This window comes from Amphiura filiformis, unplaced genomic scaffold (assembly GCF_039555335.1).
Source record: "Amphiura filiformis unplaced genomic scaffold, Afil_fr2py scaffold_109, whole genome shotgun sequence".
Lineage (NCBI taxonomy): Eukaryota > Metazoa > Echinodermata > Ophiuroidea > Amphilepidida > Amphiuridae > Amphiura > Amphiura filiformis.
The window spans coordinates 61,327-133,415 of NW_027305573.1; the positions used below are offsets into that span (position 1 = coordinate 61,327).

The following is a 72,089-nucleotide window of genomic DNA, read 5'->3' on the forward strand; positions in this document are numbered from 1 at the left end:
ACGTAAATTAAATTAATATGATCAATCCAATCACTGGTCTATTATCTGCCTGTCATCATTATTTTCCTTCAAATCACTGATTTTCTTTTGTTTTTATAATCACATTTGCCTAGCGGTCGTCATCATAATTTTTTTTTTTTTTTTTTTTTTAATTATTACTCATCGGTTTACAATTACAAGTTCGCCTGTCCTCGACGCTCTGTCGTTGAGATCGAAACAATTCGGCGGTCACCATTTTTTTTTTTTTTTTTGTAATCACTCATTGGTTTCTAGGTTTAATCATATGGTAGCTTGTCATCATCGTCAATCAAACACATTTTTTTTTCTAAATCACTCATCTTTCTTTTCATTGTAGTGTGGTAATCACTCATTGGTTTGTTTAGTACACAATTACTGCACCGCTTGTAATCGCCATCATCATTTTTTTAATTTTTATTATTACTCCTCGAAGATAAAAACAAAAGAATTTGTCGGAACCAAAATTTTTTTTTTTTTTTTTTTTTTTTTTTTTTTTTACAAAATTTCAGTAACACTCAACACAACACTTCTTCCCTCCCGGTGCCTTCGACTACTCATTCCACAATCACCGTCCCTCCTCCTCGCTGCCATCCGTTGTCCTTTTTGCCCTCTTCGCTTCTTCCAGCTCCTCCTTCACCCGCGCCAGCTCTATCCTCAGTCTTTTGTACTCTTGGTCAACTCCCACCCACTCCAACCCGGGGTCCATCACTTCTATGAGTGTTCCTGGGTATTCTGTTGTTATTGTCGTTCCTTTTTCCAAAACGGTTGCCCGTAGTAACCCTGTCCCCTTCTTTAATCTGTAGATCTCAACTTCCCCCAACCTACTTCTTGTTGCCAGGTCTCCCAAAGTCTGTAATACGGCTACTCCCGGTTGCATCGCCGCTGACGGAACCTCGTCTTTCTGTGTTCCTGCCTCGTTTTCTCCGCTTCCCTTTTTCCCCGCCTCCTTCCCCTCGGATTGCTCCACTTCCTCTTTTTCCTTGTCACATTTCCTCTCTGCAATGTCCTCCGCTTTTTCCCCCTGCTTCGTTGGTTCTCCCTCCACCCTTTTTCCCTCTTGTTTCTTCTCCTTTGCATTTTCTCCTTCCTCCTGATTCTTACGTTCAGCTTCCTCCTCCTTCCCGTCCTGGTTCTTCTCCTTTATTTTCTCTTCTTTCTCCGTTCCATTCTTTCGTTCCTTTCCCTGTTTTCTGACCGGTTCTTTCCCTTTCAGGTTTCCTTCTTTTCCCTTCTTTCTCTGGTCCTCTGTTTCCTTTGCCTTCGCTTTCTTTTCGTCATCCTTCCGTTTCTTCTCACTTGTTTTCCGCGCTTTCTCTCTTTCCTTCCTCAGCTCCTCGTCCTTCCGCTTCTTGTCTTTGGCTACTTCTTTACGTTCCTTTTCGTCGTCCCTTTTCTTTTTCTCGATTTCTTCTTTACGTTTCTTTTCGTCTTCTTTTTTCTTTTTCTCCACTTCTTCTTTACGTTTCTTTTCGTCTTCCTTTTTCTTTTTCTCCACTTCTTCTTTACGTTTCTTTTCGTCTTCCTTTTTCTTTTTCTCCACTTCTTCTTTACGTTTCTTTTCGTCTTCCTTTTTCTTTTTCTCCACTTCTTCTTTACGTTTGTTTTCGTCTTCCTTTTTCTGTTTCTCCACTTCTTCTTTACGTTTCCTTTCGTCTTCCTTTTTCTGTTTCTCGATTTCTTCTTCACGTTTCTTTTCGTCTTCCTTTTTCTTTTTCTCCACTTCTTCTTTACGTTTCCTTTCGTCTTCCTTTTTCTGTTCCTCGATTTCTTCTCTTTCCTTCCTCAGCTCCTCGTCCTTCCGCTTCTTGTCTTTGGCTACTTCTTTACGTTTCTTTTCGCCTTCCTTTTTCTCTTTCTCAATTTCTTCTTCACGGTTCTTCTCGTCTTCTTGTCGCCTCTCGTCCTCGCCCCCAGTACTCTTTTCTCCCGCGCTTAATGCTAGCCGCTGCTCTAATTCCTCTATTTCTTTTTCCTGTTTTTTCAATTCCTTCTCTTTCCTTACTAATGCCTCCATCCTCCTCCTTTTCCTTTCCTTCTCTTTCCTTACTAATGCCTCCATCCTCCTCCTTTTCCTTTCCTTTTGTTCCTCCTCTTCCCGTTTCCTCTTGCTGTCCGCCAATCTTTTTCTTGCTGCCGCTACCCTTAGCTCTGCCTCCTTCAGTCTCTCCTCCTGCGCCACCATCTCAGCATCTGGCCGCGATTCGACGCTCATATTCCTCGTAGTTATCGTCAGGGGCCTTGGCGAGTGGAAAACACTATCACAATCCCTCGCGAAATGTCCTGGCTGTCTGCACCGAAAGCACCTCCCACCTTGTCGACTTTCTCTACTGTTTTGCCATGAATCCCTTCTGGTTTGTCTCTCCCAGGGCCTGCCACTGGTGACTCTACGGTCGGCCAAGCCCGTCTCCTTCTTCTCCGTCCCCCGCCTTTTATCACCACTCCCTACTTCCTTCTCTTCTTTGTCTTGCTTCCCCTCCCTCTCCCTCCTCGGCGCCTCTCCTCTGCTTTCCCAGTCTTTCCTCTCTCCCGCCCTCCAATCGGTCCTCTCGTCTTCGCTGTCGCTGGTCCTGGGATTAAAGAAGATAAGAGAGAGAGGGAGAGAAAACATTTAAGCACTATATCTCCTACTACAATAGAATGCAATTAATAATCATCAACGCAACACTTTATATACATTATATACATTTTTTTTTTTTTTCTTTTTAATTATTGTTGGCCAGTCGGCGGCTGTTGCTCGCCGAGCTGCACGTGACAAAACGGCAGAAACACCCCGGGGCAGGGGACCACTTCTCCCGTACTTAAAGACACCGCCCTCTGTGGGTCGGGCAGGACTATGATCCCACTAGTTACTTCGTTCCTTCCTGCTCCCTCCGCATTTTCTCCGAGCCGCTTCCCCATTCTTTGCTTCACATCCTTAACCCACACTTTCTCTCTCTTTTTAAGCTCCTCTCTGAATGACTCCAATCGTTTCTCCTGCTCTTCTTTCCATCTATCCACAAATGCCTTCCGAATTTCCCTCTTCTCGACTTCCCATTCTTTTCTCTCTTCTGTTACCTTGACTGCCTCCTCCCGTCGCCTCGACTCTGCTTCCATCTTCAACTTGGCCAATTCCTCCCTTAGCTCTTCCAACTCTCCTTTTACTTTATCTATCATTGTTTTCTTCGTCCCCGCCTCTACCAGAATGGGCTTCTGTTTTATAACCTGCATTGTGGCCCGCAGCAACTCTCGTCTCTCCTTCTTTTCTGTCTCTTCTTTTTCTCTCTCTGTCGCTAATTGGTCCTGACATCTCTGGAGCTCTCTCCTTAACCTGTCACATTCTCTCTCTTGCTCCTCCAGTCTCCCAACCCCTTGAACTCCCCGTCCTACTTCTCTCGCCTCTCCCAGGCTCTGCTGGATCACACTGCCTCTGCCCTTAGGCATCCAAAGTGGGTCTCTCAATAGGTCATCCTCCTGGGCCCTCCACCCCGGTATGGGTACAGGGGCTGACATGATACTCATTTTTCGTACGTACCCTCCGGTCCCCTTATTGCTTGCCATCGTACTTTCGTCTGGTTTGCTTCTTTCGTTTAAACTGTCTGGAAGAACAAGGAATGACAAAGCAAGACATCAAAAGATTATGGTTACGACAACGTAGGATATGTTTTCATGACGACACTACGATCTATAAACACTCAAAACATAAATTGTGTGATCTCGCCGACCGCGCACTAGTTTCCGTCTTCCCCGCGTTGAGGGATATAGCGAACTTTCACTACTGGGTCAAACCGAACTTTCTTGATCCTCGTAGAGGACGGTTGGACTCTTTCCAATCTCTCTTGTATCTTTGGGCCCAATTTCATGCGGTATACCCTTGCATACGGAACTCCATTGCGGTTGACTCTGCCACAGTCACTTGCTTGGTCTGTCATCTCAATCTGTAATGAAAACAAAATAATGCTAATAAGAACAAAACCAAAAACATCACTCATCGCTCCTACATGCTACTGCCTACATCCCCTTCCCATTCCCCCTGCTGTAGCTCTGCCTCGGCTCTTAGGCATCCACCCTCCGTTGTGTCCATATCTATTATCCTCGCCTCGGGTATTCCCCTCTCTTCTGTGATCATTTCTAGCTGTTGTTGTCTCCAATTCCCTCTGGGAGTTTTGCGTTTCCTTCCTGTAGTACGACCAGCCTTAAGTTTCCTTGTCCTCTTTGGCTCATGAATAGGGCTCAATGGAACTCTTCCGTCCCCTATGTATCCTTCAAGCCGTGACTCTGACTCTGCTGAACATCCAGCGAATCTGCTGGGTTCACCACGAGGCGGAGCACCACCAGCCGTGCCTGTCGACGTACCACTCTTTCTCATTTTTATTTTTCGTCGCTCAGCCCCCAATTGATGTTGCTTCTGGATCCAGTTTAGCTTTGTTTCCACACTGGTAGCCCAATCCCACCACCGGACGTTTCCTGCACTGACTTTCTCTCTTCCCCTTACAACCTTCCACAGTACGAGGAGCAGCACACCCAGATTGCAGAGGGCGAAGCCCAAAACCAATCCCAACCCTATGTGATAAGTCTGGTTATCCTGTTGCGTCATCTGGTAAGTTTGCTCACCCGGGTCGGCCATTGTCAATTTTCCCTGCAACACAGAAAGAGAGGAAAACAACATTTACCATACTGTATTTAGCCCACCCCATCCCTTATAACTGAATTTAGCGGTATCTTTTCGGCAATCGACGGTCCCGTGTTGGGTTGCGTCGGGACCTATAGCCTTCCTGTGTAGCCTCACCCCCAGTCCTATCTCCATCCGAAATGTTTGATCTCGAAATATCTGATCCTGTGTGACCACCTCGGCTATCCCTCCCCCGTGTTGGCCTCACTCGTCCTCTCCATTCTGGGTCGCTTTCTCCTCGCCTTATGGCCCTTGGGGACGTCACAACCTGTTTACTTCCTTTGTTCTGCATGTCACCCTCAGTTGGCTTTGTTCCTTCACTCGACTTCTGCTTGCCTACAGTGTCATCGTTCTTAGATTTCGGTGCACGTCTGGCATTCTCCAGCACAGTCTGGTGAACCTCCTTTCTCTTCTGTGGTTGCTCAGTTTCTCTTCTCTCCGTCCCATCTTTGTCTTTCGCCGTTTCGTGTGGTTCATCCCTCTCCATCTGGTGTACCTCTGGGCCTTTCTCGAATCTAACAGATGGTCCCTTGTATCCCCATGCCACCAATGCTGGTCCCTCATACAACTTTAGTCGGTCCGCATGGACCACCTTAGTCTTGCCTTTGTTCGTCCTCTGTATGCGATAGGTCACGCCAGAAAGCACCTTCACTACCAAGTACGGACCCTGCCAAGGCAACGCTAACTTTTTAGAGGGTCTCTGACGCCGCTGGGTATCGTACAACCAGACGAATTGACCCTTCTGATATACGGGACCATGAGCAGCTCGGTCATAATTTCTCTTCTGTCTTCTGGAGCTGGTCTTAATGGCGATGCGAGCTCGGTTGTGGATTTCACGTATTTCTTCCCTCAGACATTCCGCGTAATCGGTGTCACACTCCTTCTCATGAGGTACACCCCCTACTACTAAATCTAGCGGTAAGTTTACCTCACGACCTAGCATCATCATGTTGGGGCTTTCTCCGGTGCTTTCTTGCACACTGGCTCTGTACGCAAATCCCACATAGGGGAGATATAGGTCCCAGTCTCTCTGTCCCTTATGAGGCTCCATCATCAGGGACACCGCATTCACGATTGTTCTGTTATATCGTTCCACCATCCCGTCCGACTTCGGGTTGTAAGCCGTTGTCCTTGTTTTGTCGATCCCCAGAATTTGACACATTTCTTGAAACACAAACGACTCAAAGTTCCTGCCTTGGTCTGAATGAAGCTCTATCGGCACCCCAAATCTACAGACAAATTGTTCCACTAGTTTTCTGGCGACTGTCTCAGCCTGCTGGTCTGGGATGGCATATGTCTCCATCCATTTGGTCCAATAATCCCCGACCACTAGTATGTACTCATTTCCTTCTTCTGTTTTTGGCAGAGGGCCGAGAACATCAATGGCCACCCGTTCCAAGGGTGCTCCGACTCGATACTGTTGTAGTGGAGCCCGATGCTTCTGTTGGGGGCTCTTCTTCTGCGCACAACCCACACACTGCCTTAGATAAGCCCTTAAGTCCACCGTCATTCCTGCCCAGTAATATCTGGTCCTCAACTTTGGTAACACCTTGTTTTTCCCCAAGTGACCCGCAGCTTTGGAAGCATGTAATTCATCCATCACGCGACCCCTTAACGTCTTTGGTAATACTATCAGCCACTTTACCACCCTCCCGTCATCGCATTCCCATCGCTTAGTTAGCACCCCCTCTTTCACAGCCATCAACTCCCACTGAGCCCAATAAGTCTTGGTCTGCGACGGCAACGGTGACACTACTTCCCATGCTGGCTTCTCCTCTCCGCTCTCTTTCATCCGTAATATAGGGGCTATAGTCCCATCTTGTAATTGCTCTTCCCTGATCTTTCCAAAGTTTATTTCAGGCTTTGTACCAACAGAACATGTTCTAACAACCGTTGGTCTCTCACAGCCCCCCTCCCAGTCTTGGTTTTCTCTTGTTGCTTCTGTGTCTGACTCATATTTTGGCGTGGTGTTCACTTGACATTCTTGAGAGGTTTCTGCTACCCCTGAAACTACTATGGCTTCTCTCCGGACCCCCTCCAGATATAAATCCACTGCCGTCTCAATCTCGTCCATATCCTCAGGTGTTTCTCCACTGTGAAATTCCAACAGACAGTCTAACCATACTTGGCTCTCTTGCCCCGCTTCTTCCCCTCTCGATTGGACTGGGATAGTCTGATTCGGCTCAGCGACGACTGTAATCATTCGTGAGTTCACAACTTCACTGACAGTAGTGTCTTCTATTTCCCGTGCTACTACTCCTCCGTCTACAACTTCGGTCTGGCATCCCGTATCACGCATCTGGGGCAATTCTACCGTCTCCAACCCAGCTCCGATATTCTGCTTTTCCCCTTCTGCATTCTTAGCCTCCATCCTCCCGCATTGCTTACAAGGTCGCCGTGATAGCCCATCAGCATTCTGATGGCGTTTGCCTGCTCGATACTCGAGTTCAACATGAAAGCTAGCCAAAACCTCTAACCATCGAGCCAACTGTCCTTCTGGATTCTTGAAGTTGCAGAGCCACCTCAGTGACCCATGATCTGTCCTGACTTTCACACAGCTTCCCCCCAGATAGTGCCGAAATTTCTTTAGAAAGATTACTATGGCCAGGAGCTCTCTTCTAGTGACACAATAGTTCTTTTCCGCTTTTGATAAAGCTAGACTCCCATATGCGATAACCTTCTCACTACCATCTTGCTCCTGCGATAGCACCCCTCCTATTGCAAACGCACTTGCGTCTGTGTCCAAATAGTACTGTCCCACAGGTCGGGGATATGATAAGATTGGTGCACTCACTAGAGCATCCCTTAAGGCTGTAAATGCTTCTTCGCATTGCTCTGACCACTGAAATTCCACACTTTTCTTTGTGACATGATGCAGAGGCGAAGCGATCTCGGCAAACCCTTTAATGAAACGTCTGTAGTACGACGCCAAGCCCAAAAAGCTCCTGACTTGTGTGGTTGTCGCTGGTGTCGGCCAGCTTTTCACTGCCTCAATCTTCGTGGGGTCCGTATGTATGCCCTCCTCTGATACCACATGCCCGAGATACGTGACACGTTTTTGGAATAGGTTACATTTCGATGGCTTCAACTTCAGCCCTGCATCACGTAACCTGACCAAAACTTTCTCCAATCGACCTACTGACTCTTTGATCGTATTCCCGAATACAATTACGTCATCCAAGTAAACCAACAGGATTTCCCACCTTAGTCCTGCTAACACTCTTTCCATCAGGCGTTCAAAGGTCGAGGGGGCATTACAGAGGCCGAACGGAAGCACATTCCATGCATATAACCCACTAGGAGTCGAGAATGCCGATTTGTCACGCGCATCCTCGTCCATCTCCACCTGCCAATATCCTGCGGCCAAATCTAAGGTCGAAAATTACTTGGCCCCTCCCAAAGCGTCTAAGGAATCGTCAATCCGCGGCAGCGGATACGCGTCCTTGCGCGTGACGTCATTGATACGCCTATAATCCAGACACATCCGTTTAGAACCATCTTTCTTGCTTACTAAGACCACTGGGCTTGACCATGGGCTGTCTGAAGGCTGAATTAACCCCTTAGCAAGCAATTCGCTGACTTGTCTTTCAACTTCCTCTCTTTGTTGAGGAGATGACCTTCGTATAGGTTGTCTAATTGGTCGGGCATCCCCCGTGTCAATCCTATGTTTAACCAAGTCAGTCCTCCCAATATCAAACTCCCCGCTTGAGAAGACGTCCTGATATTTGGCCAGTAGACGCTCTATCCTTAACTTATCATCCAACTCGACACCTTCTGTACTCTTCCTGGCCAATTCTTCCAAATAAGGCGGTACCACAGGGGCCGCAGCTCCTGGTGCCATGTCCATCTCCGGCTCCACCCCTATCAATCTGGTTTCACATACCTCCCCTTCTTCTACAGTCGATATCTTTGCCAGGGTTGTTCCATGCCTTATTGCCCGAGGCTGATTCCCAACATTCACTATAGTAACAGGGACCACCCCATCTTTAGCTTCAACCACGCAACGAGCTACCAATAGCCCCTTCTCTAATAAAGCACACCTCCCTAACGGCTCTACCACGCCCAGCCCTTTGTCTCCTTTCTTCCCTGACACAACTGCGGATACTACCATAGAATGTCCAGCTGGCACCTCAATATCGCTTATTGCCAACAACCTTTGTGGGGCCACCCCGCCTGGTGTGCTGCCACACTGTACGATACAGTCGTCCCACTGCAGTTGTAGCAAATCAAAGTCCAATTTAGATTTAGTGGCTCTCAAGTAGTCCATACCCAGCATTTCGCTAGTGACCTGACCAACTACCACATTTACTTTTGCACTCCTATTTCCAACGGTAATGTCAACCTCGGCCCTCCCCCATACCTTGACCCTACTGCCTGCCGCATGTCTTAGAATCACATTCGGAGTCTCTAACCTAGGCCTTTTCTGTTCTGGTATGAGCATATACATCTCTAAAGTCATTATAGTGTGTGATGTCCCCGTATCTAACAAGAACGGTGCCACCTCCCCATGCACACACGTTGGCACCCAAATTTCTAATTCTGTATCTGTTACTATTATCTCCTCCATGTCCCCGGTCAACAATCCCATATCTCCCAAATTCCCCATCAGTCCCTCTCCTATGCCTGTTGTGGCCCCCACCCGCTTGTCGGCCCGGCCCAGGGGCCTTGGGCTGGCCTCCGCTCGTTTCCCGACATCCACTCACAGTCCCTGGCCATGTGTCCTTCCCTGTCACACTTAATGCACACTATGTCTTTATGTCTACACTCATGAGCTCGGTGTCCTGTTTTTCTGCAACGATAGCACCTGGCTCGTGATGGGCACTCTCTCGCAAAGTGCCCCTTTTGTCCACACTGGTAACAGGCTGAATGCTGCTGACTTTGGTCTCTCATGGGTCCTCGTGGGTAATACCTCTTTCCTCCATTTGCCTCAGGCCCAATTGTCGGTCCCTTATCTGTACTGGTCCCCTTTTGCCCATATATTTCTTTCTTTAACATTTCAATCTGTCCTTTAAGTTCTACCATCCCGGCTTTGGCAGCATCAAGCACGTCTTCTGACTCTGCAGCCCGACTATACACTACTTCTTTACCATGGCTCCTCGGCTGCCCTATGGCTGGCCCCTCATGATCCACACTGGTTTCCTTCAGCATCTCAAATTCTTTCTTTAAAAATGTCGTAAGTTCCACCTTCAGCCCTGCCAGGTTGGCATCGGAAGCATGTACCTCCTCTATCTCGGCAGCACGACTATATGCTAATTTCGGGTTGCCCCTCGACTTCTCTGGACGGCGACATGACTCTAATCTGAGAGCTATGTCAATAGCATCTTCCAGAGTTTCGGGTCTGACCTTGACTAGCTCCATGTGAACTTCTGGGTCAGCAACAGCCTGTACAAAGAAATGTCGTGCCAGTCTGTCTCTCTCGGCTTTACCAGCCTCTGGGTTAGCCAGCGCTACCAGTCTTTTGAACTCCTGGCCCAAACTCGTTAGTGTCTCTCCTGGGCGTTGCTTCCTCCCAGCCATTTCTTGAAAGTAATTTTCAGGACAGTCTCTAGGCCCAAACTCTTTTTGCAGTAATGTCACAAGATCCTGAAACCGCGTTTCTGTTGGGTCTATATCATTAACACTCAGAGTGGTCATTGCATTACCCTGGCAGCAGGCAAATAATTGGTAGGTTGCCTCTTCCTCTGTCCATTTATTATATCTCCGACATGCTTCAAAATGCCGGAGGAAGCCTTTCCACGGGCTCTTGCCATCGTACCCCCGTACCGCCATCTCACGCTTCGGCTTCTCTCCCATTCTAGCTGCAAACTCTGGTGCACTTCTCACTCTCTCCTCTCTCCGTAATGGAGGAGGGCTACATAACTCAGAACTCTGTATCTGTGTCCTTGGTTCATACACCGGTTCATACCCCCTGGGTGCAAATGTCTCTTCGAAGGCCTCACCGTCCTTATGTGGTGTCCGCATACGAGCAAATGCAGGCGTCAAGTCATCTGCATAGTTGGCCTGATCATGGTAGGGCCCTGGACGCATCCTGTCACCGTCTGCCAACCCTTCAGTCCCTTCATCCTCTTGAGTCCCCATTCTAACTCTCTTCCTCCCCTGGGTTTCCGGTAGTCCTACTCCAGCCTTCATGCCCCCTTGGATCTTTGTGAACCGAGCTTCCTGCTCTGCTGCTCTCAGTGCCTGCTTCTCTAACTCCTCTTTCCAAACTTGTAGCCTTTCCTCTTTCTCCTTGTTTACTTCTGCCAGCTTTTCTACCTTGCACTTTCTTTCCTCCAAGTCTGCATCCCAGAGTTTCTTCTCATTTTCAACTAATAATACCTCCCGCTCTAGGTATTGTTCCTGCCTTTTTACGTGCTCATCTTTTTCACGCACATGAGCTGCCATTGCTCTCAGCTCATTCTGGTACATGGCACCTTCCCTTTCAAAGTGGGTTCTTAGAGCTTCTAATTCGTGCGTCAGCTGTTTTTCAATCGCTTTATTTCCAGCCTCCAGTTCAGCACACCGAGACCGCAAAGTTCGCATGTGTTCTTCAGATCTCTCTCTCTCATGCATTTGTTGAGCCTGCCAGGCCACGATCTTTTGTCTCCGGTCGTCTTTCTCTCTTTCGTAGCTCTCAGGTGATATGTTTTGAAACAGAGTCTCTTCCTTTTTCTTTTGTGCTCGCCGCCTCAGCGCCTCTTGGCGATCACTTTCCAACTCAATTGGTATAAATGCTGATTTCCCTCTCTCTTGGTCCTCCAATCTCTTTAACCCATCGTCTTTCTCTACCTTGAGATCCCCTCCCTTTCGCGTTGGGTGCACCATCGCCTGCCCACCATTAGCCGCCCACATGCGCTTGTACTGGATCTCCGCGTCCTCTTTATCCACCCAGTATCTAGTACTACCAAGGCTACTCTTCGAGTTGTCACCTTCCAGAGAATTTAGTGGCATTAACCCAGCACTTGTATCACCACCCACATCATTACCTTTCCTTGCCACTTTTACATCCCTCGTATCCAATCCTCCAATCTCCGTACCTTCAGTATCCCCTTGCTCACCGCTACTTCCCACCGGCCGCTCAGCATGCTCCTCCTCCGAACTCTCCCCTCCATTCGCCTCTGTTGTGGTCAGTGGACTAACTCCCACCATTTTTTTTTTTTATACTCCTCTAAGCTTAGGACTCAGTTTTTTTTTTTTTTTTTTGTTGTTTTTTTTTGTTTGTTTTTTTTTTTTTTTTTAATAAAAAATATATTATTCTTTTATATTTTTTATGATATCACTTTTTTTTTTTTTTTTTTACTCCTCCAAGCCTAGCTGCACCATTTTCAATCCCACTTCTGACACCAATTTGTAGCGGACTCGGGGTGTAGGCAAATAACTCGAATTATCTACGTGAGGTCGACACCACTAAGCCTCTACTAATGTGATAAAATTAAACCGGAAGTCTCGGAAAGGTTGGCTGTGTATGTCAGGATGACCGGGGTGACACCATCCCTCAAAGAGGGCACTGCAATTTTGGGTAGAGGCGTAGGTATCGTGTGGAGGGCAGAACTCCACGTTTGACTCGGTGCAACTAATGAGTATCTCAAAAAGCGGTAGCTGTCACTTTCTGTACTAATTTATTTATCACCACACTCCAGGTATACATTACTACGTCTTTGGAAACATTAGCTACACAACCTCCCTGCATCCCGTCACCTCATCTCCGTCACCTCCACCTAATTGAAATTAGCACACGTTCTGGTCGTTAATACATAACAAAGTTTAACATGTTTTACACAATACATAACTCAGGCCTACTGCACCTGCACGATTTTGGCTCCATAAGGAGAATTCGGTATTTTAACTATCCAAACGAAAAATTGGGCAGCATAGCCCCCCTCTAGGTGCAGACCAGAAATTCGTAATAGCATACAAATGGGGTGCAGAGCACGTATTTGTATGTATTACTACTATATACATCACATAACCAATTTCCGCACATATACTTATTGAATGAAAACATTTACCCAATTACCGCCTACGTAATTAATGAATGAAAATTTGGGCAGCATAGCCCCCCTCTAGGTGCGGACCAGCATTCGTAATAGCATACAAATGGGGTGCAGAGCACGTATTTGTACGTATTACTACTATATACACAATATATTTACATTACTTGGGCCTAAAATATATTTAACACAACTAGGGACAATAACTGAGCTCCAACAGACTGATGACATCCAAATGCGCAGCCCAACGGCCCCCGGCCTGTTCACTTTCAAGTTGATGTACGTGGCCAGACACAGTAACGGCCCCCGGCACGTTTACCGTTCCGTCTTGCAACCACTCCTGGTACTGATGTGCGTGGCCAGACACAGTAACGGCCCCCGGCACGTTTACCGTTCCGTCTTGCAACCACTCCTGGTACTGATGTGCGTGGCCAGACACAGTAACGGCCCCGGCACGTTTACCGTTCCGTCTTGCAACCACTCCTGGTACTGATGTAGTCTGCTGGAGTCAGTTATTCAGGGGGCACATAATAATAAGTGGTAATAGTATACCTTCAACCTGTAACTCCACTTCGGTAATTGATAACTCACATTAATTTACTCACCAAAGTTATCTTGTGAAATAATGTATAGGCCTAATTAGATTCTTCACTTCCCATAATATAACTCTACTACTTTAGTTTATAACTCGCCTTGATCGTCCTCATAAAATGTGCATACACCTACAACTCCACATCTGCAATTGATAACTCGCCTTGATTAATACTCTTCATAAACTAATTAGGCCTATTATAACTCTACTCTTTAATTTGATAACTCGCCTTGATCGTCCTCATAATATTATTTAGATGCACTTTAGCACGTAGTATACGAGTTGTTATGAAGTATAATTAAGTAACGATTGAAATATAAAGATCTGAGTTTATATTTCCGCAAGATTAAATTGTAATAAACGTGTTGACATGACTTGGAAAAACTAATGGTTATTTATTTACAATACTGATTATCACATACCTTTCCCTAGTCATGGTTGTTGGGCGAAGACACGGCGCGCGTGCGCGTTTAAATGTGCGAAGTTTGCAAAGAAAGAGCGTTTCATTTAATTATTTGAAGTCCAAAAGGAAAAGGATGATCAAAATATTATCTCAAGTTACATGCAATCGTGATTAATATAAGAGATAATAATAATAAATGACAAGAGAGCATTTCAATTTACAATGATCTCATGTACAACACGCCGCCATCATGTACATGTACACGAGTACGTTACTCTCAAAACGACAACTTGACCCCCATAGGCCGCCTGTGTAAAGTTTGACCTCCATAGCGCAACACAGTAACATGGCGACTCTATACTCAAGACAATTAATTTATAAACTGACATGATTTTATACACACTCTTTCAATACATTCCGCAAAACGCAAGAGACTGGTTCTAATCTCAAAATGACCAGTAATAGCTGCTGAATTGCATAGGTGCATATTTTTGGCGACATCTAAAAGCAAACTGTGACTTTTGAAGCCAAAAGGAACTGCCGCAACGAGATCACATTACACATGCATGAAACGCTATACACGCTATACTGAGACAAACTGACACACAAAATCCTCTATTTAAACCATTTCTTCTCGACATAATATAACAAAACATATACTGCAAGTGCTCGTAATATTTCCCGACAATATCATATAATTAATAGCTCGTAACAGTGCATTTTCGAGGATTTTGAGTGAATTATTGCAAGAGCTCTGAAAAATGCGACTTACCTAATTGAAATTAGCACACGTTCTGGTGCGCTGTGCATGTGGCGCGAAGTGATCACGCAGCCGGCAATCGCGCTGATTGGCTGACATGCCGTATGCATGCCTTCCAAATAAGGGCAGGAAAATTTAGCCCGCGAAAGCGTGTGAAAGCACACAGGGTGAACAGGGTGATCCAATTCCGTTTCACGGGCCTTATAAAACAACAAAGAAAATATTTCACAAATTTAGAAAACGTCTGTTAGGAAAGTTTATTTTGATGTCTTTAGTTTGTTTGTTTATTTGTTTGCTAGTTTTTCCGCTATCTACTCAAGATAGTATTTAGTTATAAAAAGAAAAGAAATTAAGAAAGGTTGAAAAATATTTTGTTATCTACTGATGATAGCATTTGGAACCTTATGAAATATTTACAAAAAATCATAGATTTAGCATGAGACGAGTCAGAAATTTTCATTTGGTATATTTTTTTTATTGTACATGTTTGTTTGCTTGTTTGTTTGTTATCTACTCAAGATAGCATTTACGGTGGGATTTGCAAATCATTATAGGCCCATTGTCACATGCATCATCTGCTCTCAAACACTCGCACGCAAAGCCACTTACGATCTGCATCATTTTCTCGGAACGCGCAAACAGCTATTTTCTGAAGATATCATTGCGAGCCTAATAAAACAACAAAGAAAATATTTCACAAATTTAGAAAACGTCTGTTAGGAAAGTTTATTTTGATGTCTTTAGTTTGTTTGTTTATTTGTTTGCTAGTTTTTTGCGCTATCTACTCAAGATAGTATTTAATATGAAATATTTACAAAAATTCATAGATTTAGCATGAGACAAGTCAGAAATTTCATTTGGTATATTTTTTTATTGTACATGTTTGTTTGCTTGTTTGTTTGTTATCTACTCAAGATAGCATTTACGGTGCGATTTGCAAAGCATTATAGGCCCATTGTCACATGCATCATCTGCTCTCAAACACTCGCACGCAAAGCCACTTACGATCTGCATCATTTTCTCGGAACGCGCAAACAGCTATTTTCTGAAGATAGCATTGCGAGCCTAATAATGGTGGTGGGTGACAAGCTTGTCACAGGTTTAAGTGATGCGTCTAGTGCATGTAGTTGTAGTTGTAGATGTAGTTGTAGCTGCTGTTTCCCTATCCTTCATACCTACCCTTCCTATTCTCCTATCATTCTCCTAGCTTCACTTCTAGACTGCTTGCTTGAAACACTCCTATGCTGCTGTGCAACCCAACTTGCCGCTGGCTAGCCGAAAGGCGAAAAGAGAAGCAGTGTGCGTAAGTCTTCTCCTGCCAGTACACAGCCTCTCCTTATTCAAGACTCCTACATAACCTCCACGTTGGTCACTACTGGTAACTGGATATCTTGCGATTCCAGGCTGATATGTAGGGGATCTCGGAGCAGCAAGCGGCCCTAGAGGTGCAGTATGCATGACCCACCGGCGTGTGGATACGCTCTGGTGCTCACCAACGCTTGCCCCAGCTATGGGTAAATAGTTAAGATAGATCACTATCTTAGACGGAGTAGAGATTCAGGCTCAAAACGGCAAAAGGGTGCCTGAGATGAGTTCAACCAGCAGCCAGTGATCAAAATCAGGGAGTCCTGAGACCTGAGCTATATACTTGGAACTATGGTTGGAGACATTAGTGACAAGATCAAAGGGCGGATGAAGAATTCAGTGCACTGCATATTCTCAACGGCCACTGGACATCTGTTGATAGGAGTTGCGACCATCAACAGTATTCAGCAATTGAAAGACTTTAAATGATGGCTACAACTAAACGCACTAGGGTTAAAGCCCTACCGTAAATCCAAGTTCTGAATCTGTATTAGCTACTAATATTAATGATGTGAGCACCTTAAAGCCTCACGGACGGGTGTGCACGGAGAGAGGAGGAACAAGGAAAGAAAATCTACTAAAATGCAAGCAATCAATGTTTGTATCAACCTTAAATACAAGAACACTAAGAAGTTTGTACCTTCAAGAGGAACTATGTGGCTTAGCTAAGCATCACAACCAAGACATCATTGGATTACAGGAGCATAAAATAGTCCACCCTGATGAACCAATCAGACATCATGACCTCTTTGATGGATATCAACTAGTATCATCATCAGCATGGAGGAATAGAGCAGGCATAGCGGTTGGAGGTGTTGGGATTCTAATGAGTGCCAAGGCAAAGAAGACCCTTCTCTCCTGCATATGCATAACACCAAGAATAATATGTGCTACCTTTGGAGGAAGTCCCAAGACCACCATCATTGTCACATATTGCCCAACTAATGTGTCTGATGAGAAAGAGTCAGAAGAGCACTATATGGTACTGGACAAGTCCATCAAACAAGTTCCAGCTCACAACTTTCTTATGGTAATGGGCGACTTCAATGCAAGAGTTGGCAAAGAGCACTACAAATTCCCCTACCATGATTCCACCAACAGAAATGGAGAATTGCTGCACACACTGGCAATAGAAAATGAACTGGAAATAACAAATGTGAGCTTCTGTAAGAAAAAATCCAGATTATGGACATGTACTCTACCATCTGGTTTTAAGGCACAACTAGACTACATCCTTGTACGCAGGAAGTGGAGGAATAGCATTCTGAATTGTTGCACCTACAACTCCTTCGCAAGCATTGGATCGGATCACCGTGTTGTTACAGCAAAAGTACGTCTCAGCTTGAGATCGAATGGCAAGACACCACCACGGAAGATCAGGTACAACTGGAAGGTTTTGGCACAAGACACACAACTACAAGACCTGTATGCTGTTAAAGTACGGAATAGATTCAGTGCTCTGCAACATGAAAGTGAGGACGATGAAGATGCCACATCCACATATCAATGTTTCATACAGGCAAATAGGGAGGTTACGGAAGAACTGATACCAAAGGCACCCAAACGCCATAAGGGGACAATCTGGACTGATTCCAGAACAGAGAGTGCCGGAATGAAGTGCATGAAGCATATGTGAAGGATACCCACGAATGCACTAGTGTATCAAGATCCAAACTACAAGCAAGGAAGAATCACCTAAAAGAGACATATGACAAAATTAATCAGGAAATCCTGGAACAAAAGATCACCCAGGTAGAGAAAGCAGATCAGAATTGCCAGCACAAAGCTGCATGGGATCTGATAAATGAGATCAGTGGAAGGAGAACTACCAAAAAGGGTCAGATCAAAGGGGACACAGAGAGTGAGAGACTGCATTCTTGGTTTTCCCACTTCCAGCAGCTACTTGGGAATCCACCAGTCATTACCAATGAGGATGAGCCGATAGAGCAGGTGCATCGGGAATTTGACATGCGAACAGATGCTTTCGATCAGGAAGAGTACGAGGCAGCAAAGAAGGTCATCAATGAAGGAAAAAGTGCAGGTGATGATGATATAACACCAGAAGTTTTAAAGAGATGCAACCTTGATGACATCATACTCTCTTTCTGTAATGAGGCATTACTGCATGGTAGGAAACCCGAGCAGTGGTCAATTCTTAACCTCATCCCAATTCCAAAAAGCGGTGATCTCAGAGAGGGAAGGAATTATAGAGGCATCTGTTTATCATCTATAGTGGCAAAGACCTACAACAGACTACTACTCAACAGAATTCGTCCCTTCCTGGATCCTGTACTACGAATGAACCAAAATGGCTTCCGCCCTGGAAGGTCGACAGTGTCACAAATTCTGGCCTTGAGAAGAATTATTGAAGAGATAAACAACAACAATCTCCAAGCAGCACTGGTCTTCATCGATTTTAAAAAGGCATTTGACACAATCCATCGAAGGAAAATGCTAGACATTCTAAGAGCATATGGAGTGCCAGAGAAACTTGTGGCGGCTATTGGAAACACCTATGAGAACACTGTTGCCCATGTTACCACACCAGATGGAATCACTGACGACTTCATAATTCAGGCTGGAGTACTTCAGGGGGACACACTTGCGCCATTTCTGTAACAGTCCTAGACTACGCTCTCAGGAAAGCACTACATGGGAATGAAGATCGTCTAGGGCTCACACTACAAACAAGGAAAAGTCGGAGAATAGGCCCGCAAACAATTACAGACCTCGACTTCGCTGATGACATAGCACTATTGGCCGACAATCTCAGAGATGCCGAAGAGCTACTGCATCTTGTTGAGACTGCAGCACTAACAGTCGGTCTCAGCATGAACGCCAAGAAAACCAAGGCAATGGTTTGCAATATGGATGCATCCCCAATCCAAACACTTGATGGAAGCGAGCTTGAAGTAGTCGACGATTTCAAATACCTTGGGGCTTGGATTGGCAAAAGGATTTTAACATCAGGAAAGCCCAGGCATGGAGGGCATGCAACAGCATGAACAAGATATGGAAGAGCAGCCTGCCTAGAAATCTTAAAACCAAGCTTTTCACCACCACAGTCGAATCGGTGCTGATGTATGGCGCAGAAACCTGGACAATTACATCAAAGTTTAGGAAAGCGCTTGATGGCTGTTACACAAGACTACTGAGAAAAGCACTTAATGTTACCTGGCAGTCGCACACCACCAATAAGGAGCTGTACGGCAATCTTTCCCCAATCTCCGAAAGGCTGAAAATAAAAAGGCTGAGATTTGCTGGACACTGTGCCAGAAGTGATACAGAGGCAGCTTCCAGAGTTTTGCTGTGGCAGCCTACGCATGGTAAAAGATCAAGAGGACAACCACGGAAGGACTACATCAAGCAACTAACAGAGGATACGGGACTAGAGAGACAAGACTTTAGGAACTGCATGCAGAACAGAGTTGTGTGGAGAGCCATCAGCGGAGTCCGACTAGACAAGTCGACATAAGCAAGTAAGCAAGCAATAAAACAACAAATTTAGAAAACGTCTGTTAGGAAAGTTTATTTTGATGTCTTTAATTTGTTTGATTATTTGTTTGCTAGTTTTTCCGCTATTTACTCAAGATAGTATTTAGTTATAAAAAAGAAAGAAATTAAGAAAGGTTGAATAATATTTTGGTTATCTACTGATGATAGCATTTGGAACCTTATAAAATAATTACAAAAATTCATAGATTTAGCATGAGACGAGTCAAAAAATTCAATTGGTATATATATTTTTTTATTTTTTATGTTTGTTTGCTCGTTTGTTTGTTATCTACTCAAGATAGCATTTACGGTACGATTTGCAAATCATTATAGGCCCTTTGCGGCATGCATCATCTGCTCTCAAACACTCGCACGCAGAGCCCACTTACGATCTGCATCATTTTATCGGAACGCGCAAACAGCTATTTTCGGTAGCTAGCATTGCGGGCCTAATAAAGCAACACAGACAATATTTCACAAATTTAGAAAACGTCTGTTAGGAAAATTTATTTTGATATCTTTAGTGTGTTTGTTTATTTATTTGTTTGCTAGTTTTTCCGCTATTTACTCAAGATAGTATTTAGTTATAAAAAGAAAGAAATTAAGAAAGGTTGAAAAATATTTTGTTATCTACTGATGATAGCATTTGGAACCTTATGAAATATTTACAAAAATTCATAGATTTAGCATGAGACGAGTCAGAAATTTCATTTGGTATATTTTTTTATTGTACATGTTTGTTTGCTTGTTTGTTTGTTATCTACTCAAGATAGCATTTACGGTGCGATTTGCAAGTCATTATATAGGCCCATTGTCACATGCATCATCTTATCTCAAACACTCGCACGCAAAGCCACTTACGATCTCCATCATTTTCTCGGAACGCGCAAACAGCTATTTCCTGAAGATAGCATTGCGAGCCTAATAAAACAACAAAGAAAATATTTCACAAATTTAGAAAACGTCTGTTAGGAAAGTTTATTTTGATGTCTTAAGTATGTTTGTTTATTTGTTTGCTAGTTTTTCCGCTATCTACTCAAGATAGTATTTAGTTATAAAAAAGAAAGAAAATAAGAAAGGTTGACAAATATTTAGTTATCTATTGATGATAGCATTTGGAACCTTATGAAATAATTACAAATTTCATAGATTTAGCATGAGACGAGTCAGACATTTCACATGGTATACATATTTTTATGTTTTATGTTTGTTTGCTCGTTTGTTTGTTATCTACTCAAGATAGCATTTACGGTGCGATTTGCAAATCATCATAGGCCCTTTGCGACATGCATCATCTGCTTTCAAACACGCGCACGCAGAGCCCACTTACGATCTGCATCATTTTATCGGAACCCGCAAACAGCTATTTTCGGTAGATAGCATTGCGGGCCTAATGAAGCAACACAGAAAATATTTCACAAATTTAGAAAACGTCTGTTAGGAAAGTTTATTTTGATGTCTTTTGTTTGTTTATTTTTTTGCTAGTTTTTCCGCCATCTATTCAAGATAGTATTTAGTTATAAAAAAGAAAGAAATTAAGAAAGGTTGAAAAATATTTTTGTTATCTACTGATGATAGCATTTGGAACCTTATGAAATATTTACAAAAATTCATAGATTTAGCATGAGACGAGTCAAAAATTTCATTTGGTATATTGTTTTTATTGTACATGTTTGTTTGTTATCTACTCAAGATAGCATTTACGTTGCGATTTGCAAATCATTATAGGCCCATTGTCACATGCATGCATCATCTGCTCTCAAACACTCGCACGCAAAGCCACTTACGATCTGCATCATTTTCTCAGAACGCGCAAACAGCTATTTTCTGAAGTTATCATTGCGAGCCTAATAAAACAACAAAGAAAATATTTCACAAATTTAGAAAACGTCTGTTAGGAAAGTTTATTTTGATGTATTTAGTTTGTTTGATTATTTGTTTGCTAGTTTTTCCTCTATTTACTCAAGATAGTATTTAGTTATAAAAGAAAGAAATTAAGAAATGTTGAAAAATATTTAGTTATCTACTGATGATAGCATTTGGAACCTTATGAAATAATTACAAAAATTCATAGATTTAGCGTGAGACGAGTCAGAAATTTCACTTGGTATATATATTTTTATTTTTTATGTTTGTTTGCTCGTTTGTTTGTTATCTACTCAAGATAGCATTTACGGTGCGATTTGCAAATCATCATAGGCCCTTTGCGACTTGCATCAACTGCTTTCAAACACTCGCACGCAGAGCCCACTTACGATCTGCATCAATTTATCGGAACGCGCAAACAGCTATTTTCGGTAGATAGCATTGCGGGCCTAATAAAGCAACACAGACAATATTTCACAAATTTAGAAAACGTCTGTTAGTGTTAGGAAAGTTTATTTTGATATCTTTAGTGTGTTTGTTTATTTATTTGTTTGCTAGGTTTTCCGCTATTTACTCAAGATAGTATTTAGTTATAAAAAGAAAGAAATTAAGAAAGGTTGAAAAATATTTTTTATCTACTGATGATAGCATTTGGAACCTTATGAAATATTTACAAAATTCATAGATTTAGCATGAGACAAGTCAGAAATTTCATTTGGTATATTTTTTCTTTATTGTACATGTTTGTTTGCTTGTTTGTTTGTTATCTACTCAAGATAGCATTTACGGTGCGATTTGCAAAGCATTATAGGCCCATTGTCACATGCATCATCTGCTCTCAAACACTCGCACGCAAAGCCACTTACGATCTGTATCATTTTCTCGGAACGCGCAAACAGCTATTTCCTGAAGATAGCATTGCGAGCCTAATAAAACAACAAATTTAGAAAACGTCTGCTAGGAAGGTTTATTTTGATGTCTTTAGTTTGTTTGATTATTTGTTTGCTAGTTTTTTCCGCTATTTACTCAAAATAGTATTTAGTTATAAAAAAGAAAGAAATTAAGAAAGGTTGAAAAATATTTTGTTATCTACTAATGATAGCATTTGGAACCTTATGAAATAATTACAAAAATTCATAGATTTAGCATGAGACGAGTCAGAAATTTCACTTGGTATATATTTTTTTAAATATTTTTTATGTTTGTTTGCTCGTTTGTTTGTTATCTACTCAAGATAGCATTTACGGTACTAGCAAATCATTATAGGCCCTTTGCGACATGCATCATCTGCTCTCAAACACTCGCATATGAGCCCATTACGATCTGCATCATTTTATCGGAACGCGCAAACAGCTATTTTCTGTAGATAGCATTGCGGGCCTTATAAAACAACAAAGAAAATATTTCACAAATTTAGAAAACGTCTTTTAGGAAAGTTTATTTTGATGTCTTTAGTTTGTTTGTTTATTTGTTTGCTAGTTTTTCCGCTATCTACTCAAGATAGTATTTAGTTATAAAAAAGAAAGAAATTAAGAAAGGTTGAAAAATATTTTGTTATCTACTGATGATAGCATTTAGAACCTTATGAAATATTTACAAAAATTCATAGATTTAGCATGAGACAAGTCAGAAATTTCAATTGGTGTATTTTTTTTTATTGTACATGTTTGTTTGCTTGTTTGTTTGTTATCTACTCAAGATAGCACTGATTTACGGTGCGATTTGCAAATCATTATAGGCCCTTTGCGGCATGCATCATCTGCTCTCAAACACTCGCACGCAGAGCCCACTTACGAACTGCATCATTTTATCGGAACGCGCAAACAGCTATTTTCTCTAGATAGCATTGCGGGCCTAATAAAACAATAAAGAAAATATTTCCCAAATTTAGAAAACGTCTGTTAGGAAAGTTTATTTTGATGTCTTTAGTTTGTTTGTGTATTTGTTTGCTAGTTTTTCCGCTATCTACACAAGATAGTATTTAGAAATTATTTCACAAATTTAGAAAACGTCTGTTAGGAAAGTTTTGTTTTGATGTCTTTAGTTTGTTTGTATATTTGTTTGCTAGTTTTTCCGCTATCTAAATACTCAAGATAGTATTTAGTTATAAAAAAGAAAGAAATTAAGAAAGGTTGAAAAATATTTAGTTATCTACTGATGATAGCATTTGGAACCTTATGAAATATTTACAAAAATTCATAGATTCAGCATGAGACGAGTCAGAAATTTCATTTGGTATATATTTTTTATTGTACATGTTTGTTTGCTTGTTTGTTTGTTATCTACTCAAGATTTCACTGATTTACGGTGCGATTTGCAAATCATTATAGGCCCATTGTCACATGCATCATCTGCTCTCAAACACTCGCACGCAAAGCCACTTACGATCTGCATCATTTTCTCGGAACGCGCAAACAGCTATTTTCTGAAGATAGCATTGCGAGCCTAATATTTAATAAAACAACAAAGAAAATATTTCACAAATTTAGAAAACGTCTGTTAGGAAAGTTTATTTGGATGTCTTTAGTTTGTTTGTTTATTTGTTTGCTAGTTTTTCCGCTATCTATTCAAGATAGTATTTAGTTATAAAAAAGAGAGAAATTAAGAAAGGTTGAAAAATATTTAGTTATCTACTGATGATAGCATTTGGAACCTTATGAAATAATTACAAAAATTCATAGATTTAGCATGAGACGAGTCAGAAATTTCACTTGGTATATATATTTTTTATTTTTTATGTTTAGTTTGTTTGTTTATTTGTTTGATAGTTTTCCCGCTATCTATTCAAGATAGTATTTAGTTATAAAAAAGAAAGAAATTAAGAAAGGTTGAAAAATATTTTGTTATCTACTGATGATAGCATTTGGAACCTTATGAAATAATTACAAAAATTCATAGATTTAGCATGAGACGAGTCAAAAATTTCATTTGGTATATTCTTTTTATTGTACATGTTTGTTTGTTTCTTTGTTATCTACTCAAGATAGCATTTACGTTGCGATTTGCAAATCATTATAGGCCCATTGTCACATGCATCATCTGCTCTCAAACACTCGTATGCAAAATCACTTACGATCTGCATCATTTTCTCGGAACGCGCAAACAGCTATTTTCTGAAGATAGCATTGCGAGCCTATAACAACAAAGAAAATATTTTACAAATTTAGAAAACGTCTGTTTGGAAAGTTTATTTTGATGTATTTAGTTTGTTTGATTATTTGTTTGCTAGCTTTCCGCTATTTACTCAAGATAGTATTTATTAAGAAAGGTTGAAAAATATTTAGTTATCTACTGATGATAGCATTTGGAACCTTATGAAATAATTTCAAAAATTCATAGATTTAGCATGAGACGAGTCAGAAATTTCACTTGGTATATATATTTTTTTAATTTTTTTATGTTTGTTTGCTCGTTTGTTTGTTATCTATTCAAGATAGAATTTATGGTGCGATTTGCAAATCATTATAGGCCCTTTGCGACATGCATCATCTGCTCTCAAACACGCGCACGCAGAGCCCACTTACGATCTGCATCATTTTATCGGAACACGCAAACAGCTATTTTCTGAAGATAGCATTGCGGGCCTAATAAAACAACACAGAAAATATTCACAAATTTAGAAGACGTCTGTTAGGAAAGTTTCTTTAGATTTTTTTGCGTGCATTTTTATTTGTCTGTTTGTTAGTGTTTCCGCTATCTACTCAAGATAGTAGTTATTTATAAAAAAAGAAAGAAATTAAGAAAGGTTGAAAATATTTTTGTTATCTACTGATGATAGCATTTGGAACCTTATGAAATAATTACAAAAATTCATAGATTTAGCATGAGACGAGTCAGAAATTTCACTTGGTATATATTTTTTAAATATTTTTTATGTTTGTTTGCTCGTTTGTTTGTTATCTACTCAAGATAGCATTTACGGTACGATTTGCAAATCATTATAGGCCCTTTGCGACATGCATCATCTGCTCTCAAACACTCGCATATGAGCCCATTACGATCTGCATCATTTTATCGGAACGCGCAAACAGCTATTTTCTGTAGATAGCATTGCGGGCCTTATAAAACAACAAAGAAAATATTTCACAAATTTAGAAAACGTCTGTTAGGAAAGTTTATTTTGATGTCTTTAGTTTGTTTGTTTATTTGTTTGCTAGTTTTTCCGCTATCTACTCAAGATAGTATTTAGTTATAAAAAAGAAAGAAATTAAGAAAGGTTGAAAATATTTTGTTATCTACTGATGATAGCATTTGGAACCTTATGAAATATTTACAAAAATTCATAGATTTAGCATGAGACAAGTCAGAAATTTCATTTGGTGTATTTTTTTTTTTTATTGTACATGTTTGTTTGTTTGTTATCTACTCAAGATAGCATTTACGGTGCGGTGCGATTTGCAAAGCATTATAGGCCCATTGTCACATGAATCATCTGCTCTCAAACACTCGCACGCAAAGCCACTTACGATCTGCATCATTTTCTCGGAACGCGCAAACAGCTATTTTCTGAAGATAGCATTGCGAGCCTAATAAAACAACAAATTTAGAAAACGTCTGTTAGGAAAGTTTATTTTGATGTCTTTAATTTGTTTGATTATTTGTTTGCTAGTTTTTCCGCTATTTACTCAAGATAGTATTTAGTTATGAAAAAGAAAGAAATTAAGAAAGGTTGAATAATATTTTGGTTATCTACTGATGATAGCATTTGGAACCTTGTGAAATAATTACAAAAATTCATAGATTTAGCATGAGACGAGTCAAAAATTTCATTTGGTATATATTTTTTTATTGTACATGTTTGTTTGCTTGTTTGTTTGTTATCTACTCAAGATAGCATTTACGGTGCGATTTGCAAATCAATATAGGCCCATTGTCACATGCATCATCTGCTCTCAAACACTCGCACGCAAAGCCACTTACGATCTGCATCATTTTATCGGAACGCGCAAACAGCTATTTTCTCTAGATAGCATTGCGGGCCTAATAAAACAATAAAGAAAATATTTCCCAAATTTAGAAAACGTCTGTTAGGAAAGTTTATTTTGATGTCTTTAGTTTGTTTGTGTATTTGTTTGCTAGTTTTTCCGCTATCTACACAAGATAGTATTTAGAAATTATTTCACAAATTTAGAAAACGTCTGTTAGGAAAGTTTTGTTTTGATGTCTTTAGTTTGTTTGTATATTTGTTTGCTAGTTTTTCCGCTATCTAAATACTCAAGATAGTATTTAGTTATAAAAAAAGAAAGAAATTAAGAAAGGTTGAAAAATATTTAGTTATCTACTGATGATAGCATTTGGAACCTTATGAAATATTTACAAAAATTCATAGATTCAGCATGAGACGAGTCAGAAATTTCATTTGGTATATATTTTTTATTGTACATGTTTGTTTGCTTGTTTGTTTGTTATCTACTCAAGATTTCACTGATTTACGGTGCGATTTGCAAATCATTATAGGCCCATTGTCACATGCATCATCTGCTCTCAAACACTCGCACGCAAAGCCACTTACGATCTGCATCATTTTCTCGGAACGCGCAAACAGCTATTTTCTGAAGATAGCATTGCGAGCCTAATATTTAATAAAACAACAAAGAAAATATTTCACAAATTTAGAAAACGTCTGTTAGGAAAGTTTATTTGGATGTCTTTAGTTTGTTTGTTTATTTGTTTGCTAGTTTTTTCCGCTATCTATTCAAGATAGTATTTAGTTATAAAAAAAGAGAGAAATTAAGAAAGGTTGAAAAATATTTAGTTATCTACTGATGATAGCATTTGGAACCTTATGAAATAATTACAAAAATTCATAGATTTAGCATGAGACGAGTCAGAAATTTCACTTGGTATATATATTTTTTTTTTTATGTTTAGTTTGTTTGTTTATTTGTTTGATAGTTTTCCCGCTATCTATTCAAGATAGTATTTAGTTATAAAAAAGAAAGAAATTAAGAAAGGTTGAAAAATATTTTGTTATCTACTGATGATAGCATTTGGAACCTTATGAAATAATTACAAAAATTCATAGATTTAGCATGAGACGAGTCAAAAATTTCATTTGGTATATTCTTTTTATTGTACATGTTTGTTTGTTTCTTTGTTATCTACTCAAGATAGCATTTACGTTGCGATTTGCAAATCATTATAGGCCCATTGTCACATGCATCATCTGCTCTCAAACACTCGTATGCAAAATCACTTACGATCTGCATCATTTTCTCGGAACGCGCAAACAGCTATTTTCTGAAGATAGCATTGCGAGCCTATAACAACAAAGAAAATATTTTACAAATTTAGAAAACGTCTGTTTGGAAAGTTTATTTTGATGTATTTAGTTTGTTTGATTATTTGTTTGCTAGCTTTCCGCTATTTACTCAAGATAGTATTTATTGAGAAAGGTTGAAAAATATTTAGTTATCTACTGATGATAGCATTTGGAACCTTATGAAATAATTTCAAAAATTCATAGATTTAGCATGAGACGAGTCAGAAATTTCACTTGGTATATATATATATTTTTTTTTTTTATGTTTGTTTGCTCGTTTGTTTGTTATCTATTCAAGATAGAATTTATGGTGCGATTTGCAAATCATTATAGGCCCTTTGCGACATGCATCATCTGCTCTCAAACACGCGCACGCAGAGCCCACTTACGATCTGCATCATTTTATCGGAACACGCAAACAGTTTTTTTTCTGAAGATAGCATTGCGGGCCTAATAAAACAACACAGAAAATATTCACAAATTTAGAAGACGTCTGTTAGGAAAGTTTCTTTAGATTTTTTGCGTGCATTTTATTTGTCTGTTTGTTAGTGTTTCCGCTATCTACTCAAGATAGTAGTTATTTATAAAAAGAAAGAAATTAAGAAAGGTTGAAAATATTTTTGTTATCTACTGATGATAGCATTTGGAACCTTATGAAATAATTACAAAAATTCATAGATTTAGCATGAGACGAGTCAGAAATTTCACTTGGTATATATATTTTTAAATATTTTTTATGTTTGTTTGCTCGTTTGTTTGTTATCTACTCAAGATAGCATTTACGGTACGATTTGCAAATCATTATAGGCCCTTTGCGACATGCATCATCTGCTCTCAAACACTCGCATATGAGCCCATTACGATCTGCATCATTTTATCGGAACGTGCAAACAGCTATTTTCTGTAGATAGCATTGCGGGCCTTATAAAACAACAAAGAAAATATTTCACAAATTTAGAAAACGTCTGTTAGGAAAGTTTATTTTGATGTCTTTAGTTTGTTTGTTTATTTGTTTGCTAGTTTTTCCGCTATCTACTCAAGATAGTATTTAGTTATAAAAAAGAAAGAAATTAAGAAAGGTTGAAAATATTTTGTTATCTACTGATGATAGCATTTGGAACCTTATGAAATATTTACAAAAATTCATAGATTTAGCATGAGACAAGTCAGAAATTTCATTTGGTGTATTTTTTTTATTGTACATGTTTGTTTGTTTGTTATCTACTCAAGATAGCATTTACGGTGCGATTTGCAAAGCATTATAGGCCCATTGTCACATGAATCATCTGCTCTCAAACACTCGCACGCAAAGCCACTTACGATCTGCATCATTTTCTCGGAACGCGCAAACAGCTATTTTCTGAAGATAGCATTGCGAGCCTAATAAAACAACAAATTTAGAAAACGTCTGTTAGGAAAGTTTATTTTGATGTCTTTAATTTGTTTGATTATTTGTTTGCTAGTTTTTCCGCTATTTACTCAAGATAGTATTTAGTTATACAAAAGAAAGAAATTAAGAAAGGTTGAATAATATTTTGGTTATCTACTGATGATAGCATTTGGAACCTTGTGAAATAATTACAAAAATTCATAGATTTAGCATGAGACGAGTCAAAAATTTCATTTGGTATATATTTTTTTATTGTACATGTTTGTTTGCTTGTTTGTTTGTTATCTACTCAAGATAGCATTTACGGTGCGATTTGCAAATCAATATAGGCCCATTGTCACATGCATCATCTGCTCTCAAACACTCGCACGCAAAGCCACTTACGATCTGCATCATTTTATCGGAACGCGCAAACAGCTATTTTCTCTAGATAGCATTGCGGGCCTAATAAAACAATAAAGAAAATATTTCCCAAATTTAGAAAACGTCTGTTAGGAAAGTTTATTTTGATGTCTTTAGTTTGTTTGTGTATTTGTTTGCTAGTTTTTCCGCTATCTACACAAGATAGTATTTAGAAATTATTTCACAAATTTAGAAAACGTCTGTTAGGAAAGTTTTGTTTTGATGTCTTTAGTTTGTTTGTATATTTGTTTGCTAGTTTTTCCGCTATCTAAATACTCAAGATAGTATTTAGTTATAAAAAAGAAAGAAATTAAGAAAGGTTGAAAAATATTTAGTTATCTACTGATGATAGCATTTGGAACCTTATGAAATATTTACAAAAATTCATAGATTCAGCATGAGACGAGTCAGAAATTTCATTTGGTATATTTTTTTTTATTGTACATGTTTGTTTGCTTGTTTGTTTGTTATCTACTCAAGATAGCACTGATTTACGGTGCGATTTGCAAATCATTATAGGCCCTTTGCGGCATGCATCATCTGCTCTCAAACACTCGCACGCAGAGCCCACTTACGAACTGCATCATTTTATCGGAACGCGCAAACAGCTATTTTCTCTAGATAGCATTGCGGGCCTAATAAAACAATAAAGAAAATATTTCCCAAATTTAGAAAACGTCTGTTAGGAAAGTTTATTTTGATGTCTTTAGTTTGTTTGTGTATTTGTTTGCTAGTTTTTCCGCTATCTACACAAGATAGTATTTAGAAATTATTTCACAAATTTAGAAAACGTCTGTTAGGAAAGTTTTGTTTTGATGTCTTTAGTTTGTTTGTATATTTGTTTGCTAGTTTTTCCGCTATCTAAATACTCAAGATAGTATTTAGTTATAAAAAAGAAAGAAATTAAGAAAGGTTGAAAAATAATTAGTTATCTACTGATGATAGCATTTGGAACCTTATGAAATATTTACAAAAATTCATAGATTCAGCATGAGACGAGTCAGAAATTTCATTTGGTATATTTTTTTTTTTTATTGTACATGTTTGTTTGCTTGTTTGTTTGTTATCTTCTCAAGATAGCACTGATTTACGGTGCGATTTGCAAATCATTATAGGCCCTTTGCGGCATGCATCATCTGCTCTCAAACACTCGCACGCAGAGCCCACTTACGAACTGCATCATTTTATCGGAACGCGCAAACAGCTATTTTCTCTAGATAGCATTGCGGGCCTAATAAAACAATAAAGAAAATATTTCCCAAATTTAGAAAACGTCTGTTAGGAAAGTTTATTTTGATGTCTTTAGTTTGTTTGTGTATTTGTTTGCTAGTTTTTCCGCTATCTACACAAGATAGTATTTAGAAATTATTTCACAAATTTAGAAAACGTCTGTTAGGAAAGTTTTGTTTTGATGTCTTTAGTTTGTTTGTATATTTGTTTGCTAGTTTTTCCGCTATCTAAATACTCAAGATAGTATTTAGTTATAAAAAGAAAGAAATTAAGAAAGGTTGAAAAATATTTAGTTATCTACTGATGATAGCATTTGGAACCTTATGAAATATTTACAAAAATTCATAGATTCAGCATGAGACGAGTCAGAAATTTCATTTGGTATATATTTTTTTATTGTACATGTTTGTTTGCTTGTTTGTTTGTTATCTACTCAAGATAGCACTGATTTATGGTGCGATTTGCAAATTATTATAGGCCCATTGTCACATGCATCATCTGCTCTCAAACACTCGCACGCAAAGCCACTTACGAAGAAAATATTTCACAAATTTAGAAAACGTCTGTTAGGAAAGTTTATTTGGATGTCTTTAGTTTGTTTGTTTATTTGTTTGCTAGTTTTTCCGCTATCTATTCAAGATAGTATTTAGTTATAAAAAAAGAGAGAAATTAAGAAAGGTTGAAAAATATTTAGTTATCTACTGATGATAGCATTTGGAACCTTATGAAATAATTACAAAAATTCATAGATTTAGCATGAGACGAGTCAGAAATTTCACTTGGTATATATATTTATTTATTTTTATGTTTAGTTTGTTTGTTTATTTGTTTGCTAGTTTTCCCGCTATCTATTCAAGATAGTATTTAAAAAAAAAAAAGAAAGAAATTAAGAAAGGTTGAAAAATATTTTGTTATCTACTGATGATAGCATTTGGAACCTTATGAAATAATTACAAAAATTCATAGATTTAGCATGAGACGAGTCAAAAATTTCATTTGGTATATTCTTTTTATTGTACATGTTTCTTTGTTTCTTTGTTATCTACTCAAGATAGCATTTACGTTGCGATTTGCAAATCATTATAGGCCCATTGTCACATGCATCATCTGCTCTCAAACACTCGCATGCAAAGTCACTATACGATCTGCATCATTTTCTCGGAACGCGCAAACAGCTATTTTCTGAAGATAGCATTGCGAGCCTAATAAAACAACAAAGAAAATATTTTACAAATTTAGAAAACGTCTGTTTGGAAAGTTTATTTTGATGTATTTAGTTTGTTTGATTATTTGTTTGCTAGCTTTCCGCTATTTACTCAAGATAGTATTTATTAAGAAAGGTTGAAAAATATTTAGTTATCTACTGATGATAGCATTTGGAACCTTATGAAATAATTACAAAATTCATAGATTTAGCATGAGACGAGTCAGAAATTTCACTTGGTATATATATTTTTTTATTTTTTTTATGTTTGTTTGCTCGTTTGTTTGTTATCTATTCAAGATAGAATTTATGGTGCGATTTGCAAATCATTATAGGCCCTTTGCGACATGCATCATCTGCTCTCAAACACGCGCACGCAGAGCCCACTTACGATCTGCATCATTTTATCGGAACACGCAAACAGTTTTTTTTCTGAAGATAGCATTGCGGGCCTAATAAAACAACACAGAAAATATTCACAAATTTAGAAGACGTCTGTTAGGAAAGTTTCTTTAGATTTTTTTGCGTGCATTTTTATTTGTCTGTTTGTTAGTGTTTCCGCTATCTACTCAAGATAGTAGTTATTTATAAAAAAAGAAAGAAATTAAGAAAGGTTGAAAATATTTTTGTTATCTACTGATGATAGCATTTGGAACCTTATGAAATAATTACAAAAAATCATCGATTTAGCATGAGACGAGTCAGAAATTTCATTTGGTATGTTTTTTTTACAGTACATGTTTGTTTGTTATCTACTCAAGATAGCATTTACGGTGCGATTTGCAAATCATTATAGGTCCTTTGGGACATGCATCATCTGCTGTCAAATACACGCGCGCAAATCTCACTTACGGCCTGCATCATTTTCTTGGAATGCGCAAACAGCTATTTTCTGAAGATAGCATTGCGAGCCTAATAAAATAACACAGAAAATATTTCACAAATTTAGAAAACGTCTGTTAGGAAAGTTTTCTTTAGATGTTTTTTGTTTGTATTTTTATTTGTCTGTTTGTTAGTTTTTCCGCTATCTACTCAAAATAGTATTTATTTATATATATAAAAAAAGAAATTAAGAAAGGTTGAAAATATTTTATTATCTACTGATGATAGCATTTGGAACCTTATGAAATAATTACAAAAAATCATCGATTTAGCATGAGACGACTCAGAAATTTCATTTGGTATATTTTTTTTATATTACATGTTTGTTTGCTTGTTTATTGTTATCTACTTAAGATAGCATTTACGGTGCGATTTGCAAATCATTATAGGCCCATTGTCACATGCATCATCTGCTCTCAAACACTCGCATGCAAAGCCCACTTACAATCTGCATCATTTTCTCGGAACACGTAAACAGCTATTTTCTGTAGATAGCATTGCGGGCCTAAAAAAAAAAGAAAATATTTCACAAATTTAGAAAACGTCTGTTAGGAAAGTTTGTTTTGATGTTTTTTGTTTGTTTATTTGTTTGTTTATTAGTTTTTCCGCTATCTACTTTTAGTATTTATTTATAAAATACAAAGAAATGAGACGAGTCAGAAATTTCATTTGGTATATTTTTTTATAATTCATACATTTAGTATTTTTTTTGTACTCTTTAGCAGGGGTAGCGTTTTAAGGGGTCTTGGGGGGTCCAGGACTCCTTGATTTGGCAGGTCCCCGTGATTTGGACCCCTTAATTTTGTGCGTCTGTGTAGAATTAGATGCCTGGACCCCTTTATTTGCTAATTTGGACCCCTGGCCTCGGCAGGTCACCGCTAACCCTGCTCTTTATTACTCTTTTTAAATGTCATTTTAGCAATAGAGAGTTCCCGTGTTTTGGGTTACCCGCCATCTTGGAGGGAAACCTAAACTCCGTTTACAATTTTCAGAATACCAATACTCGCGCAATAATTAGCAAATGTTATTTTGTAGAATGTAGCACCAATAGGGTCATTGACCAAATCAAAGGAATGAGGAATACGGCGGTTCGAATCACGTTATAAACACTATTGTAGTCTGTTCCGCTTGAAAACACGGGAACTCTCTATTCTTTATAGCTTTGGATTCGGCCCATTGACTTTTTTCCTGAACGCGCGCCCAGCTAGAACGTGTGTAAGGCAATGTTTTTGGAACATTTTTTTAATATTTTGTATGTTTTTTGCTTTGCTATCTTCTGGAGATACAGCATTTCAAAACAAATCACCAAACATAAAATTTTACCAAAAAGTGGACACTATAGCAACAATTTTGGTGAGGACTTAAACAAGCAGGCGTGCTCGCATCACGCTGAGTTCCCCACGATAATTATAGTTCTATTTATTATTGTTTATTTATTATTATTTACTATTGCATGATCTGGCTTGGCGGCTATAAACAAAGCCTGTACCCAAAAGACTTTTCTTTAATGTGTTCTGCCAGTGTTCAGAAAATAGTCATTGGGTCTAAAATGCCGAGCTATTAAAAGAGGGGCTTAATAAAATAAAATAACTGTTAAGCCAACATGCTCTTGTTTAAGTTGCAAGTGTTGCTAATTACCTTTCAATAAAACCCTAATTATGCTCAGTATGTCGCAAAAGCCATGATTTTATACAACTCATACCATAGTAACCAGACAGCCAGTCTTCTTGTTCAGACTACCAAAGAACTATGAAAATCAACACTGAAATATGTGTAGTAATACATAATTACATATTTATTAGGCAAATACATGTACTTCTCATATCATTGACAATCATTATTATTAATTTATTATAATGGTTAAAGAACATCACAAAATATACACATACACGTGAAATATCAGTCTTATTTTCACAATATGTAATAAAACAAGGTGAAATACATTGCCAATGGAGTCTGTCAAATTTGTTAGCATGGGAGACACCAGGGCAAGTATAAGCTACTTGATCCTTCATGGAAACCTTGATGCAAAGCCATATAATTAGTATGTGTTCAATTAACCAAGACACAAGGTTTTATTGAAAATTGACCGGGTCTTTAGAAATGCCATGGAAAAAGAATGTTCTTAAATCCACAGACCGCAACATGTTTTCACATTTCCAACAGCAAATTTGTAATGCCATTTCTATATAATTTCACCCTATTTTGGCTTGAAACAGTTATAAAATGGGGCTCAGCGATCTATTTAAAACTGAAACTATGCCTGATGGTATGGAGCTAGTTTTGAAAATTTATGTATTGACATCTACGATTGTTTCTAAGATACAAAACTTGGATCCACGGATGTGGGGAAATATTTTATGATATCTAAACATGATCACATTTTTAAATAAACAATAAAAACCTTGTATCCAAGTTTTTAATTGAACACATAATAGATTTGTTACAGGGGATTTTCACATGTCTTGCTGACTGTTATCCTGTAAATATCCAGGTTGCCCCATCAGGGTTCAAGGAGTGCATCTTGTATGATGATGACAATTTTACTCATAAGAAAAAACCATCTGTCCATAATTCAATCAATGGAATTAGAAACATCACAATTCATATCATATACGTAGTGGCATATTTCTTTTAATATGATGTGGCTTCGATTATAGATTCCCAGTGAATTATGGGCATATTGTCTAATGTAATAACTGATCCTGGTATACAGACATGTGACCACAGACTTCACACCCAAGTGTGTCTTGTATTACAGAGCTAGACCAGTGACTATAGACATGATAGGGGTTCACTTTATCTGCTTTGAAGTGTTTGGTCGTGTGCAGAATCTTGTTAGCTCCAATTTGATACCAAATTTGCTACCAAACACTCGAAATTGACAAAGATTGACACCAGTATATGAATTTGCTGCATTTTCAAAAGTTGCAAATCAAAACGTTGCATGCAGGTTGAAATTACTAAGCATGGTCAAGCTTGTTTACCTGTACGCTTGCGAAGAAAAAAAAAAAACGGTCTAACGTTGCTCACTACCAAAGTGGACGTGAAACAAAGCATATGGGGGAGGTTGAGTACACATAGCGCCTATGTGCACTCTTTTTATTTTGAAGATTTCTGCTTCTTTTTTTCACTGTAGTCAACCTAATTAAAGCCTTTTCCATTATTAGCACCCACAAGCCCCCAATCAATTTGAAAATTTAAAACATCCAACAGGAAAATTGCTGAAAAATGGCTTGTGCCCCCCATCAGTCCCATTGCAAAGTTTTCTGACAAAATTGGGCCAAATTCCATTTGAAAAAAAAAATGGGATTTATGCACCCATCTTAGGGCACACCAAGATGGGGAAATGACAGGTGTACTAACAGGTAAGACACTGTCCACAGTGACAGGGGAAGGATTTTGAGGAATACAAGATTGCACACAAGTGCAATATTCTTTTACATCACTTCACTGTATCAAAAAACCATAACATTTTAAACTGTAACAACCCTTCAACATTCATATATTTTGTGTATTAATAGGAGGTATCCTTGTCTGCGTAGTGTTAGCTTTAAATATACCATACATGGGACCACTAACAGCTGATTGTGTATATGACATGTTACTTTACAAAGAAAATGCCATACAATAATTACAATTGAAATATAGTACCATTTTAACACCTTCCACATAAATGTCCAGTGGATGTTACATGTAGGCAAATTGGTATTATGCAATCAGCACCATTCATGTTTCATTACAGCTATTGAAAGAACATGTATGTAGCAGTAGCTCATGCATTTTAGGTAAGTTCATACTACGCCGCAATTGCTTTTGCAAAATACTGCATTGTGGTATAGCAATAAAGTTAAATAGGCCTACATATTTAACTTGGAAATGCGACGAGTTGCGGCAAAAAGTAATCGATATACCAGCAACACAACCCAAGCGCAGCGCAGTATGAACGGACCTTTACAGACACCTTCAGCAATATTGGTGGTTAAGTTTTCATAGATTGTCACTTTTTGAGATAGCAATTATATTTCCTTCATTCAGGCTGGTCAGTAACCTTAAACCTAGTAAAAATACATTTTCATGTAATCTTGAGGTTTACCACAAATATGTCACACTCATAATGATTTATGTTTTTTGTTTCCTTAAATAAGATATCAAAATTTTCCTCTCAATTTGTTGAAACATCAAGAATCACATCAATTATTGTGTGGGCAATAACATTTACCTGACCAATACAGGTAATCAAATTGAATTCACGTCTGCCATCTTGTAAAAACCCAAAATTATGAAAATGTCCACTTTTTTGCGGCAATTTTGAGCAAAAATTGTTGATTTTGCCTAAATTCATTTAGCCCTTCCATTCCCCCCAAAAATAATTCCTGGTGCCGCCACTGACAGTCCTGCTTGTAAGTTATAAATCAAAAGTTTGAAGCTGCTAAATGCCTTTACTGTACTATGTGATACATTAAATTAGCCAGTATCACTTTTCTAAGGAAGCTGAAAGCCAACAGGTGTTTATAAAATAAGGTTGTTGTCCTTTAAAATGCTTTCCAGGAGTACAAATTGTAAAAATATCCAAACTTATTTGCAATAGCAATTTACCAATAACAAATATGGAACTCAAATGCAACTTGAAAAGAAATTTATACAAAATATTCAGTTCAGGGGTAGCGCTAGGTTGCTTTTTGGGGTCCCGGACCCACCAAAATAGAGTTTGGACCCCCTGTTTTTAAATTTTCTGCAAGTTCAGGGGTCCCTGCAGACCCCCAGTTTTTCAATCTAACGCTATTTCAGACATACTGTTTATGCTGCATTTGTGCAACTCGGACTCACCAAACTCTACTCCAGACCCCCTAATTTTTAATTTCCTGCAAGTTCGGGGGTCCCTGCGGACACTGGAGTATTTAGTTCTAGCGCTACCCCTGATTCAGTTTACATTGTTACCATCAGAAAAGCTGCTGACATGTATACATACATTTACTTGTTGCTATGAGCACTCTTTATCACCATGCTTTCGTTGCCCAGTGTTTTTAATCACATATTTAAGGAGGATGACCCAATTGATAGCCTCAACCCCCACTTTACCCCCATCTTTGTGGTACACTTTTTGCTTGTAATATCAAAGCTCCAGAGATAAACTTGGAATGTTACATGTGACATCATATTTGAGGGTAGTAGCATGTTTCCACATGTATGTACATTCAAAGGATGCCACCAGTATAGTGACTCAGATCCAGTAACGTATTAGTTCGATCCGCAAGACAGCCAATCATAGCATGTGTATACTTGAGTGACAGGTGACATCAGATGCAGCATTCTGAGTTTATCTCTGCTGCACCGGCAACCATAGAGTAATATTAATCAAACGTGGGAATCACATTCTTTTTAGTGACAGGCCTCAATGTAAGGTGAAAAAAAACCCGTAATAAAGTACATTTCCACTGGTGTGCAAAACTGCAGGTGATGTTTCAGTCCTCACTGATAGACTGGAAGTATGCGTACAACATATAGTTTTCAGTAATTGTACAATGTTTTTTAATAATTTGTGCTATTGCCAGGCAACTGTCACTCTACATGTTTCAACTGATGTCATCCTGGATCATCCACTTAAACTACATAAAGGTGGATAGTGGTTGTGGATAACAGAATCTGCATTTATAAATGTCATCAACCCAATCTACCTACCAACAACTATTATATCACTCATATATAAATTCTAGACAGTTCATTGGTGATTCCATTCATCATTTTTACCATCAGCCTCTCCGTGTGATAGTTTTTACCATCATAGTGCTGCGCCGTAGTGCGCCTGCGCCAAGCTGTGCGCTGACTCTTAGACTCGCCAATTTAGTTATGGGGTGGACCCCAATATGTGAAGTTTATCATGGCAAAACATGGTGATATGTTGATGAAAAAATGTATTTCCTACCTTAAATAGTATTTTAGTAATAGAATTTATGTGCGAGTGATATAAAACAAATATTAACTGTCTTAAATTCATGTAATGGTTGAAAAAATAATCACATGGTGAAAGATGTATTGTTCCATTCCGTTCCGGCTCGTGGAATGGAACAATCCACCTTTCACCTCGTGATTATATTTCGACCATCACACTCATAGACAGTTAATATTTGTATACTATAGCGCATTTACTTATACCTGCTACAACAAATGTGTTGCCATTGGACATAAACATATATATGATAAAACCGGATCAGACTTAAATGTATATTCATATCATACTATGCAGTCACTATCAGCATAGTGGTTTTTGATTATGTTTTCCGCTCTCTGAGTGTGTGCAGATCACTAAGCGTAGTTGATATAGTGCAAGTCAAGGTAACTCTTAATGCAAGTCTCCTGGCATTGGGCTATGACTGAATCACTGACAGCATTTTCATATCGCTACTTGTGTTTAGTTTTGATTACCACCGATTTGTTCTTCAATCTCTGGGACTGCTATATACTATTTTTCTTCTTGTTGAGGTGAGGTCAGTAAATGTCAATGCATTGAGGCAGCTGTTTTGTGTGTGCATCTATGCAGTGCCTTTAAATGCCAGCAATTTGGGTAAACATTTTGAAGCTGCGCTCTAAATCGCCACTGACTCGCTTTAAGTGAAATGTAGGATAGCATGCTCCATTAATAACAGCCTAAATACCAGTCTCATGGTAAACACTTTGAAACCACATTGCAATTCTCAATAGTCTTTGTACATTGTATATCTACTCTACGTAGTATTGATGAGTATATATCAGTATATAAATTGCTGTGATTATCATTTTGAATGGTTCTTCCACAAAAACTTCATTTTATAATGATTTCAGTAAAAACACTTTCAGTCTTGTGTAACAAGAGCAACTCAATGCTAACCATGTGAATGAGTATCTTCTATGTCGTATTAATGTTTTCAAATTTGGATAACACAGAGATCTGGTACAGTGTAAATGTTCATAGATATGACAAGTAATATAATACTCCATTTGGCTTCTTCAAGGAGTGATGTCAATATTATGTCGCTTACTTCACGAGTGTACAGATGCACCACCTTTGATCGCATGTGTAAACTTGCCAATTCTTAGAGTCCACACACACAATCTAATACTGTATCCACTGGAGCATATACTGACATCACTGCCAAGAGGAAAGCAAATGGACTATGCAATAGTGTTACATAATTATGCATGCGTTAGACATTTCTTTGGGTGTTGTGTAGTAATTTAATTCTAATTGCATGTTAATACCTTACAATTTAAACTGCACTGAGTTGTTTTTACAAAATAAAAAAGCACAAAAGCAGAAAAATGCTTGATCACATCATCCAACAAAACAACAGAAAATGAAAAGGAGATATCATACTTAAGGTGGAATAGTGTACATGGTATCTTTCTCTACTTTTCAATTTTTAGGTAAAGCTTATTACTGTTTATAGAGTATTACACCTGCCATTTACTGCAAAAAAGGAATACAAATTAAAATGGAAACATGTGCATAAAATAGATGATAAATTTCATGTGAGAATTCAATTTGCACACAAGTGATCAATGGTTATCCATTATAATTTACAAACACAATTCATTTTAGTCGGAGTACTACATACTTCTTAGCAACTACATGTATTTTCAAATTATAATTCATAAATGTTAAATTAATATTAAATATCAGCATATTCGTAGGGCTGCGTCAAATCACAAAATCAAGATCATAAATAGCAAAACAAATGCTCATCTATAATAGTCCATTTGGCTTCCTTGAGAGAGTGACATCAATCTTTTGATGGAGTTACTTCTTGCATGTACATGTGACATGTACATGTACAGAATGTACTGCCTTTAATATGAGTCAACATGCTTGATTTAATACTATGCGACCTAGATCATGCAATGACATCACCCTCTCGAGGAAGCCAAATGGACTTAGTAGCTGGAATGATAAATGTGACTAAATAGTTTTCTTCATAGATATTATTATAGGATAATATTGCTTACAATTCATAATTTCCAATACATTCACATCTCATAATCAGAACTCACAAATCATTATAAAAGCAGTGAACAGAGATTTCTTCATTACTTTATGGCTCACTTATTTCTGCTGGAATCGTTCATTTAGTTGTTTTCTAGAGCTTTAAGCTGATATAGTTGGAAGTGGACATTTACAAGAGGTACACTTCCAAAATCCTATTGCTGTGGTCCCCATGAGGGACACTGCTGCCCCCTCTGCTGCCCAGCTACTCTGTGGTTAGTCTAGAGTAACAGAGCAGCAACAGTGCAGTACCAGTGTGTGTACTGTACATGTGATTCCGCTGTGTCTACTCTATTATATAGAGTATCCACCAGGCTTCCCGTTAGTGTGCGTCATTGCGTCCAGACGCGTATTTTACAAATTTGGACGCAAGTTCACATGGCTAATCAAGTATTTTGCGTCCATATCACATGCATGTGGACGCAGACCAATCTTCGCGAAATTTTATCATTAATTGATGATAAAAATAAGAAATTTTTATTCTTTTATATTTTTAAGATAATAAAAGCCCCAACATTTTGACCCACCTGCTGAGAATTGAAGTAAATTCTGCAATATTTGTAAATGCAACGTCAGGAAATCGTGCACTTTTTGCATGCTTTCCGAACGATCGCTGGAGTGTTTGATGGCCTGGGGAAGTCCTGATTGATTTGTTTACAAGCAAGCTCCACGTGCCGCTAACGTGCGGTTAATGTTTATTTAATTACTTATCACAACCTGACAATATTCAATTTTTAATATTTTAAGTTTATTTTCTCATAAATAATCTAGGTTTCCGTTATTAGTAATTATTGTTACAATGAATAAAAGGAATTTTAAAGACAAAATCCAAATGATAACCCTTTTTCAGTATTATTTGTGGCAGCGTGTTTTAGTTTTTGTAGCATCAACAACACGTTAATTTAAAAAAAGAAATGCGGAAGTGAAAGTACGAACGAAAATTGCTCCAGATTGACGGACTTTGCTCATGTTTTTGGCACCTGTTTTTGACCACGTTTCAGACCAAAACTGACGCAGAAATGAGAAAAATTATCATAGCGAATGGAGATGGAATATCACAGCGAAAATGCACTTTTATTTATTTTTTAACAATCAACATTTGATGAGTTGTAGACCCGGGGTACGTGTGTATGTATCGCCATAATCGTGAATTTCAGATGGACGCACAAAAATCTGTCTGGACGCAAGTTATTGCAACCTCGTCAGCAAACTTGCGTCATTACGGACGCACATTTTTAAAACCTGAACGGGAACCCTGGTATCCACACATGCACTCTTCAGTGCGGTACCAGTGAAGTCGATGTACTGCAGTGTGTATCTGGGGCAGCAGCAATATGGTAGTGTAGTTGTAAATATTACACATTTGCAAAGATTTAACTTTGCAAAGGTTTAATTCAGATACATGAGCCATAGAGTACACTGATGAAATCTCCTTACAACTGTTATTGTATCTACAGTATACAATACTGAATTTAACTTTCCAACACTCAGCACAAAACTACAATGTTGCGTTAGTGCAAAATAGGAAGTGTTAATGATCTATCAAGTACTATGGACGATAAAACCTGATCACATCATCAATCGGTGCACGACAAATTGGACACGGGTCCCCTCTCATTTTCAGTTTTTGTCCACATCCTACACAGCAACATACATGCCCACATTTGTAAAACACAGCATTTGCTGCTGCCTCAAAGCAAACTGAACACTCATTGGTATCATTATCTTTGGATGCTTGTCCCGAAGAGCGTAAAGATGGAGGGCGTTCTGGTTTGCTTCTAGCAGATTTTAAACTTGTACCAGATGCCTTTGTTACTGATTCTTCCTGGATTTCTGGACTGGCAAGTCCTGCTCTGGTGTCACAAGAGGTTGTCGCTGATCTGCTTCGTGACATCGATCCTGATAATGATGACTCATGGAAACTGGAAGATCTGGGTTTATGTTGCCTTGTACCTAAAAATATGAAAGAGTAACAAATGATTAACATTTAACTGTTTTAGGGTGACAGAATAATATTTAAACATAAGAGGTACAAAATGTATGTTGGTCAAAGGCAATGTTTCAAAACAAAGGTTTGTGGGTTCTTGAAGCCTGTGCAACAATTATTACATTCAACAATTTGAGGTGCTGCACATACATGTATGTATGTACAGGAAGAAGGAAGAGGAACTAAACAATATTGTCATAAACAAACCTATAATATTGTTACAGAGGTATAAGTGTGTTCCCAGATGGGGAAGTCCTCTTTTAATATACAAACCGCAAGATTGTGGGTTCGGGGCCTGGCAGGACTGGAAGATACTCCTGTGAGAGCTGCTCACTGAGTGGGTTGTGACAATATATTATGCAAGTCCCGGTTCAAATTAACAAATCATTTTCAACTGAGACACAATTTAGCTATAAAGAAAAAGAAAATTCCAATAGAATAATAATACACATATGACTCTAGAGGTTGTCCACTAGCCGTTTCCAAGAAATCATCACAGCTACAAATATCCATCTGGATACGCAAAGGGTACACAAAGTGCTCCTTGCGTTAGTTTTTACCACTACGTAAGATACAACACTAGCTATTTGCAAAAATGTTTATGTAGAAATAGTACTAACCTAGAATTTTAATAGTTTGTGTTGTCCCATAGATATCAAAGAACATCCACAGAGGAGTTGATGTATCCACATGCATCAGGACATTTTTGCTAGATCCATGCCTTGACAATTTATGTAGCTTGCCATCTGTGTCTACCACAAAACCCAGAATGTCTCCAGCACCTGGCTCTTCAAAGTCTCTCGTCATCACCCAATACTCAGGTCTGTCCAACAAATCCTCAGCATCATCAGGTAAAATAGTTTCTTCAAGTGAGGTAGGATTGCACGTGGTTACTCCAACACCCATGTGGCTCACATAGGCATGGTTAAGTTTCACTACTTTTACATAAATCTCTTCATTCACACGTAGACAACGACTGATGAAAACGCCTCCTCCATACACTGCTTCTGGTTTTCGTTCGGCTATAGTCCTTGTTTCGTTGAGTTCTACATTTTTCCCATGTATTTCATGGAATGGTACTGCTTCGAGTTGTGGGAACACAAGTTGGGATGAATGTGCAGCATTTTCACTGGTTTCCTGTGTCGGCTTCGTGCAGCTTGAAGTTCGGCCATTAACCTGAGGTTATCATTGCATCGAAAGTGGAGTGACCCTCTTGGGCTTACTGCTTTAGAAGTTTGATAGTTATCTGTTCAAAAATAAAAACAAAGCAATAACACATATTATTTTTAATATTACATTATATTATATTCAATGTTCATATATAATCACTCAAATCTATCTCTATTTACAATTAGGTGAAATCAGATGCCATTCAAACTGTGTGACTACCAACAGTGTTCGTCCCTATCATACTGTTGGTGTGGGTGTGTGTATGTGTGGGAGATTTTCATGCAAGTGATGCAACCAAGGCGAGTAAGCCTTCCCTGCATGCTGATAAGTCGAGTACTGCGTACATGTATGCCTAAAATCAACAATAAAAAGTTACGAAGACATATGCCTTCCACACTGTTGTTCATACTACTTAAAATTTTTCATGTACTTTTTTTTCGTTACTCTTTGAAATATAGTAGAAATAAAATAACAAATTTCCTACCAAATGTGATCCTGTAAGCATCCTTCAACAATAGGGTGGGGAAAGAAATTGCAACTTGTTTTGACTGAATCTAAAAATCAATTTCCCTATAGCTCATTTTCAGAACTGACTTTCAGCCTGGTGAATATTTTATAAGCAATAAAACACTGAAATTGCTTTGATGAAGCCTGAAGGGGATATTTTACATTTGATGGTGAAATTAAATACAGTGCCTGATAAACTACAAAAGTTTGTCCTTGATTCAACAAAAGATTCAAGTTTTATTTTGTTGTATCAATTCATGTTTCTTTTTTCCTACATAGTGTTATAGTCATATCATCATGCTTTCATGATCAGGAAACATACCTCTAATTTTAACACCAGTAGTATTGCCATAGACATCTATGAGACCCCACAGAGGTTTGGAGGTATCCACCCCAGAGAAAAACACTGTGAATGGTGTCTGATTAATACTGTAGTAAACCTCCCCTTCTTCATTCACAAAGAAATTCAACACATTTGCGTGTTTGGCGTAACTCTCCGTAATGCTTTTGCCCAATTGCCAGGTTTGACAGTTAAGTCTGGGCATGCATATTTAGGTAGATTGCTTGTTTCTAGAACAGTTGGGTTTGTATTTGTGAATCCAAATCGTAGAACTCCGCTCCATCCTTGCGTGTACTGAATCAACTCTACGTGAAATACTTCTCCGATTCGCATAGGTCGACTGGTGAAAACAATTGCATTGCAAAAGCTACTGACCCGTGTGGCAGTCTTACGATCAGATGTCAAAGAAATGTTCTTTCCGTGAACAATATGGAATTGGAAGTCGCGTTGATTTCTGTGGCTGTGCCGTGCAGAGCTAGAACTGGAATCGGCATGGGCACCTGCAGGCGGCCAACTGAGACGTGATCCAGCAGCAGTTTTTGATGATGATGACGATGACGAACGGCTGTTGAAAGCATTCGTGCTTGTTCCTGTGCTACTTGTTCTAGAACTTGCATGGCTACTGGAAGCTGATGTTGGTACTGATATTGAACCTGCAATTCCAATTGAAAAACACAAACACATATAATAGCAATTTTTTGATCAGATTACAAAATTATACAACACTTTTTTCACAATAAACACAAACCTTTTTGTCTGACTTTCACAAAAACAAGTCCCATTGATTATATATCATTATTGATAATTCAGCCCAATTTGCATTTTTATTTTAATTTACAAGGTTGAAATTTTTAAACAATTGCCTGACACATAAAACATAAAAAGCATGGACTTACATAAGCAGGGTCTTAGGCAGGATTTGAAGGTTTGGGTGTGTAAATTCAAAAAATTGGGTGTGTAAATTTAAGATTTGTGTACAAAGTATAGGCCATGTGGGCAAAAACTGGATATGTATTTTCAAATTTGGGTGTGTACATGTAAACACTCCCTACACGGCTGGCTGCCTAAGCCCGTGAACATAAGATCATGTTTTTTTAATATTTCATTTTCACCCCCCATTTTTGGATTTTCTGTAAGCTCGGGGGTGAAAAATGACCCCTGACTTGGATGCTACCTCTGTATATATAGTAGGCCATGATGATAATTTGGCAAGGATGTAAATTTTGTCATCTTTGTATGTTTACATACAGAGAGCTAGCAAAAGACCTGTCAAAACTGTTCCGGTTATCTGAACACTCAATAAGGATGGTCCACAATAGAGTGATTCGCGCAGCACGGATAGGGGTGAAGTGCTTCCATGTGATTCTATTCAATTTTTTTCCATTTTTCAATTCAATATATTGTCCAGTTTGCCATCAAAGATTTCGAAGGGAAACAGTTTAGGCCCAGAACACGATCATGTCAGTAAATGAATATTGTTCCGGGATTGATTATTCGGACTACCGCTTACTACTGCCCCTTACTTGCTCCAGCTGTAGTATTTAACTACAAATTTCAAAACGTTTGAGGACTTGTTCTTACATGAATTGAATCCATGGGTTCCTATAGTCTGAGGGCCGATGACACACATTCGATGGGTGTAATTTGTTTTCAAGTTGTAGGAAGTGCCATAGGGTGTCTCCAGTGTAAACTGTTTTCTTTCAATGTTGCAAAATATTAATATTGACAATATTAATTATTATTAAATTGGTAACCTGTTTGACCTATTGATATGCCTACCTGTGTTTTCATATCATCTTTTGTGGTGAAAAATGATTTCAAATGTGCAATTTGCTATCAGTTGTAGACAGACAGGGTCTAATTCTGCATAAAACCGGGCAACGTTATTTCTATAGATCTGCTGCGCATTCAAATTGCATTGTATTGCATCGTAATTTCATTTGTGTCTATGCTAATTATGTTTACACAACATGAACTCACGTGTTTTCAAGCAAATTCGCCGATAATAGGTGATCAAAAGCGATCGGAATGTTACAAAAGTACAGATCGCATTCAGCTTACTTCATATGAGATGATCTTTGGAAAAATACAGCATAATTTGTCTTGGTGTTTGCGGAATGCCATGCAGTAAAATATTAATACGTTGCGGCAATTCATGATTGACAACTAACAATCGGCGTGTCCTTCGTATCCTCCACTGTCAATTTCTTATCCACTCACTAATCCTCACAAAAGCTTTGTGTTGAGAACGTAATGTGTGGAGGCAAATTGCAATAAGTACAATGAAATAATGAGTAGGGCGGGCTCCGAGGCGGGTTTCTTCTTCATCTTACGTAACAGTATTGTTCTCCAAATAAACCCGGAAGCTTGTCGTTTGGAGCTCTAGCTGAAATACAGCAAGATAATGTAAGATAGTAAATGTAAACCTGTATTTTAGCTAGAGTATCTCGAGCTAGTTGTAGAGGAAAGATTTTTTTTGTTCCAACGGACGGCTGAATATGCATATGAATCCACACTAAACCGCAGCGACGCATACACAGCACTTCTTGGAACTCCCGGTCGGAGCCGGGAGTTTATTAGAACAGGTTCTGGGACTGATTATTCAGACTATACATTTCGTTAAAATTTGTTGCTATTCATGACCAAGCACCTTTCGCACCCAAGTACGACTATTATTCATTATTCACTATACTCAACTACGGAGGGAAGTACTCATTGGAAGAACTTGTATAGTATAGCTAGTAATAATAAACACAAAACACATGAACAGTTGACAACTGAATAGAATTTAGACTACACACTAATGATACTAGTATACATGCATATTATTTCATGGAGTAAGATTTGATCTTTCCCTAGAGAAGTCCTTTTGAGAGGGCTGAGCTTTCGGAACTCTAGCGAGTGCCATCTTCAGAGCAACCAAATAAACATGATGATGTGCCATATACACTAGGGGGGAACTGTCAATGGCCGGATGGGACATGTCAAAGTGATTGACATAAACTGTCAAGAGGAAGGATGTCAAAATGATTGACAGGAAGTACCAATAAGGAGAACTGTGTGGAGAAACAAACAAGCTAATTAACTTGGGCAGAGGTCCTTTTGAATAATCTATTCCATTCAGGAGGAATGTCCACTCCTTTGTCCCTTAATTGAAATTGTCTGGAGTGGAATAGATATGCCAAGCTTCCATGAACTTCCTTTCAGACCACTTGGTATTCATGTCCAAAATCTTGGTATTGTCACACTCACAGTCAATGTCGTGTTGGTCTTGGTCAAGAGTGATAATGGTCTTTCAAATTCAATTCATGCCAAGTGTCCTTGATAGGAACTTGACTATGCTTTAGTGGTCATGAAAGAATTCAAAAGATAACCTCTGCCCCAATAATCCCAAGCTATTGTCTGAAACTGCTCTTCGGAAGATGCATCATAAGAACTCAGTCCTCAAATGATAGTTTGATATATTAAACAACCAAAAGATAAATGATTGAAGACTGAGTTCCGCAGTCTAGTTTGATATCAGACATTTAGGCCTTAAACTTTAAGACCAATCCAGTTGACCAGGCAATTATGTAATTGAATACATCTCTACATTTTGAGTTTGTACTTCACCACTGAGCGATTTAGCGATCGATTTCTAGCCAATCAGATAGGACTCCTTTTCTTGCATTCGGTGAAATACCAATCGCCCGTCGCTCACCAACGGAATATGGAAAAAATATTTATAATACAGGGTGTCAACACTATGTGCCGAGCGGAGTGTCCTGATCCCTCCTTTTTACTCGCACTTTTGTTGATGTTTTTTTTGAGCACCGAATTTGGCACGTATGTCGTATGCACAGCACAGCTCTCCTAGGAAAAGCCTCGCTTAACAGGAGTTCATCACTCAAGACTCAAGAGTTGACAGATTGACTGTATGCTTCAGTGCCCATGAAAGCAAGGATTCAATAGATAACCTTTGCCCCAATAATCCGAAGCTATTGTCAGAAACTGCTCCTCGGAAGATGTATCATAAGAACTCGGTCCTCATAATCATATGATAGTCATATAATATAACAACCAAAAGATAAATGACTTGAGTAGTGAGACTGACTATCATTGTCTATTGAAGACTGAGAGTTCTGCAGTCTAGTCACTGCGCTGGCCTTGCCCCTTTTCATGCAAGCAAGCCTGCCCTTGGTGGTGGCGCGGCGTTGTTTATGATCAGTTTCAATTGTGTTACTTTCTATATAAATCAGTCATTTTCATATTTTATACCAATGTGCATGAATGATCAATGATCATATTATACAAATATTTACTGCTCATGAGGGATCTGGTGGAATCTATTGGTCCCCAAGGTGAACTGGAGACCGTGAGCCTACTATTTTCCCGAGGCCGCCGAATTTAGAGCAGTAAATATTTGTTTTATATCCTTCATTAATATATTTGTTCATCGATTGGTTACGCAAGGCCTTTATTATAGACATAGGCCTAGGCATAAATGTAGGCTAGGCCTAGTCAAGGCTAGGCTAGCCTTGCTTTGTTTTGATTGAATGCACGTAGGTACAGTACTGGCTGGAATCCACCGGGCAAAAATTGCGTGGGTTTTGCACGGCATTTTGCATGGCCCGCTCAAAAACGATCTTCACAGATCATACCGATTTGCGCGGTTTGCACGGTTTTGCGTGGTACAGTTCAAAGTTGTGCTAACCAGCCAACTGCCCGCGCGGTTTATGAGCGGGTTGTTGCACGGCATAAGCCTATTATAAATCTAATTGGCTCTTCTTTGTCAAGCACTTGACAAGTGAAACACACATTCGGAAGTGGTATTTCAGTTCGCAATGCAATCAATAGCTGTTCAAAACCCTTGATATGATTCGTTGACCGTGTTCCGAAGTATAAAACAAGTTAAACAACATGCCGAAGTACTGAAACATGGGTCAAACTCTAACACCACCGGCCGGTCATGCGAAATTTCGTAACGTGTTTTGGTTTTACTGGTAAAATGTTATGCATTGTAGGGCCTACTAGTTAAACGTTTAAAATATTAAAATTACATTTGTTTTCATTTTCATTCGAATTTGTCTTTCATAAAGATGTAACTTGTATTAAATTGAGTATAAATTGACTAACAATTTATCATTATTCAATTAATAATAGAGCTAGGGGCCAACTCCGAAAAAAGAAAAATATTATGAAGAACGATCGAGATAAAAATAAAATGCGTCGATGGAAGAACATAATGAAAATTTACAGAAGGCTTATCATTGGGCTTAATTTTCACGATTATCACTTTGTTTGCGGCAAAATATCATAAAATATAGACCCATATTACATTCTGCCACTACCAGAGTTGAAGAGAGAAATAAACTTCACCAAGCATGGCACCAAACCATCCCGAGCTCCGCGATCGCCTGTGCTGAGTGCCTTCCAGCGGTACGGTATCGGACTATCTTCGCCACAAAATCATCATCATCATAAATTCATGTCTCTCGCCGAGTCACGGCATTTATTCGACTTTAAAATCATCTTACCTTTAGTTCTATATTAAATCTATCATCAAAAATATAAAAGCTGCAATTTATTCCAGAAAGTAATGTCGATAGCCGTTTCATTTATAAATGGCCTGCCATCGAAGGTCTTTCCATCTTGTTCTTTGAGGCGATGAAATCCCGGGATGTAATTCAAACATCATGAACATGCATGATTCACGATTTCATATTTTCCTGAAGAGCTGTCAGCTGTTCATTCCTATTCTGATACTTCATAATTTATTTATTCCAGGTATGTGCGTGTGAGAGAGTGATCAAGAAAGACACAAGAAGAGGTGTTGAGAAGATCAAAGTTCCTTCTTTGTTGGAAAATTCCCCATATCAACAAGAATACAAGATCATTCGAAGCATTTCACCAGTCGTCATCATTTTAATTGAGACGCATTTGTTTGTCGCACGCACAAGTCAAACTCTTAATAGTCAAAACATTCCCACGTCTCTATCATGCTATGCAGGTGAAATCCCCCCGGGTGGGGGGATTCAGGTGCAAAGCAATGGAGTTTGTAGAACATCCAGGGTGTATAGGGTCACCGTCTAGGGCTTGGTTTATATGCCGCGCGCTGTATACCACATTCCATTCATACCATGTCCGTCCACCAAGATGGGATGGTATACCACAACACGTGTGTGCTTGTCATCACAGATCGATCGGAAGACTAGAGGTTGCATACAATACAACTTTACAAGAAAGTTTTGAAGAAAACAATTGATAGTTCAGTTTGTCCCGGGTAGTTTAGCCTATTTTAAGTTTTTTACTATTAATTATCATATCCACAAATCTTTCAATAATATAATTAATATTCTTCCCACAAGACCACTAGTTGACATCGAAATCCGAATAATGAACAAGCCGAATGCGTCGATGTCAACATGAAATTTTTTTATGAATGGGGATATTATAAATAAACCTAGGAAACAAGCGAAACAACCCAATACGCGATCTCATTGGATAGCATTTCTCAGGCCCTGGTATTTCCCCGGGGTATTTCTTTGCGGTCCTGTGGATCACATGATCATTAATTATTCATAATTTTAAGGGGCTGTGCAATAATTATGAGGCCTGGGGGGGGCAAAGATTTTTGGCAAGCGGGGGGGTGGTCATTCAAGCAATTTTAAGCAGGGGGTGGGGCAAGCAATTTTTGGCACATCATTTGAAATCCCCCCCCCGCTCATAATTAAATAAGAATTAAACAAAATAAAAAATAAAAATATTGTCAAAAAAAAGTTGCTTTTCCCTCACTTCTGGCAGAGACATTTCTTACAAATTTAAGATAATATTCCACCAAAATCGTTGTTGTCATCCCGGGAATTTAAATATCTATCGTTGGTATTCTAAATTCAACAAATTATCCTGGCAATAATTATAATATCAAATCAAAACACGTGGATACGGCACTTTCCCCTTTCCCACACATCACACGCACGGTCTAAATATAGATTGGGGTTGAGCTGACCTAGATTATCTAGCGATCCTGGAAGCAAGCACCTTCACCACGTGCGCGCGGGTCAACTGAAGGGATAAGAATATTTTATTGGTATTATTTTTCATAATCGAATTGAACTTTCAAAGTTTCGCCTTAACATTTTTCTTTGTTTTAAAATATTCACAATGATGTTAATAAAACCGTCAAAATATCCAACAAAATAAAATATGTGTGTCTTATTGCGTTCTTCATTTTCAGCAATGATTTCACACTCATCAGAATATTGATAGCCACATAGCCAAAGCACAGTCCACGCCCATTTGCCTCATTAATTATTCATTAGCTCAAACCAACGATCCCCTCAACTTATGTCTGGCTCAAGATCTGTATGCGGTCTGACAAGAAAAATTAAGATGGCACTAAAAAGAGTAAATATTTGGAATTCGAGAGAGGGGAGGGGAAGAACTGGAGGGGGTGGTGGAGGGAAGCAATAGAGGAACTTTGAAAGAGACGGTAGGGTGAGACAGGTAGAGAAAGAATGAGTATTGGGAAAAGAGAGGGGTGGGTCTTTTTTAAAGTTTTAAAAGATACCCAGGAAAAGTCGAATTTTATTTTAATAAAACTAATACAAAAAAGGGTAATATCTGAAATTTGAGAGATGGACGGAGATAACCAGGAGGGGGGTAAAATGAAGTAATAAGAACCTGGAACTGGAAGGGAGGGGGAAGAGACAAATGGCAGGAGGAGGGTGAGAGAAAGAAGGGGAGAGGGAGGTAGTAAAAGTTACACCAATACACCAAATGACCCTATTGTGCATAAAATTTCATGAAAAAATATTGGAAATATCTGCGGCATTTGCCAATATTATAATTTTTATTATTATAATTATTATTGATCTATTTGTTAAAAATGATTGATCAACTTATAATTAAAATATTTTGAGCATAAGTCAAAAAATTTCAATTCTGTGTTATGTCTGAACTTGAGTCAAGTTTTTAGAAGGGAATTTTAATCCAACACTTTCATCATCTTCGCGATTTTTCTGTCATTTTCAGTTCAAACAAATAGGCTAGATTATTTTTCTTTGTAATTTTGCCCTGAAGTAAATATTGATAAAAGTTAATGAACCAACCCGAAATATAATAAAGTGATATTATAGTGCTGTAATCCCTTACATAATTAAGCAATCATCCAGCAAAAAAAGTGGGTATTTGCTAGGAATTTCCGTTCTTTTGAAGGAGCACCAGTATGATACATTTTGTATGCGTGCCTGTGGGTGTGTGCAATTGGCTTCACAACACCAAATGACCCTATTGACAATTAGCATAAAATTTCATGAAAAAAATATTGAAATATATGCGGCATTTGCAAATATTATTATTTTATTATTATTATTATTATTATTATTATTGATCTATTTGTTAAATGATTGATCAATTTATAATTAAAATATTTTGAGCATCAGTCAAAAACTATAAAAGCGATTACCTGGCTGATGGTGACTGTACCCACCAAGTTTTATGCCCATAGGACAGTTTTACTAATTTGACCTTGGATGACCCCAAAATAAAAAAAAAAAAATTTGACTCTAAAAGTTGACTGTACCCACCAAGTTTCATGCTCATGACATTTTTTACTATTTTGACCTCAGATGACCCCTGGTTGACCCCGGATGACCCCAAAATGACCGTCCAAAAATTGACTCTAAAAGTTGACTGTACCCACCAAGTGTCATGCCCATACGACAGTTTTTACTAATTTGACCTCAGATGACCCCTGGATGACCTCGGGAGATCTTGGCCCACTTATCGAAACAAACTTGTTCTGTCTGAGCTCCAGATGCACCCAACCACCAAGTTTGAGGAACGTGCGACCCATAGTCTCCGAGAAAATACGCGGAAAACAGTTGTTACTAATTTGACCTCAGATGACCCCTGGGTGACCTTGACCCACTAACCAATACAACTTGTTCTGTCCCGGGTCAAGACGCACACACCCACCAAGTTTGAGGAACGTGCGACCCCTAGTCTCCGAGAAAATAGGCGGACAGACAGAGTCACAGACAGACAGACAGACAGACAGACAGACAGAGGCACAGACTACCAGTATTATTATATAGAATATGTATGAATGTCACAAATCATGAAATTTCTTGCCAGATTCTTTACGAAAGAAGTTTTTTGTTTTTTCCTAATAATAATGTTAGGCCCATTTTCCGAAGAAAAGTAACTTGGTGACGTCAGATTTACTAAAGAAAAAGGTGGTATTTATTATTTAAAGAAAAATACGCATAAATTCAATGAAATATTAATCAAAACGCAAATCGTAGTATTTAAAAACAATTACACGTACACATTAATAATAATTAATATACAGAAAGGTGAAAGAAAATGTTAATTGATTTAAATTTGCCCGTGTTAAAAATAATCACACACACCACAGATCCTGGAAAGAAATGGGGTTACCATGGTGACCTTGGCTGAAAGCCGACTAGCAACTATTGTTTGAGCGCCACGCCCCTCCCCCACAATAACTAGATCGAGGGGTCACCCAGCGGTTAGTAGAGGTTGTTTACAACTATTTGCGCACTTTCCCACACTATCTGAGGGTCGTGCCTACGTGCATCAGGGCACCCACGTGGCCATGTGCAGTACATGTAGAGCACGCACGGGCATGTCAAAACCCAGGTCAAAATAAATATTATTGCGTGATTCAACCGGGGATTCTGTAGGGGAAATATTCTTTCGGAGTTTGTATTTAAGCTTTTAACATCAGCATTTTCATTTGAAATGAAGTTTGGATCATGGGTTTTGGAATCATATAAAGCAATTAGCTTGCATCATCCAATCACAGACTCACTATTCACCGCGAAAAATTGCATTTTTTCGCGAACCTATAAATAGGTGAATTTTATGACATGGTGCGACATCAAAAATGTTGGGAGTGGACTTTCTTTATTATTGTTTTTAAAATACATCATTTGATGTTCACACCACATTCCAAAGATAACTATACGCGGTACGGCAATTGTTGGCCAATTTGAATAATTCAAATAACATGAAATTGGTCATAATCGGCTGAGCGGCAAAAAATGGTGCTCGACATTCACGTGAAGATGATAAAATGTTGGTCGGAGCAGCAATTTCAAGGATCTCTGGTTAGTCAACTCATAAAGGATTAATAAGTCATGCCAGGATCCTCTGTGCCAGGAATCAGGATGATCTTTTCGGGTGCGGTCTCAAAAGCCTTCCGATTCATCTCTTGCCAAGGCGCACATGATATCGGGGTTGTTTGGCAGCTGCCGCATGCCGGGCTGGGGCATTGAAGACCCAAGGGTGCGTACGGCTTCTCAGTCCTGGGGGCTTCGGCGCACTTGGCTATGGATCATTGGATGTATAATCTACGTGCACTTTTAGTTCTGAAACGAAAAGGAAATACATGTAGAACAAGTATTGTGACTTTGTGAGATCGTAAATATGTGTTTGTCTCAAGGTAAGAACAAACAAGAACAGCTTGAAAACCTGGCCTGGGGAAAACTGGGTATCAAACATGTCGGCGAAATAATATTGAAAACATAAAATAATTATGTACGTACAGACACATCACTGTAACGAATGTTGAATTATATCGGCCATCTTCTATGTATCGGTCAGTAAAATTTGTGATGGCAAGACGATTATGTTTTGGGTGAATAAATTGCTATTTCATAAGATTCATGTGTGGGGAAATTTGATGCACAAACCGATGACTCGGAGACCAGCGTATCACGGGCTGACTTTGCGCTCGTAAGTGCGGGCAAAAATGTCAGGTTCCCGTTCCCGGTTGGGTTCTTGCCAATTTATCGTACAAACACTCAAAAAATTGCTTTTTATTTCCATTTTTGTACATGTTTAAAAACAGGTTGTCTTATTTTTTTTATTAGTTTTGTAAATTAATTGCGCATCGTCGATGTTATAACTTTTGCCGAAGTTCTTCTAAACATGGAAATAGTATAGTAGGCATATAGATATTTAGAAGATAATGTTCAATGTCAATCAATAACGATGAAGGTACATCTTGTTGAACTACTTCAAGTGATGAATGCGAATCATTAGCCTATCGATTGAAGCGAATAGGATTAAGCCGTGCAAAACTCATGCGCGGTTTTGCGCGGTACAGTCAGTAGAGATGCTAATCACATCAGAGGTTCATCAGAGATGACCGTGCAGCAACTACCGCGCAAAACATCAACCCGCGAATACCGCGCGTGGGTTTTGCACGGCCCGTGCCCGGTGTATTCCAGCCAGTACTGTATGCACAAAGCACGCACACAGTTGAGTGACTAAAGCTTACCGTGAAAATGTTTTAATTCCTCTACAATACCACCGCGAAACGAGTACCATGTTCTCTGTTATTTCACTGTCAATATTAAGATACTGATCCTGATGTAACTCAGATTATACTGTGAACCGCCGTATGTTAGATCCACTCATGTGCTGCGTGTGTGCTTCGCAAGACAACATGCATTAATACCCCGGAACCGGTACTGATATCCAGCGTGCGTGGCGAGGTGCACCGACCACTAGGAACTGTGACGCGGCTATGAGGTCATACGCGCTCAGAGGGAGATAGTAAAACTATTTCCCCGGGAAATAGTACTTTGAATAGTACTCCGTCCCCTCATCATCGGCTTTTTGCAAAATAGTTAAACTATTTTTGGTCACATGATACTCGTTTAACCAATTAATGAACGAGAATATATTAATGAAGGATATAATAATTAATTATCACATGATCAGTTCGCATTGTATGATGATGTGCGTGATGCATGGATGATATGATAAAGTTGTTTTCCTTACCAGCTCTGGGTGTGTTTGTCGTGTTGCTACTTGAAGAACCCCCTCCACTTTCGATCCGAGATGAAGCATTCTGCCCCATAACGAATCCTTGAAGCCTCCTAAAAAGTTGATCGAGCTACTCTTTTATTTCTATGTGAACAGCCACAACGGGTGCGGATTTAAAATGATTCAATAATGATGATTCAATCTCGTATCGTCATCAAAGTCCGTACTGTGATATCAGCCGCCCATCTTTTTTTTTTTTTTTTTTTTTTTTAATGGGGATGTCCCAGCTTCCGGTTATCTAGATTCATTCATTAAAAAATAGGTAAAATATATTTTTCATTTTATATAAAATACAAAATATGAAACAAAATGTTCCCTAAAATGCTATTTTAAGATATGAATTCCGCTTTTGTTACCATTTTGTTGCAAATAGTGTAAAAATGAGAAAAGTGCAAAATGTATGCATGCATGATACAATTTATTTACCCCTTATAGATAAAATGGATTAAGCCAAAACGCCACCTTGTGATGACCCAGCCAATCAATTAGCGTATTGAAACATAAAAATATGTTTTTATTTAGCATTAAATTCTTTACAGAAAGGCTTTTCAAATACATTTTTGGGTGCTGTTTATGTCTATATTTCATTAAAAAGTTCAAATGTAATAATACTCAAAACCACTTAAATATAGTTTACTTCGTTTAAAGGGTTAAAACGATCAAATTGAAAAATAAATATGATAAATAATACTAGCAACACTGTTTGTTTATGAAAATAAAAGTGCACTGACCCTGTCCCAAACTTGACCTGTTGACACACAGACAAGAATTTTTTGATGTCACGTCAAAGAAAGTGCATGTTGGATGTGATGCTCGTGCTGCTCATGATTATTTAAGCTTAACTGAAGATGTGGTTCTTGTATTTACTCAGCTGGTTTGCAACATTTGTGCAAGTATGTCTTGTTACTCTTGCACTAGGTAAGTCAGAGTGAAGTAGTCATGTACATGATTAGTCTAGATTTTTGGTTTTCCCTAGCCGTGTCAATGCGCAGTCCCTAGCCGCCTAGTGAGTAGATTTTCTTGCAATATTTGGCCTATTTACCTTCAAATTTGATCCTTACATGTACTTTGATTCCAGAACAATATCCAGCATAGTAAAAAAAAAAATTTTGGCGTTTCTGATCGTCACGATGAAGCATTTTTCAGGACAAAAATGGTTGCTCAGTTCTTCGCCTCATTTGTTTTTGTCGAGGCAGGTGGTAGGTTAGTCTCGCACACACTGTATGTGGTCGCATGTCATAAGTTGGGTATGCTAAAAGGGTGGAGGGATTACACTTTTCTGAAAATAACGATACAAATTTGACTGGCTTTCCGAACCCCATATCCTACAGCAGTGGTTGATACCTCATTTTAAGCCTAATATTATACTCTTTCAGTCTACTGAAGCATATAATTATACATTATTCAGTAAAAAAATCACATCAGTTGAAATGAAAAATGCCAGGGGTGGAGGAGCAGGCGGATGTGGAGCAGGCGGATGCGGGAGTGTGCAATAGGGCCTATGTGAAAATTCACATGTCAGCATGTCAGAGCTACTGGTTACTTTTGTCAAATATATGGAGGGTATGATGTATTGACAGCTTTGACTGTTGAATTTGTACAATTAAAACAATTACTGACTACTTAAGGTGGTACTACACCCCTGATAAATTTTGTGACTAATTTTGCATTTTTCTCAAAAGTAACTACACACTGGTAACAAAAGTTATATGTATATTATAGGGGCAAGGAATCCAATTACTTAACTGAAATTTCAGTGATTCAAGACAAGGGGTCATTATATATGTTAAGAAATGAGGTATGTTCTAGCTGTACCTCTTTTCTTATCATAAATAATGTACCGCTTGTCTTGAGTCACTGAAATTCCAGTGTAGTAACTGGATTCTTGACCCCTCTAATATACATGACTTTTGTTCAGTGTCCGATTTACAAATTTTTTCCTACCTGCACTGGTGCATGTAGCCCAAAATTTCTACATGCACAGCAAAAAGTGTGCATGCACCAAAATTAAAGCAAACATAAAATCCCACTGAATCACAATCATTGTCAGTTGCTTGTAATAATATTCCCGGCTCCACTGTCATTGTCATTTTTATGCCGATCACTCGCCGATTTCTTAGCCAAAACACTGGATGCTGTGGCTTCATCTGTTCTAGAACTTGTCGCCGACGAGGTGCACAATTTCCAGAATGATGCAAGTGTTTTTTGAGCTATTTCCTTTTGCTGGACATTATTATGATTATTTTCCGTGCGTAAACAAATATTTCCCACGGTTTAAATTCTGGTTCTTTTTTCAATGAAATGAAAATGACAGCTTCTACATGTGCGAGGGTATCGGGAATTGGTGGATGACGTCACATTACGCTAGCCCCTCTAAGGGAAGTCATAGTCTCGGACCAGACTGTATGTGGCTATCTCGATTCTCGAATGTTCGTTAGGATCGACAAGTATCAGACCGACGCAAACTGGCTGTGTAGGAGACTAGGGAAGTCAATGAAAAAAAGTGACAGTTCTCATGTTATAGGGGTATCGGGAATTGTCAATTGCGCGATTTGGGCCAGCCCTTCTAATGAAGTCAGGATATTGCGCTAAAAATAGATTGGGTTTTTCCAAATCGGACTGGCTGCTTGTTTACTTTTGTATATTTGCCTTGTCATATCGCTGGCGCTAAAATCGTACATGCACACGTGCAGGCAGGTAGTGAAAAGCTGCATGCACAGAGGGAATGTTACATGCACTGGTGCAGGTATGCAGGTGGTAAATCGAACACTGCTTTTGTTACCAGTGTGATATTATTTTTTGAGAAAAATGCAAAAATAGTCACAAATTTATTAAGGTGTGTAGTACCACCTTAAGGGTTATATGTTCCATTTTTTTTCATTTTTAATGAAATCCTAGTTGAATTTCAGTAATTTTAGCAATATGCTAATGTTCATTTCTCTTCTTGATATTCATTTCCTCAATAATAGAATAACCATCTTGCTAATTATTCATTTGAAGCATTAATGTATTCAGAACATATCCTCCAAATCTGATGACATTCTTGCATAAAATAAAAAATTTACAGTCATTTTTGTAATTGAGGTCCGATTTGAGAAAAACTCATTTGAAAATTGAGATTTACATAGACACCTGTGTATTAATTAATTACTAATTAAGCATTATCTCAAAAATTAAGCATGTGTTAAGGTTAAAAATGGTGTTAATTATTAAAGATTGTCAATATATACAACATATCCAATAACACATTTTTTGTCATTTTTGACCATGTAATGGAAATTGTACCCAACTTATGACATGCACCATGTGTCTATAGGAACGCATTTAACGTTAGGACCGATTTAAATTGGCTGTGCAGAGACTATCGCTTGATGGTGATCAATGACGATTTTCACGTAACTTAATCAACCAGTCCTTCAACTGCTTACGCACGGTCATCGGGTTGTGCTTGTTCCGCCATGTTTATTGTTTTGAGATCGGGGCCTTGAGATTTAGGCTATTTTATTGGAACCAAAACAACAGCGGAATCGTGTTAAATTGACATTGAAAAGAACAGGAGGGATCAGCGAAATTAACCTTTAGCGCACGCCGCAGTGAAATTTGTCATTTTTCATTCGTGATCATTTTTGTCGGACACGGGAGAGAGGCGGCTTTTAAATCATCTTTATTCGCCGAAATTCCAAATGATATTATGCTTTCAAGAATTCGTAAGAATCCTAGTTAAGTTTCTGATTCTTATATGAGTACAGTTTTACATGCATCGTCCAAATTTCAAAGAAATTTTTTAAATGTCACCACTGGGCGTTAAAGTCTTAAGCGTGTAAATCACATTCACACACAAAATGGGAAAAACAAGTCTCAGTGGACGAACGGCGTCCATGAGACTCAGCGAGTCTATACATGATGTAGTCTTACATGCTTACTTCCAACTCTTATTTTTCAATCATGCAATTTACTTTTGAATTTGATCAAATAAATTTTAAATTAAAAGCATGATCACGATGATTGATGAAAGGAATGTACTTAACATGCTTTAATAGTTAATCATAAGATTAAGAAAATAAAGATTCGTACTACTCCGCTCATGAGCTGTAATTCATGAATTTGTAACGCTAGACTGCGGAACTCACATTGGGCGCTTTTTAATACTTTAGGGGTTTTGGGTGTACTCACGCAGCTTAGCACGCACTCATTATATTGTCACTTTTGGCCTTTAATGGCGTTTAGTATGAGATGAAACTTTCGTCACAATTTTTGTAGTCTGAAACGACGCAAGTGATATTGTGCGATGCAGTTCCGATGGAGTATTTGTTAAAAATGTGTATACTAATTACTCACTACATTAACGATCCATTACACACAAGCTAGGTTCAAATTCAGTCAATTTTTTTGCATAGCTGTTTGTGCTATGCAAAACACATGTTTGTATAGCAGTTTCCAAATTGTGCATAGCAGTTATTTTGCTATGCAAAAAAAAATGTGTAGCTTTTGGCGATGCAATATTTGTGTTTGCGTAGTGAATCTACAACTTCTGTCATTGTCATCAAATCTCAGCTATCACTGCCGGAAATATTAAAGTATTCGCGCATCACACACATTTCCCAAACTCACCTTGTTGCTAATAAAATATAAAATATATCCAAGAAAATACAGGTTGTATGTGTTCATCAATTATTTATCATCAATATAAAATTCATGTTTGTGCTGGATTTTATGCTTAAAAATAAAAGCCATCAGAATTCATGATTGTTTCCAAGAAGTCAAAATTTATGTGTAATATGTACTAATATCGCCATTGACATTTCCCTCATTAATTATTCATGAGCTCATTATCGCGACGTAAGGAGAGAAAGGTATTTTGAAACCGATGCTCAGTAAACATATAAACAATTTTTTTATGCGCAGTTGGTATACAGCTTCAGGGGGTCTTGAAACTACTTGAAAACATTTCGTAGCAACTGTCAGAGGTCAGGGTTTTTGCTGATAGCCGTTGATTTGACAGACGTAATTTCGCTATTGCAAGAGCTTGATAGATTTGGGAACCACCAACCTGGGACTTTACATTGCTAGCTTGAGGGATATCCCCACGTGCTTTGTGTCAAAATGCCAAAAACAAGAGTGTTAACCAAGTTCGAAAGAGGGCAAATTTCTGCAGATGCGTTAGGGGACTTTTGAGGTAAATACGACATGGAATTTAGCTCAAATTTATGTATAGCACTTTTAGCTATGCATTTTGGAAAAGTGCATAGCAGTTGATGAAAATTGCATCGCATTTTGCGATGCGATACCATCAAATTCGACCGCTGGCTAGACACGTACCTCACGGTGATCTTTTGATAGAAGTAAAAATTATTGGAAATACTAGAATCACTTTTAAAACTTATCATCCGCAGTATATATATTATAGGCCTATGCATTCTTACATAACTTTTCTTCTTTTTGTAGCCCTGAGCCCCTAGACCAAAATTATTGAGGTGGTAAGCCCCCACAAGTCCCTTCCTTGGTTCCTAAGCCTATGCAAACGTGGACACACCTGCAACCGTGAGACATCCAAGCTTAAATAAAGGCAGCGCAAATAACATATACATTTACAACTCCACGTTGGGGGTTCAATACTAATCACAATTGCATAGCATGTTGTTGGGTGTTGGTAAGATAGGTCTACCGTGATTCAAGGTATCTTTATTAATTTGTATCCCCATTTTCATATAGTAGGCCTATGCAAAATGGGGTCCTTGTGTGCAGATACTTACAAACAGGGATGTGTTTGCAATATACAAAAAAATGCGTTTTAATCACACTTAAAAACCTTTTCAAAAATCGTAAAATACTACACATGCTTGCTTTTTTATCCCAGTTCACTCATTCCTAAGTATTATTTCCAATACTTATGTCAAACATTTATAATACCCAACATCATGCGCACTTTCTTTGGTACGGCCATTTCCTTTTTAAAGGAATTTTTATTATTCTTACATGTTATAGCTGCCTTGTGGAAGTACAGTGTTATAACCCTAACTCTAACCCTAACCCTAACCAGTCCTGGGGGGGCCACTCAGCTATATTGGTGTACACATGCGTGAACAAAAAAAAACATGTAAAAAGGGGTCTTTTGTTTTTGACGAACGTGTAACACGCGTTCCGTGTTTAGAGGTATAAAAACGCTGTTTTTCAACATTGTCGCATCGAAGTATCGATGACTAATCATTATAATTGTGCCCCCCCTTTCAAAAATGGATTTACATCCTTGGTTTCAATGGTTTGTGGGTATCGTATATGGCCATGAAGGTGCCGTTGGCCATGTGGCTGACCCTCTTTCACCCAAAGGAACATTGGCCTGTCTGCATGATCTACGCAGTCAAAAGTCAAAATAATAACTTATGATAAATTTTCAAACAACAGTATGACGGTGTTGCAATTAAAACAAAACTGATATTGCAGCAGCAAAATAAGAAAACACATCCCTACTTTAGTACTTTTTAGTTGTGTGACACAAGGGGAGGGGGGGGGGGATTCCCCAGTCAGAGATCTTGCCCCAACAATAAAAAAAACCAACAAAAATCAAAAATTAAAACATTTCTGTGGCAATTTTTTGGAATTTTTTATGATTTTTGACCCCTGGAAAAAATTTGGTGCCACCACTGACCTGATCTAGCCTGATTTCAACTCATCCTCCTTGTTCACATTTTAACATTCATTCATGATTTCATGTTCCAATTTAATATTGAGAATTGATAAGAAGAATTGGTATTAAGAAGCATTATTAGGGGTCTGATTTTCGGGTAATTTTGTGCCCGGGTACCGGCGCATTTTTCGGCGGGTAACTGGTACCGAATTAAAAAAAAAAAAAAATTAAATTTTTTTTTCCCAAAGCTTTTTTCGGTTTTGTAGTGTCTCTGGACCTAGACCTAAATGCTAGGATCATGGTTGACCTAAAAAAAAATTGAATTTTGCACATTGTTTTGTGTTTTAATCTGAAAATTGATACATAGTTTTCATGTCATACTCTATTAATGATATCAAAATGCATTCAAATTCAATGCATTTTGATATCATTAATAGAGTATGACATGAAAACTATGTATCAATTTTCATATTAAAAACACAAAACAATGTGCAAAATTCAATTTTTTTTTTTTTTTTTTTTTTTTTTAGGTCAACCATGATCCTAGCATTTAGGTCTAGGTCCAGAGACACTACAAAACAGAAAAAAAAATTATAAAAAAAAAAAAAAAAAAAAAAAAAAAAATTTTTTAATTTCGGGTACCCGGGCAGGGAATTTCCTGCCCGGGTAATAGGATTATCGGGTGGGACTCGAATTCCTGGGACTCACTCAGACCCTTAAGCATTATCATACTAATTATTTTGTATTTATTTCAGCGGCTGGCTTGTACTACCTTGCAGAGCTTGTTGAAGAGTATACAGTTTTAACAGGACGCATTATCAAGTGGTTACTTCTTGTAAGTATCAATCATGGTTGATGCTAATAAAATCAAACAAGTACAAACTTTGCATGCCATACATGTACCCCTCAAATCCAAAGTCCAACATGTACAAAATCTTGAAAACGCACATGTGTTCAAATATTCCATGATTTGATATAGAAATACCCGAAAGTTTCATCTGGGTTAATGGGGTCTACATCTGTCTTCATGTAAGGCAATGAATCATGTGATTGTTGCGCACCAAAGTGAAGAAATTTACCTCTGTTATTAAAGAAATCCTGGGATCAGGGGATCAGGCCATACATAGTGGGGAATGGTGGGGAGATAGCACTAGTAGTTACTAATAATGTATTTTTGACCAGATCTGGTCCAATCCGGCTAAAGTTGGCAAAAATGAAACTGAGATTTAGGCAAAAAGAGAGGAGAAAAAACCCCAATAAAAAACATAAGAATATGAACATATAAAAGGTTCACAACTTTGCAACCAAGTATTCAAGCAGGGACAGATTTAAGCGGTGGCCCGGGGCCAGTGGATTTTGCGTCGGGCCAGTAAACTTCCAACAATGCTGGCCCGACGGGCCACTAGATTTTTGAGCCTGATATAACACATTTGAGACAAGATATAATCAGTGATGGCCATATTTACATAGTTTCTGCTCCATCTGTCATTTGTAATTTATATCTTTATTAAATGATTTTTCGTATATATTCTTATTCTTGTGTTGCTAGCAAGTTGGAAATATACGGCTGCTTTTTATGTCGATAGTAGGCCTACATAATACTTCCAATCTCTTTTGTGCTTATCTGATGATGATAGAGATACCACAAAAAACACATATATTTGAACCTTTGTGAACTTTTGGAACTAAAAAAGGCAGGACTACTGACTGAATTTGTGTTAGTGACTACACTCTCTACATTGAGTACATTCAGTACAAAACAATTTAAAATGTTACGGTTTGCTTGACTTTAAAGGGCTCGGATAGCAAAGTTTCCACATATTTTTTGTGGGAGAGCACATCAGACATATTGAATTGCATTTTGGAAATGAAAATGTCCTTCTGATATCATAAAATTTTAATTTTTTTTTACTAGGGCCACTAGATTTGCCATTTCACTGGCCCTAAACTGAAACTTAAGTCTGTCCCTGATTCAAGAGACCTGGGTATTCAACATCAGTAAATGTAGGTACTGAGCATGTTAGTAATTGTAGTACTTAACTCAATTGTCAAAATTTGACTTTGGCCTGAGTAGATCAGATTGGGTCACATTTATTAAGGAAACAAAGTGTAGAATAAAAGTTTTGGTCTCCGTCCCCCATCCCCCACTTTAAATATTCTTGAGCACCTTGGTGAGAAAAAAGTGGGTCAACAATTTAGTGAAATTGAGACACACATTGTTAAAAAAATGTCTTCCAAAGTAAAAAAAATACCCTCTTGGCAATGTGTTATTCCCCTTCAGAGGAAAACTTCACAATTGAAAGTGTACAAAAAATGAATATATCCCTTTGGCAAAATGCTTAAAGAAATCCCTGACACCAAGCAGTCCAAATGGTCTGTAGGAGTGTATGGATGTGAGTATGTTAACGTTTTGATAAAAAAGACAACATTTTGCAAAATACCAGAACATAAAAACCTTTAAGCAAAATATCTCAAAAATCATTTTAAGGTGGTACTACATCCCCTGATAAATTTTGTGACTAATTTTGCATTTTTCTCAAAAAGTAAAGTAGCTACACACTGGTAACAAAAGTTATGTATATAAGGAGCAAGGAATCTAATTACTTCACTGAAATTTCAGTGATTCAAGACAAGTGGGTTATTATATATGTTAAGAAATGGGGTACAATCTAGCGGTACCTCTTTCCTTATCATAAATAACACACCACTTGTCTTGAGTCACTGAAATTCCAGTTGTAGTAACTGGATTCCTTGCCCCTATAATATACATAAGTTTTGTTACCAGTGTGTTATTATTTTTTGAGAAAAATGCACAAATAGTCACAAATTTATCAAGACAATGTGAAATTAATGGAAATCTGCTGTGATTCAATAGATTTGAACCTCATTATTTGTTATTTTATCTATATTTTGTGACCAAGAAAATTAAAAAACAATATCACAATAACCTTCAATGCGAGGTCTTATAACTTTGATTCTTTGATCTGGTACATTGTATGTGTTACACGTATGTCCAACGGCCAGAATATGATGTTTCTAATTTTTGTTTCCTTTTTTCTTTGAAGCTCACTGCTGGTACATACATTGGTTTGATATTATTTGAAGACTTGCCATACTATCTGACTCTAGCAGGATTGCTTTCTACAGGGTTCTACTCCTTACTGCTTATGAACTTTCCATTTATAGAGTTAATGTCACCTATATTTATATTAAGTTGTGGTAAGTCAAGGTTGTTATACCTTTTTCTCTTGATCCATCTCATAACTGTAAACAAATCAATGACAGAGTTAGGGATTGAAGTTGTTATTAGAGTAAGAGTTTCAGATGTTGTGATTTTAATAAGAATATAGATAGCGGTTTATTTTGGGGAAACTCAGTTGGGGTACAATTTTGTCGCATAGTACGAGAATCAAACCTGATTATTGTAATAATTGTTTGCGCAAATCATCAAATTCTTGTTTTTTTACCCAACCCTTTCGGTTTACTGTTGCTTTTTGTAACTTCTTAATTGATGTTGTAAAGCATTAAGGTGGTACTACACCCCTTGATAAATTTGTGACTATTTTTGCATTTTTCTCAAAAAATAGTAAGACACTGGTAACAATAGTTATGTATATTATAGGGGCAGGGTTATAGCTAGCTAAATTTTAGTGCTGGCTAAAATGAAGAGAAAATTGAATCAGAATGCCAATTACTTGACAGTAATGGCATTTGTTATGAGGACAATTTGTCATTTTAGTGCTGGTCGGCAAGACCTATAATTCCCTTGGGTGCCGGTCGGTCAAGCTGAGTACTGGTTTGCGACCAGCGCCGACCACCGTGGCTACAACCCTGTAAAGGGGCAAGGAATCCAGTTACTACACTGGAATTTCGCTGACTTATCAAGACAAGCGGTACATTATTTATGATAAGAAAAGAGGTACTGCTAGAATGTACCTCATTTCTTAACATATTTAATAACCACTTGTCTTGAATCACTGAAATTCAAGTTCAGTGTAGTAAATGGATTCCTTGCCCCTACAATATACATAACTTTTGTTACCAGTGTGTAGTTATTTTTTAAGAAAATGCAAAATTAGTCACAAAATTTATCAGGGGGTGTAGTACCACCTTATCCTAATCTCATAATTGTAATACTTTTCTGTGCATTTTCTTTTCAGTACTAGTGTTCATAAATCATTACTTAGCATTTCGATACTTTGCAGATGTTTGGCATCCGTTTTCTGAGGTCAGTCAGTATTTTTATCATATTACTTTAATAACTATGCTATTCAAAAACTACTTCCCTGCTAAATGTAGCTGTTGATATTCAGTGGCGTAGTCATGATATTGACCAAACAGATGGTGGGGGAAATCAACTTTCAAGGAGGGAAGTTTAACTGAAAATGGTCAAAAATGCCTAAAATGTGAAATATTACAGCAGTTAGTATCCCACAGGAAGAGCAAGATGTTTTACATTATATTTCACGTCTTGCTCAGTAGGATATTTGTTTGACAGCAGAGGTGTGTCACTGACACAGGGAAGATCTCCCTCTTGTGCAGTGAATTTTTAAGACTCAGTACACCGGTCGATCTTACCGTTTCCGATGTTGATTAAGATACTTCTTGCATCGATCCCGAGATGCGGAAAAAACCAATAGTCATTTTGTCCCACATAAATGAATAAATAACAAAAACCCCGATCCCCAGTGGACTCACCCATTCGGTGACGTCACACGATAATCACCCCTTATCCTCCTTGGTTTCTAGATGAGATAGGCGTGTGGATTTTTCTTTACCAACGCTAAGTATCATTACGAACCAAAGGGCCGAGATATACAGTTTGTTTGTTACACCTGAGGTAAAAACCAACCAGTATAGTAATGCTAGGAGATAGTTTTGACGACATTTTTCGCTAGAAAAGTGACAAAAACGATCCAAAAACTTAGCTTGTATGAGTGTTTCCGTTCAGATCACGGAACACACGTTTCAAAATAGCCGCCCTTAGGACGCCATTTTATTTTTGTTCTCACGTAAAACAACTATAGCAGACTAGTAAGTTACAATAGATGTTTGTACAGTACTGTGTATACATGTATGGTGAGTGATTTTCGCTATGTTTATGGTGTGCTCTATCGTTATATCTTTCAGTATGCGCGTCTGATGACGAGTTACTGCTAAGAGTTCGTGGGTTTCGAAGGACCAGCCTGACAAATCTATAACCAAAAGGTTTTCAGTTTTTCATCCCTTTGTATATATATTTTATATCATACCACTACATCAGCGCCAGCCACTGTGCGTGTGGGTCTGTTTATTGGGCTTGAGCTTGTGTTCGGGGGTAGTGCTATACGCTCCCGATTTCTACAATGTCCAGGCCTTGTCAATCATGCCCTTCCCTTGTGGCAGAGTGGGACCCGCATCCACTCTGCTACACCCACAGGGATTGCTCTAAATCAAATAAGTGTGCTTCCTTTTGCATAGGCTTATCGGACATCCACTTGAGGATTTAGAAAGTAGCGCTCGCTTGGGTCTTCGACACAGACAGAAGACGAAGACTAAGAAACAGAAGCCTACAGGTAAGATTGATATGGTAGGTACTAGCGCGGCCGGCAAGGGCCACGCTAAGGTAACCTCTGGGGCTCCGGTCCCGGGCAAGCAGGCGGACCCTCCGGGGACTGCTAGCGAGCCCGAAGGCCTAGCAGCCAGCGAAAGCACTGACTTAACATCTAAGCTAGTAGCAGGCAGCAGGGCGGTACTTGCCCTAACAGGCGAGTACCAGTCTACCAGTGAGATCTCTAGCGAGTTTCTTGCAGGTGGACACCCGTCTATTGCTGGCTTAACGAGCGGGTCTAGCACCAGCGAAGTAGCCGGCGACGGACAGTATGCCAAAGGTACCCCGGGCTTGCCTGGGTTGAATCCTAGCATACAGCGTGCAGCGGACTTGCCTCGGCCGGTCTGTACGCGCGCAGCGTGCCAGTGGAACCCGGGCTTGCCTGGGTTGATCCACGGCACGCAGCACGCTTTTCGTTCCCGCAAGGGTCGAATGAAACGCGTGCATGGGTTTAGCTGAAGAGACGATACGGGGCTAACGCCGGGTGTAGTCTTAGCAGAACCAACTGGGGTTGTCACGCGGCAGCGTTCCATGGTGGGACCGCCGAGTGATTCCCTGGGCCTTGGAATGGCTGCCGGCTGTCCTCCGGGACTGGCTAGCGGCTATACCGGGGTTGGGCTCGCAGTCTCTCACGGGACAGCGACCCAAGTGCAAACAGTGGCAGCTACCGAGGCGAGCTACGGCTTGACTTCAGTGGTAGCCACTATGCACGCGCCCATAGCTGCCGTGAGTGGTCCGCCACACACAGCGACCTTGGGCGAGGCTCAAGAGGTTAGGGTAGGTAGTTTGAACCGCCTGGCTGATCAACAACCCACTTATGTCCTCGAGCCAGCAGAGCGTGGGTGATCCATTACAGTCAATGGGTCAATTACCCTCTTATGATCGATCACTATCTATTCAGCGGAGCATGGCTCCATTGATTGATACTGCCTATTCAGGTAGCGAGGTGACTGATCGAGGGTATACACGCTCAGCTACCCGTGATACTAGGCAAGCTCCTTTTAGCCAAGGGACAGCCAGTATGGCGGGTACCCATACACTGGCTTGATCCTCTAGCGGGGAACGCTGTGAGGCATGGGTACAGTGGTACGCAGCCGGGAGCCCTACCGGGCACCTACGCTACAACCACGCAGGTACCGCAGTATTTGCGTCCTGGTTACCACAGTCTCTGTGGCAACAGGGGAGGCGGTACTGGTACTACCGTTCCATGGGGTTTCCCTGGTGGCGGATCCTTTCAGGGTCAGCTACCAACAGGGTATGCCCGTGGTATCCGCCGCAGGGTGGTTTCTTCCACGGTCTAGCACCGTGGCAAGTGCCGCCTAGCGTTGGACAAGCAGTCCCCCCAGTTGTTGCCCACCCCGGGCGGCCAGTGGCTAACCCTGATACAGCTCAGGGTAGGCCGCACACTGCTATGGCTAGGGCGACAGCAGCGAGCGCGGATCCCGGGTGCTATAGCTAGCATCTCGGGGTCTAGCGGGAGTACTCCCTCTTCTGCTGGTGTTCAGTTGGCTAGCCACACGGTGGCGACACCTCCCTGTCCACCTTCAGATGCCCGTCGTCAGATCTCTTCCTCATCAGAGAGTGAGTCAGAGTCTGAAGGCGAGGGAAAGGAGTCGGAAGATGAAACCAGTAGCGACTCACAGTCTGATGAGGCTGTGCAGCTAGCTTCAGGTATCCTTCCCCCGCTTCCCCGTGAGGAACTCGCTAGCAATGGTCTGCTCTGGACACCGCTGAGGTGATGAGCCGTGTTGCCCAATGTTTGGGCCTGGCTTTCTCTCAGGAGGAGTCCGTTCAGGAGGACCAGGGCATCTTTTCAGTAGGATGCCCAGCTAGCGGCGTCCACACAAGGGTCGCCCGCACTTGCATTCCCGGCGGACCTCAAGGATAGGATTCGTAGGGCTGTCAGGCTCTCTGGAGCTTCGACCCCGCGTGCTTGCAAGCTTCCACTGCGTGTATCGCAGGAGGACTACGAAACCTACCTCAGGGTCCCTGACATGGATCCAGGCGTTGCCAAGCGCCTGCCGCTAGCGGCCAAGGCGACAGGTCGTTCTCCCCCAGTGGGAGGAGGAGCTAAAGCTCATCGATAAGCGAGCACGCGCTTATCAGAGTCTCTAAGCGTCGCTACCACGCTTGCCGAGCACCTCGGTAGGAAGGTAGCGAACGACCACGGCGCAACGTCGGAACTCTTCCGCGAGGTTAATCTGTTAGCGGTGCTAACAGCTAACCTCAACGAGAGTTCTATGGGCCTAGCCCATAGGATGTCATCTCGCCGCCGGGAGAATGCCTGTCTGTCCCTCCAGTCAACTTACGGCTCCGACTTTGCTGAAGCAATGAAGAAGTCAGACTCGGTGGGACAGGGGCTACTCTTTGGACAGGCCTTTTGCGCCACGGTGGAGGACCGGGCAAAGAAGGCCACCAATGAGAGCACTCTGAAGAAGTCAGAGGCTGCCCTGACCAAGGGAAGGGCAGTAAGGCGAAAGAAGAAGCACAAGAAGAAGAAGTCTTCTAAGCGTTCTTCAGCGCCAGCTCCGCTTCAGCAGGACGCGCACCACAGACTACACCCGAGCCGAGGCTACTCCAGCACCTCCCAAAAAATCTGGGAAGCGCAAGAGTAGTGCTGGATCGTCTGGCAAGCCCCCTAAGAAGAGCCGTTCTTCTAAGGGTGGCAAACCAGATCGGTCCTGAGGGCACGGCGGTCGACAGTCCATGCCGGCAGGCCTTGGACTTCTCACAGGGATTCCCCTGTGGGCGGCCGCTGTGCAGACACGCCCAGAGATGGCATGCCATCTCACCGGGCGCCTGGGTATTGTCAGTGGTCAGTGGGGGTTACAGGCTGGAATTTACCAGCCACCCCTCGGGCGCCTGCACGATTCAGAGGTCCACGGTAGTGCCGCCAGACGGCCCCCAGCGTCGGGCACTACTGTCAGAGGTCACTCAGCTTCTCACGAAGCAAGCGATTGTCCCGGTCTACCCCCCTTTCACCAAGGGGTTTTGGAGCACATTTTTTCTGGCTCCAAAGAAGACCGGCGACTGGAGGCCCATTCTGAACCTCAAGCCGTTGAACGAGTTCATCAGGCCCAAGAGGTTCAGAATGGAGACTCTCGCTTCGGTGCTAGCCTGCCCCATCAAGGGTATGTGGGCGGCATCGCTAGATCTCTCGGACGCATATCTGCATGTTCAGATCGCACCTCAAGATCAGAGGTTTCTACGCTTCAAGGTACAGGGTCAAACTTACCAGTTTCGATGCCTGCCATTCGCTTGTCCACCTCCCCAGAGTGTTTACACTCCTGGTCAGCGCGGTGGCAGCGTACCTGAAGCGCAGGGGAGTCAACATGTGTTGCTACCTGGACGATTGGTTCATTTACGGACGCACCCCACTGGAGACACAGTGTCTCGTGGAGTTAGTAGTCCGTGCGGTGCGGGACCTGGGATTTCTGATCAACGTCAAGAAATCCAATTTGGTCCCGACGCGAACACCACTATTCTTAGGGCCCAGATCAACCTCAAGGAGGGATCGCGGCG

At 39.3% G+C, this 72,089-nt stretch overlaps 3 protein-coding genes across 3 annotated transcripts in view; 2 read left to right on the plus strand and 1 right to left on the minus strand.

Annotated features, from left to right (window-relative positions):
- The first annotated feature begins 16,351 nt into the window (after positions 1-16,351).
- On the plus strand, positions 16,352-18,375 carry LOC140144984 (uncharacterized). Its single transcript, XM_072166776.1, has 2 exons — positions 16,352-17,275; positions 17,353-18,375. Exons 1-2 carry the CDS (start codon positions 16,352-16,354, stop codon positions 18,373-18,375), a joined length of 1,947 nt encoding a protein of 648 aa, XP_072022877.1.
- Positions 18,376-41,433: 23,058 nt separating this feature from the next.
- LOC140144994 (E3 ubiquitin-protein ligase NEURL1B-like) lies at positions 41,434-56,545 on the minus strand. Its single transcript, XM_072166788.1, is given in 6 exon segments — positions 41,434-42,460; positions 43,115-43,622; positions 43,625-43,740; positions 44,494-44,670; positions 44,673-45,164; positions 56,308-56,545. Coding segments are annotated over 6 exon segments (1,776 nt in total). The 5' UTR covers positions 56,387-56,545; the 3' UTR covers positions 41,434-42,056.
- Positions 56,546-57,084: 539 nt separating this feature from the next.
- LOC140144980 (protein TEX261-like) overlaps positions 57,085-72,089 on the plus strand; it is a 25,556-nt gene continuing 10,551 nt past the window's right edge. The window contains exons 1-4 of the mRNA XM_072166774.1: positions 57,085-57,270; positions 63,733-63,812; positions 66,043-66,196; positions 67,138-67,205. Of these exons, the coding sequence (XP_072022875.1) occupies positions 57,201-57,270; positions 63,733-63,812; positions 66,043-66,196; positions 67,138-67,205 (372 nt within the window). The 5' untranslated portion in view covers positions 57,085-57,200. The remainder of the gene's footprint in view (positions 57,271-63,732; positions 63,813-66,042; positions 66,197-67,137; positions 67,206-72,089) is intronic.

Coding starts and splice junctions, on each gene's coding strand:
- LOC140144984 (XM_072166776.1), top strand. CDS start 16,352: ATGTTTGTATCAACCTTAAATACAAGAACACTAAGAAGTTTGTACCTT. Junction 17,276..17,352: donor CATATCAATGTTTCATACAG/GCAAATAGGGAG, acceptor GACTGATTCCAG/AACAGAGAGTGCCGGAATGA.